Raw genomic sequence first — 72,089 nt, 5'->3', positions numbered from 1 at the left:
AATTTTAAATATGCCTATTTAAACTTGTTTTACCAGCAACAGTGGTGTCCTTCCTGGAACAACATAGTCCTTGCAAGACACTGCATTCACACAGTGTATCAGAGTTAAAGGAGAGACAAAGAGTTCATTTTATCATCTATCTATCTATCTATCTATCTATCTATCTATCTATCTATCTATCTATCTATCTATCTATGCCAGAAAGACCCTGTTCTCACAGGGGGTAAAAAGACTATTTGCAGTGCTTAATTTAATTATACAGAAAAGTGTAAAAAACCTTTACCCTGCTTCTGCCTTCTAGCCACTTCTGATCCCACCTTTTCCTGCTGAGGCTTTTTATTTTGTGGTGAGGAGCAATTACCAGGGAAATCATAGTGAGACTGGACTAAGCAAACTGGACATTGGTTATTCCTTGCCTCTCCCCCAGGCAAAATTATAGGTCATAAATAAGTGACATTGCTGATTTGTCTTTGACTTCAATTGTACAAGAGGGAAATGTATGAATTGGTCTACCTTATACTGAATTTTACAGATAATAAATCAAAGGGTGGTTGATTAATGGACTATCACAGGAAGAACATGGCTGCAACCCCAGCTGATAAACTTTCTTGACTTTGTGACTTAACATATCAACAGGAGCATAATCCTATTTTCTTATCACAGATTCATAGAACTGCTTAGGTTGCAAAGGACATAACTAATACCTAGTTCCAATCCTCTGCCAAGGGCATAGGCATGTTTCACTAGACCAGGTTTCTCAAAGTCCCATCCAACCTGGCTTTGAACACAGAATCATCAAGGTCAGCAGAGATCGTTAAGCTCATCTAGTCCAGCTTCCAGGCCAGCACCACCATAATCACCCCTAGCCTATATCCCCAGGCACCACATTCAGATACCTCTTGAACATTTCTGGAGTCAGTGACCTCATCGCTGCCCTCAGTAATTTATTCCAATGCCTAATCAATCCTTCAGTGATTTTTTTTTTTCCCTAATATCTAGTCTGAAACACCCCTGGTGCCACTTAAGGCCTCTCATCTTTTCACTTAAAACACAGTAGAGGAAATGAACACCTCATGACTTCATCCTCCTTTCAGGCAGTTGTAGAGAGCAGAAAGGTCCCTCAGAGTCTCCTCTTCCTCAGGCTATACAGCCACAGCTCTCTAAGCTGCTCCTCAAAAGACATGTTTTCCAGATCCTTCACCAGATTTTTCATCCTTCTCTGGACAAAAGGACATTGGTGCTGGATGTCCTTTTTGAAGTGAGGGGCTCAAAACTTAACTAGTACTTGAGCTGGAGCCTCACAATGCCAAGTGTAACAAGACAATCATACAATTTGTTACAACATGATACTGGATTAACGGCAGATATCAGCCCCAGGCAGCCACAGTGCTTCTAAGAAGTACATTTTCCCGGTCTGCTTTCTAGGTGTTTTTTTCCAAATTCTCTTTGGAAAGCTGAATGGATCATACATCTCCAGGGAGCAACTTTTTCTTACTAAACTATAATGTCAGAGCCCATCTATTTTTCTGTTAGCTCTGCTATGATGTTTTCAGATTGATAGACTATGAAATAAAATTAAAATTGACCACTGTATAACATCCAGTGTGATTTCACCAATAATACAGATTTTAAAAGATAATAACTAAAAAATCATCTGTTTACTACACTTGATTCTACAATTTATTTTTCTTTGTCATTAGACCAACATTTGTTATTGCATTGCAGTTCTCCACTATATTATGCTTTTGCTGCTCCAGTTTAGTCACAATCATTGTGGATAAACTCCATTACAGATGCTTCTATAAGCATCTTCATGGTGAAGCTAAAAATCTAGGTCAATTTTTTCACTTTCACATCAGAATCAAATTTCTTTCTGATGACATTGGAAAGTGTGATGGAGTAAACTCTGATGAACTCCTAAACTTTGATCAGCACTACTAACCCACAGCATGACATTATGCACTTCTATGTGCAGCAGCCACTAATAAAAGAACTCTAACACTCATCCAGCTAATACTCCGTTACAGTTGGGGCTTATCAACTGTGGTTACCACACGGCACTCTCATTTACTTCTGTGGACTTCCAAATTCTCTCATCTCCATGACACTGTGACCAAGCAGAAATATGAGAGAGAATTTAGCCTCATGAGACCATCTCATGGGGGAATTACATAAGTACATGAATATCACTAAAAACATGTATTAAAAAGAATCTTAAGTAAGCTGTTTGAAATCCTCTGCTGTCCTGGGCAGTTTCAGCAGCTTCCCTTTTTTAAGCTTTTAACCTAAATAACATTAACAAAAATAGCATTCCTCTGAGTCCACTGTGCTTCTGGACATGAAATTCCTATCTAGCATTCATAGTGCTTTATGGAGTAGGTTTGGGATTTCACTAATTTCTCTTTTAATTCTCTGTCTTGACTAGCAGCTTGGTGGGTTGGACTGACTAGCTCTGTTCTGCCTTATACTGTAACCTTTTAATCCTCAATCAGTCCCACAGGAGCAAACAGATGCACATGAAGCCTTTGGCACAACTCAGAATGAAGTTAGGTTATGCAATCAGAATTACTGACATATCTAATGCTGTCTAACTTTTAGGACATTTTTGGTAGAGTAGGATAGTTTTCTCCTATTTATACCCTCATTGATGGTGCCATTTTATGTAAGGAGTGCAACATCCTTCTCCCTGCTATCCTTCATGATGTTCTTTGAGGTCTTCTGATGAAAGCTGCTAAAATAAGCACCATGTATTATTCATATATTAATTTGCTCTGGCATATTGGTTTCAGAAAACTTCATTTAAGTGCACTAAGCAATCAACATCAAAGAAAGACAGTTACACACAATGAATACACTAAGCAATGGAGCAGGCCAGGCTTGACACAGCTCTGGAAAGCAAATAAATAGCATAGAAATGCTGTAATCTCCTGATGATCATGAAGAAAAAAAGAAAAAAGGATGGAAAAAGAGAGAGAAAAACAGCAAAAGAAGGCCCTCTAATAACTTTACCTCTTGGGGCAGCTTAGTAGTGAATTAGACCTTATTAATAGGATTTTGCAGTACAGTCAAAAATATGGATAGAGACCATATAGTTAAGAAAAAAAACATGAAAAAACTATGTGGTCCCTGAGTTCCTTGGTTTTCAGTCTGAAGTTTTCAGGGGAACTTCTTTAAGAATTTAAGATGCTGCTGCAATCTATCAGTCTTCAGAATATCTTGGACAGGACATTCAAAAACTGATCACTCCAAATTTCCACATCATTTCTGAGGTTGTGGAACAAATTATCAGCAGAATATTTTTTTTAAAACTTGTCCCTATTCATTCTCCAGGGTTTTTACTTAGAACACTTTTTTTTTTAAGATCTTTATATACATATATATATATACATATATACATATATATATACACACATATATATATAAGGATGGTAATATTCTTTGAGTTTTCCTAATTTTTCTCCATCTCTTTGAAAAACTGTTTTCATATATGCATATAAGACATTCTGAACTCTGGGGGAAAAAGTAGAATTTTGCCACATAGCATCAACATATTCCCAAAAACTTTATGGCATAATTACTCATAATGAACCTTGAAGCTTAAACTCTCAATTCCATAAACAAAGGCAGTATATGTGCACTGAGGGAAGACAATTCATAATAATTTTGTCAGCAAAATTTTTACAGTAAAGGCCTAAGCAACACTTCATCTATCTGTCACTTGTCTTGAAAGGGCAGATTACTTTTTCCTCAATCTTGGCACATCCAATTAAAGTAGACTTACAAGCCAGGCAGGTGTAAAGTGCAAGCCAGCACTTGTTCACATTAGCAATTATCAATGGAAAAAATACATAAGTGCTGAGGCTTGGCACAACAGTTACCCTGGCAACTGTTCGTGCTCAGAACCTCAGCAGAGACTAACATGACAGTTTGACATCTTTCCCCATTAAAAAAAAAAAAAAAGATGATTGCATTCTCTATTTCTCTCTCTGTTTTTTCCCTTCATCTCTTTTTGTGCTGTTTTTCCAAAGCTCTTGGCAGTGAACCTGTCTTGTTTAACTCTAGTTGAACGCCTCCCAGAGGAAGCTCTCCTATTTCTTGCCAAACTTTAGAGCGTCCTTTGTGAACACCAAGTGTTAAAGTTTACCTGGCCAGGCCTGACATCCAGGAAGGAAGGATGGTGGGTTAGAGAAGCTGTATTAGTGCTATTGGCACAAGAGTGACAGAAACTTGTTGGCTGAGAAAACTTCACTCAATGTTGGAAAAAAAAAATGAGAGGATGAGAGGAAAGGGCCTTAAGGTGCACCAGAGGAGGTTTAGATTTGATATATGAAAAATTTCTTCAGGGAAAGAGAACAAGGTCTGTCAGATTTCAGAACAACCTTCTCAGGGAGGTTGTGTGGTCCACCATCCCTGGAAGTGTTCAAAAAACATGTGTGGATGCTTTGGGATATGGCTTGGTGTTGAACATGATGGTGGTGCTAGCATGATGGTTGGATTTGATGATCACTAAAGTTTTTTCCAACCTTGACAATTTACAATTCCAGGAATGTCTTGCTATTTTTGTCCTCATATTCTGGAATATCCATGCACACCACTCATCTATAGTAACTTTCCTTAAGATCTTGGTCTTCCTGACTTATGCATTGACCTTGCAAAAAGTTCCCTTTTTGTATTCTCTACCTTCATAAATACAAGAGAAAGTCAATAAGAAACAGACTACATGCATTTTCCATACAGGGGTAAAACCCCACTCCTCCTCAATTCCACTAAGGAACTCAGCCCAAGCAACCTCTCCACAAGGTACAGTGTCAGGTCATTCCCAATTGCTCAACCACTGAGGTCAGCAAACCTTGAAGACTCAGCATTCTTCTGGATTACGCTTTGTTCTGTGGGAAGCTTGTGGACTAAGTTTTGTGAACTTATTGACTGTTAGCTGCCAGTTCTTTTTTTTCTATTTGACATTTTCATGTCAAATGGAATTAAAGAGTGAGATGAGTATATAGAAATTTTGCTAATTAGTGACTGTTTCAGTTAAAGCTTACCTTTTGCTACAATTTACAAGCTTTTTCTGTTTTTTTCTTTTCTTTTATGTCTCATTTTTAGGAAGTCTTTTAACACCCATTATTTTCCTTCAGTCTTATTTTGTCTTTATATTTGTTCACATCTTTCAATGTTAAAAAGTTAAATATTAAAAATCTGCGTCTCTTTCAATTTTTTTCAGTGATTTATTTTGTTCCTTTTTCTCCCTTGATGTGTGTCATTCATGTCTTTCAGCTCATCATATTCTTACTCATTGTCATCTCTAAATGGAGAACAGTGGAAGGATTGTTGTTCTATTTTTTTAGGGTGAAGGTAAAAGAGAAAACATTTAGGAAGCCTGGTAATACAGTAACAGCTTTCATAGTGAAACTGATTTGATAGTCTGGTCTTTACTCTTAAATTCTAGACAAACCAAACACATACACTGAAAGATATGCAGAAGATCAAAGTAAACATCTCACATTGTTTACAAGAAAATTCTGCATTTGCTTATTATTGCATAGGGTATAGACCTAGACCTCACAGATTTCAAAAGAGTAGGTTTTGGCTGTGGAACAACATTGACCTGAAAATTCAAGATGTGGAGCCAGATCTTACTGCCTGTGTTCCTGTGATCTTTTCCCATGGGCAAACAGAATCAGTAGTGTAATCTTAATTCTGTCAGCAGGATGAAGGCATAATAAACATAAGTAATAAACATTTTACAACATTAAACAATCTTTCACAGCTATTCAATCTGACAATTTTGACCAGCATTAAATTTGTGGGAATGCTTCTAATAATGAACAAGAAACAAAGTCATACTTCCTCTGATACAGTTGCTTCGAATTGATTCGAAGAGTGAGCTAATAAACACTATCACTACATTCATATTCTGGGACAAGAAACTTGTTCTTTTCCCTGCTATTCTGTGGGCTTCATTGCAGTCTCTTCTGCAACAACATAATTTAATTTAAAAATCATGAAGCTATAAGTACTTGAGAAGCACTTAAAGCCATTCAGTCAGAGAAAGGTCATGTTAACATAAATATTGAAAAGAATGATAATTAGGCAAGAAAAAAAGCAAAACACATTAAAGAGAAATGAGGCAATTTTTAAATGTTAACATCTCAATTCAGAAATGTTTACATTACATGTAATGGTTCCATTTTCAATGAGCATTTCACTAAAAAAATATTGCTGAGCAAAATTATGAAAGAGAATTACAACCATAAATGACATTGTATCCTTTTTATCATCCTGAGAGAAAATGAATTATCTGAATCTTGTTAAACACTACAGAATTCAAATCATCCAAGCATGACTTACAACAGAATGAAGCAAAGTACTCTCTTGCTAAGAGAAATGTAGTCAATTTTTTTATGATAGTTCGTGATTTAAAATCCTGAATATTTGAAGGAGTTGCAAAACATTTCTTCCTATGAATTGTCCAATACACATTGAGCTGAATACAGGTTAGATTGTCTTAGCAATGTTGGCCAATTTCATACCCTGAAACAGACTGTGGTTGCTCCTCACAGCATTGTTTTCCACATAACCCCACCTTGAGATCAAAAAACTCAGACTAAGTGGCACATTTAAAACTCCCAAACAGGCTAATTTGATGTTTCAGGATAACTTTAACTTACAGTATGTGCTTTTCAAGTTTAATTTTGAGTCATGGTTTATCTTAACTTAAAACATTACAAGAAACCTCAAGTCTTTTATCAAAAGCTTCCTGGTAATAAATAGACTGAATCAATTTTTATTTTCTTTTGTAGCTGTTACCATTTGAATATGCTAATTTTAAAAGAAATATTAGAGTAAAAAAAGAAAATGCCCTCCCAGAAAACTGTGAATCAGTGTTTATTCAGTTTTGTTATCTACACAGATGTCACAATCAGAGTTAGAATGCCATGATATTGCCACAGGAGCATGATACAGCTCCCAAAGAAAGGTCATTATGATGCAGATAACAGGGATGAAAAAATAAATGGCTAGGCAGAGACACAGAGGACTAAAGACACGTGCTTATAATTTAACTTTGGGTTTTTTTAAATTCTCATTTCATTTGCCACAATATAAAGCCTCATAGTTCAACCTGAACAGTTATCAGGTCAAGCAAATATTTCTGGGTTTATTTATTTTTTTAGTCAAATGAGAGGGAGGAATGGTAAAATAGAAATTAGATATTAGGAAAAAGGGTTTAACACATTATGAAAAGGAACAAATTTAACCAAGAATTTTTTCTTTAATTGCTACCTCCTACACCCTTCTTTAAAATGCAAATGAATCCACTTAAGTGAATTGTCTTTAAAAGAGCTGTCACAGGAGATCACCTTTATTTGCAGAGACCTGAGAGAGCTTAGAGCTACATGTGTATATAAAATATCTTGACAAAAATGTGTTCCTGTGGTTTGCATTCTCAAAGGTGAGGTTGTTTTCCCTTCATGCAGCACATTTGCCAACAATGTAAATGCCAGCAGAAGTCAGTACAGCATCACAACAGCAGCATAAGAAAGTTATTTGACATTGTTGTAAACACCAAGATTCTGATTCTAGCAAGAAAAAATATGGGCTCCATTGAGTTCTGCTACCCGTTACATTTCTTACTACTTTAATCTCTGGGCTGTTACCTGTAAATTTTATATATTTAAAAATAAGTGTATATATTTAAAATATATTTAAAATATATTTAAAATATATTTAAAAATAAGTGTAGACAGCAGGTGCACAAAAGTGCAACAGTCTTGTGAAGCAGCAACAGCAGAAGCAGCAGAAGCCATATCAGAATTGTGCTATATTTTTCTTCTCCTTGGTTCTTACATAGCTGCTTACCCAGCGCTGCTCATTGTGACTATTGTTAGGTTATTTTCAGGATACCTAAAGACAGAACTGCAGTGATTTCTGTAAAGTTTACAAAATAAAAACTGAAGTCTCATGATGAAGCATCTACCTGCAGAAAGTCTAGCAAAAATGTACTTCTACAAAAGAAATTTAATCCTAAATTTCTCAGCGTTACCGGTATTTTGAAACAGTGTAGAAAGTGTGTACATGGGAAAACCGGGAAAAGTAAAAGATAAAAAAAAGTAAAAGATTAATAGAAAATAATGTAAATAATAAATATAATAAATAAGATTTAAAAATAAATAAAATAAAATAAAAAAATAGAGTGTCAATACATTCATTGATACCTATGTAGAGAGTGCAAAAACCACTTCCTGGTCTTGATTTGGGCTTTTTTGTAAAACCCTCAGGAAGATGCTGCAGTCTCCTAAGCAACTTAGTCTGGTGTTTTGCATTCTTGTTAAAAAGTTCTCCCAGCAGTTTCACCCAGTGCTTTCTGATGCAGTTGAAGCTTTTGCTTCTAACTATATTCAATGAGGACAAAAAAAATGTTTTACTCCTTTTCTCTTTGAAGGTCATTTCTGCATATTTGGAGATGATTATCCTGTTTTCCTTCAGTCTTTTGGTCTCTAGACTAAACAGTCTCAGCTTTTTTAGGGATTTTACTGATTTCATAATGTCTGGTTGCCATTTTTGGAATTTGAACAAATTCAACAGATGTATAGTGATACTTGTTTGACCAAACAGAGTTTTTAAACTGTAAATATGCTTTACACAGCATTTACACAGAATTTCTTGATTCTAGCAGAGGAAATTCCTGTTGACTAATAATCATAACGATAGCAAGGAACATATTGAGGGAGCTAACATGAGTAGCACTGGCCAGTGGTTTATAATATCAAATTAGTGAGTCATAACTATATTTTTTACTTATCAGAGGTCAGACCTTTGGTTGGTATCAGTGCTGAGCTCAAAATTATTTGATTACCAATATACATGTGATTTTCAAAAGAAAAATAAGAGCTACTCCAGATCTTATATTTGTATGTTCATGTGTTTCTGCTGTAACAATCATTGTGAAAACTCCTGAAGAGAAGATTTTGCAAATGGCTGTATAACTCTCTCCCAAGAACCGGGCTGGAGTGATGACACAGACCCTAAAAACCTTAGCTTTTATGCTTATTTTAAAATCAGGATTTGGAGTCTGCACAAGCCATTTGATATGGGGAAGCCGACTTTTTCCAGAGGGATTGACTACGTGTGCAACAACTTAAATCTGTGGAAATGAATCAACTGACTCAGCTGCCGATGACTGCAAAAATGGCCTGGATGCCATTTACAGTTACCTTTTTAAATGGGAGCTTGAAATTAGGAGAATTATAGCAAAACTGTCATTGAGGAGAGATTGACTGCCTGGAATTTGCAATGCAAACCTATTATCCCTTATGCAGAAGGAAGATAAGTAGGGAAAAAAAAATAACAGCCACAAGAGTTCTCTCCCAGCTGCAGTTTCATCTTGTTTATTGTTGCTATTTATTTATATATATGTATTTAAAAGTTTAAATGATTTGTTAGCTAGGCATCAAGCTAACCCCTGTAAATGCATGTTTTATTGCAGCTACTACAGCTTTTAATATTGTTTATTATTATTCTCTTAGTGCCTAGAAACTAGAGCTGTGCTTTAAAGCCCCGTTGTGCAAGCTTCTATATGAGCAAGTGACACAACAACTGATGCCATCTCAGAGGGTTCACAACACAGGATTTTGAAATCATGGAGCATGTGAGCAGGTAGACATCAAGAGGGACAGGTGGGGTGGCATGGTGACGTAAATGTCAATATGTTTACTTGAAGAAGCTAGCTTTGCAGCAGAGATAGGTGTGTCGTTGCAGAATAGAGGAGAGGTCTTTCTCTTCCTCTCCTTATTTGTGCTTTCTGCCACTTTGTGGCTTCATCTGAAGTCCTACCCTGAGCCTGGCTCTTTCTGTGATCCTCACTACCACTGTATGGAGCCAGTGATGGAAAGAAGGCAGATGATTTCCAATAGAGACAAGTTCTAGGTTTACCTAACATTAATGAGATATCTTTTGCACAGCTGGAGGAAAACACTAATAAAAATAACTTAGATTAAAATTACCAGCATCTGTATTGAGCTATGAGCATCTATTCCATAAATAAATTAAAAAAACAAACAACAAACAAAACCAAAACCATTAGCAAAGGACTATAAAGCCTCCACAGCCTTAAAAGAGCAAAGGAAAAGTAAAAAAAAGAAAGAGGGACCTAGCTGGTTAACAAATGCAGACTGGAAAAGCAGACAATCCAGATGAAATAAATCATAGTGAATGTGCTCTGGCTTTTTTCACACTGTGAAAGTTCTAGCCTGAATTCTTCCTTCAAGGTTGTCATGATTGAAGAAGAGATGATTTATTAGCTATTCTTGACCTGTCTGAGTCTTTGTAGGTTAGAACCAGCATCCTGGTTTCCAATGACTTTCACAAAAATGTGCATTCCCTCTTTTAGTGTTTCTGATGTAAAGTCAGGTCCTATTGCAAATTAATTGATTGTCATTCACTGTTCTATTCAAAAGGATTTTTTATATATGTCTATGCATGTTCTGGGTTCATCTCCTACCTCAATAAGCCTTTCCAGGGCTGAGATCAAATGAAGTGGTTTCAGAATTAGTCAGTGAACAGGAAAACATAAGTGCTGGTAAATTGTGATCTTGACAAGGGCACCCAGCTATGCATTTAATCCACTTCATCACTCCTCTCACCTCTCTCCAGGACCCAGTAAGGGTTTTGATTGAACAAAATGACAAAATAGTTATGGAAGTGCCACTTAATTAGAGAAGTTGTGGATTCCCCTCCCTTGGTTTTTGTTCAAGGCCATGTTGAATGGGGCTTTGAGCAGCGTGGTCTAGTGGAAGGTGTCCCTGCCCATGGCAGAGAGGCTGGAACTACATTATTTTTAAGGTCTCGTTCTACCCAAGCCATTCTGTGATACTGTGATTTAATTCCACCCATTGTATGCTTAATTTTAGGATCTGCTGTTAAGGTCATCTCTTCAGTGAGAAAGGAGGCAACGAGAAACAGCAGGTCAATGAGGCTCTGTCCTTGAAAATAACTGACTTTGTGGAAGAAGATGACAGACAAAAAAAACCAAACAACTGTTGTGAGGAAGACAGGATTGAATTCCTTGAACTCTCAACCAATCAAATCTTTTCCCCCTGATAAATGTGCAAGCTTCTCTGGAAATTTATCTTAGTAGAGCAGCAATGCCCATACCAGTTTTTATTTTCTTTTCAGGGTAAAGTTGAATTATGCAAAATTATAGAATAAATGAAAACAGGAAAGAAACAGACTGCAGACCACTAGCTTAGGTTGGATATCTGATATTTAGAGTATGGCAAGGTGAATCTCATTCCATATTGAGATATGGATTTTTTAACTCAGAGCATCTAACTTTGGACTGGATCCCCATTTCAAAAGATAATGAGTATGCTAGCACCTTAGAAGACCTAGGAATCTGCTCCTTTGTGCTGCAGTTCATCCTCTGTTTAGCATGGATAATCTTTCAGATAAGACTCTCTTTACCTCATAACAGTATTGTAGTGGTTAAATACAATTTTTTTTAAATGCATAAAGATTAATGTAATGAAGACTACCATGGCACATGAGGCAGGTGGAATCATGAATTAATATGAAAATCAATGCAAATATCATAATAGAGTATGTTTTAACCTGGAACATTGTTTGACTTCTTCAGGTTATGGTAAGAGACAGAAAAATGCCATAAGTCTTTATTCTGATGATCTCAGTCTTTCTTTGCATGCTCTGTTCAATTACTGTAAAATCTCAGCAGCCATTTAGGATTGACTCTACTTTAAGTCCTTTACATAGGTAATCAGTTGAAATTGCTGTCAGTTTTGCTACTTTTTGTCTTGCCTTATTTCTGTGTCATCTACCAGTTTTGTAACATCTGAAGGAGACTATATGCGAAATAATATGTCATCTTCTGTATAATTGTTCAACTTTAGCAGTGCAATTCCTTTATCTACTCCTTTCACTCCTCTATATCCTAGTGAGGCATACAAATGTTTGCCAAAGGGTTTTACTATTTTCTTGGCTACTTCTCTTGTAATTGCAGAGTCTAACACATTTGAGATTCTGTACTTCAACATTTTTCAGCTATTCTGATTACTTGTGATCTGATCACCTTGTGATCTGATTGTAGTAAATAGGAGGTCTCTTTACCATTCTCTTGCTGTTCAAAATAACCCAACTAAAATCTGTCTCAGACCATAGAATCATAGAATCATTTCTATTGAAAAAGACCTCTAAGATCATGTCCAACTGTTAACCATGCTCATCAATACACTGTGTCCCCAAGCACAATTTCTACACAACTTTAGAACAGTTCCAGGGATGATGAGACCACCCTGGACAACCTCTTCTCTTCCAATACCTGACCACCCTCTCAGAGAAGAAATTTTTCTTAATATGAATCTTCCATGACAATACTTGAGGTAATTTCTTATTCTGCCACTTGTTATGTGCAAGAAGAGACTGGCCCAACACATTGTTACAATGAGATGTGTTATCCTAACTTGTCCCTCATTTGTGATAACTGGTGGACACTCTCAGTGACATCAAGGTAAATTTTATTTATGTCCTTCAGAGGCAGGGCAGAACAGCATGTTGCAGCTGAATTCTTCAGAAATTTGCTTGAATTTCTTTTCATTACAATTTTTCACTCTGGAAACTTTGACTAATTCTTTGTAAAGTGCCTTTCAGTAATGGAGCAGTGAATAATGAGAATTAATTTCACTTTTCAAAAGTAATTAATAAACAAAGAAAAGTTATTGCTTTCCTCCTAAATCAATAGATTAATAGAATGTTCTCTTCTTGACAGCTATAAGAGAAACATGAATTAATGCAATGCTAGTTCTCAGAAATAAAATAAAACTGTTATGGTCACTTGATCTAATGCTACATGTACAATACAGAAGTGGAAGCAACTCCTGGACTCTCTAGATGAAAACAATACTTGCTGTGGCAATCCAAGGTGCCTTTTTATTTTAGAAAATAGTTCAAGTAATAGATCAGTGGATGAACTGTGTTTGCTAATCAATTTCCTTAATTGGTCAATTCAGAAAAAAATTATCTTATACTGTCTGTGGTTCAATTGATGGAAACAGAAGTTGAGGCAAGGAAAAAGAGTCAATCAACATATTGTTTTGGGAACTTAGGGCTCTTTAGAGTGTTTACTGTGATTCCCAGTGGAGAGCATGGCAGAGGATATGCAGAAGAGGAGTGAGAGCATGGGAAGCATAAGGACAAAACCAATTCAGGACAAAAGCAGAAAACAGAATCAGATTTTAGATATTCATTGTCCATACTTTGATGTTAAGTGCACTGGAAAGAGACCTTGAAAGGTGAAAAACAACTGTGTTTTAGCAGAAAATCTACTGTCATAGCACTGAGAGGTGTTAAAGGGCAAGGAGGAGAGATTACAATCTTTAAAGTCAAATTGGAATCTTGAAGCAGTAACAGGAGGCAATCATGTTCAGTAAACAATTAGGGACTGTGCTAAGGATAGGCTAAAAACTGTTTGCATGCCATATGAACAAGAAAATGGGACTAGAAAGTGAAGAAAGAAGCATAAAGAAACAATTAATTGTGTTCACAGTAAAGAAAAATATCAAATAATAAAATGACATCAATAAAAGTGTTGGTTTGAAATTTTTTGGAATTTGTTTTTTCTTTTGAAACTCACTGCATAGAGTGGGGATAATGCTCAGGTAATCAAAAATGTTCCTTAGCAGAGTAGCTAAGAGCTTGGTATAAATTAACTATCAAAATTTGACAAAGGGACAAAGACCCTGCAGACAGGGCAAAAAATTGCTGTAATCAGTATGCAGCTGCTACAAAGGCTGGCATACAGTTAGGATGCAAAAGGAGGAAGAATCAGATTCCCTTTGGATGTGAGTACAGAGGGGGAAAGCAAAGCAAGAGCAGTTTGGATTTTTGTTTTTTGAAAGCTAAATGGTTCAAAACCTTCTTGAATTCCATTATAGGAACACTGTCAATAAGACTAGATATGTTTTATTAAATATAGAGGAGATATAATTCTCCACTCTGATTTTAACCTGTTTGCATTGCATACTTAAATAAAAATTAAAACTGGAGAAGTGGCAAACCCAACCCCTTGCTTCAAACAACCAAACACAAAAAACTCCTAACCAAAAAAAACCCAAACATACTTTGAAGTGGAAAACTCTAACCAATATATTCAAACTGAAACCTTTGCACTTGCCAGTGTACATCTCTGTCTGTGCACAGCCCTTGCCCTCAGCTCTAACCATGCTGTGCTTATTTCAGAGCAAAACATCAAAGGCAAGAGGTTTCTCCTTGAACAGCCTGAAGCAGATCCTTGCTTGTTTCTCATTGTCTCTAACTCCACCCAGAGGCATGAAACCTTTTCTGGTTGTACCATCAAGAATTTACAGAACTAGTCAAAGGTTCTGCCCCAGTTCCCTGATGTATGCATCCCTTTGAGCCTCAGCCTCAAATCACTTCGTGTTTCTCATGACCTTATTTAGGGGTCAGATCTGAATTCCACAATTGAAAATGATGCTGAGATGGGATGTGAGTTAATGTGGTGAAGACTAAGGAACCAAGCTTTCTTGGTTGACTGCCCCAACCAAAAGCAGTAACTATTATGAAGTTATCTATCAAAAAATGTGTCATATAGGGAAACTGAAAAAAAAAAACCAAAAACAAAAAAAGGCAAACAATGTGTGGATTATATTTAGGGACTACAGCATCTATCAGAGATATTAGTGGTTCTACTGCAATAGTTCAACTACAATAACAATTCAACATCAGTTTCCTGATAAATCCAAGCTTTAACCATAATCATATAATCAGTTACTTCAACTTACACCCAAAGATGAGAAACATTTCTAAAAGGACACAATGTAGAGCAGGCAAAATTTCAGTTAAAATACTCAATTTTAGAGAACCCAAATTACAATGAAGCAATGAAATATGTACGAGCGTGGTGCCCATCCTGCCCTGTCTGAGGGAACTATGGAAAGATTTCTCTCCAAAATGCCAATGGAAGAGATTGATCACTGTGCAACTGGGAGGAAATAAATCACCAGGAAGCTGCAAACAAAGCAGCCAGGGCCATGGTGCTATGGGTGCTGCTCTCAGCATCACTCATTCCGCAGCCACACAAGCTCCCTGATGCCATTCACGCTGTGTCCCCAGATTGCTGGACCAGCAACACTGGAACCAGGCTGGGTACAAGCAAGAGGCAGGCACCAGAAACTGATGCACTTTTTTCCCCCAGAAGACAGCAGAAGGAAATAATTTGACAGAAACCTGAAAGCAAACATCATGTAAAGACAGCGACTGCAGAAGTTGCACCTTAGCTGCTTTCTGTGCGCTCTGTCCAGCACCATGTGATTTGTTTAAATCTGCTCAGGATACTTCCAGGTCTCCACTGGATTAAGATTTCCCTGGTTAGAAAGCACAGGTGACCAGTTTACAACAGAACAAATCAAGATATTGGTAAGGAGATGGCAAACAAAGGTGGGAGGATACAGCAGTGTGCAAAATGTGTGCATATATGGAGGGAAAAAATACTTAAAATCCATTTTGGCAACTAGGCATGTTGCAATAGTAACCACAAAAATTAAAGAAAAAATTAGAGAAAAGGGAATTTTAAATATCAAAACATTACAAGAAATTCCCACTGATTAGAAGGCATGATCAGCTGGATGCTAAGTAATAAACAGTGTGGAACAGGTTTTGTTTTATACTTCTGGCAGTACGTTCCTGTGTTTCCATTTTAATGAGGATCTTCATATGTTCATGCTTAAATTGACTCACCATTTTATTTTTTTTCTCCTACCTAAAATTCTACTGAGTTTACAACTACAAGCAGAAAATTTAATTTTGTTTACTCTCAGCTCTCAGAGTACCAGTAATTAGCCACAACCAGGAATAGTACAATTGAGATAACTGCTTTGTGTATTTTTATTTGCAATATCAAGATATTACTCTTCAAAGTTTTAGGACATTGTGGCAATAATGAAAAGTGTTGGTTCATTCATAGGCCATGGGAATAAGTGTTCATCCAAATCCCACTATCACTAAGATGGGAGAACCCTCCCACTTTTAAGATCATGCATATCATAGTACCTACAGGAACCTTTGCCCACTTCTTCAAAGCATCCATCTACCAAGGAGGGCTGAAAAGCCATTCCTCAGTGCAAGTAGATAGCTTCCAGCAATGCAGAGCAGGATATAGAAGCTGTCACTTATAGAATTTAATACATAATTCTGAAAAGAACATTCTTTTTTGATTGGTTTAAGAGTGTTTGTATTGTGAAGACTAAACTGTTTACCATGTCATTTAAAAAGGATGAGGTTGGCCTTGCAATTTCCAGCAGAAAAATGTATTTCTATTTTGTAATACAGCAAATACATGCTCTGTTGATGTGCTGTCTCCTGCACTTTGTGGAACGTGAGCCACTGCCACCACCCCGGCACAGTGGATGAGCATGTAAGGTAAATGATCAAAAATTCTGCTCTTCATGCAGCCTCTGCAGACTGTTTGTAGAGCTGTTGGCTCTAGTAATGGCATTTGTGAGAAGGTGTTTTTTCTCTGCTGTTTCAAACATTGCATCATTTTGTGACCTGAGATCCCATGGATGTAATCTGCTATCTCTTACCCACTTTGGTGCAGGAGAGACAATGGTTGCATTACTTTGATCCACAGATCTCAAATAATACACAGATTCTGATGAAGCCGTGGCACACCCAGATAAAGTAGGTTTAAACCTCCATACCTTTAGAAATGGGACATGTACAACTCAAACACATTATGCTTAGCACATTTTCCTGCTTAATTAAAAGGAAACAAAGGAAAAACATGGTAACTATTATTGCTATGCAGTAATAGCTTGTCAGCTTAAGGTAAAGGATTGCTTTCAATGTGTGTGCTTCATTGCTTAGGAACAAAATCCTGACCAACTTAAGGCTGTACTTAGTTTTAAGTATGTCTTATTAATGCAGATACTTCATTCCTGTAGTGATCAGGAATTAATGCTGCTTTACTTAAGTGTTCTGTCCTTCTGCCAAATATTGTTAGACCTAGTTAGTATGGAGGTTAAAAAAAATCAACCCCAAAATTCCATTTATTTTCTTTAGGTGTGTCAATTTCTTTTTCCAGTGTCATTTTTCTCAGTGTTGATGCAGCAGAAATAAAGCCTTGGTTGGTTGGTTTGTAGTGTGTCTCTCTGCCCTGTTCCATCTCTCCCTGCTTTCATCCTGATTTGCAGTTTTTGGGGTTAACCCACTGCATCAATTACAGCATCCTTCAGCACTGGGGGAACTGGAGGAAAACTGCCCTGTAAAGAATGACTGGTGCTAAATTTCTTTCTGCAGAGACAGACATAAAATTTGGCATGTGAGGCATCTTACCTGGGAATGACTCTTCTAACTTCATTAAACTATGAATACTAGATTCAGAGGGGAAATGATGCCTCTTTAAGGGATCTTATAATCACTAACACAGTGATTTCCTTTTTCCCTAAAGGAAGATTTGTATGACAAATACCTTGCAAGATAAGTGAGGTATTTCTATGGTAATTCTATGTTGTCCTCTACCATCCAAAGGCAAGTGCAGGTAAGGAGAAAGGAGATGAAACATAAGTCTGACATTTCAGCATGTTATTAGCTACGTGCAGGATATGCAAAATGTCCTCAAAATTCAGAAAGTTCCTGCTTGGAAATACAGCCTGAGTGCTGCTCTTGAGCTCTTGAGTCTTACATTTTAAGATTGCTTCCCTTTTTCACTGCGTTATTGCCATTTCCAATTAAAGGCACTTTATGCTAAAACATCGCTTTTTCAGTTTCTCTTTTCTGCCAATAACTTTTCTCTCACAGCAATTAACATCTGTTTTCTGTCTGCCTTGCTATTTAAAAAAAAAAAAAAAACTAATCATGGGTTTGGACAATATTCCCAGTGCAGATATCCTTTCCCATCTGAAACATGGTGGAAATTCAGCACTGGCTCAGGGGCTCAGATTTCTCTATTATGATAAGAAAAGTGGAAAGTCCAGACATAAACATGCCTGAACTTCAAGTGCATTTTGTTTTCCAAGTTCTGGTCTTACATGAATTTTAACTCTGCTGATTCCAATAGAATTATTTCTGGCTTAGACTATCTTAAGGGAAAGGAGGAATTAATGCAAAAGAAAAAAAAATTGAGATACTTTGATACCTATGGGGTCAAACCTTAGAATATTTTCTTGATACTTAGTAATCCAATATTTTATTAAAATTATATAGTGCTTTAGATCAAGTAAAAACTAAATATGGTATTCCAAAATTGGCTTATACACACAGAATTAAGACGTAGCTTTTTTCTCTACATTCAAGAGAAACAAAGTCTGTATAATTTCTTTAACTTTTTTTTGCTTTCTTCAACTATTATATTCTTTTAAATTGGAAGTTCCAGTATGTTACTTAGAAATTCAAAGTTTGTTAAAAGAAAACTTTTAACTCTTCTTTAGTGCCTTTTTCTCTTCCTTTCTTACAAGCATATGTATGGATACATAGTATCTCAGATGTGCAAGGAGTCAGGCCAATTATGAATATGAAATAAATATTATATATATGTTAATAAATATTATATATGTGTTAACTGTATAGTATATGTGATAAATAAACTTATTAAAATGAATAATAATAAGATATACATCATGAATAAACTTAATCTACCAAAAGAATGTCAAAATTCATAGTAGACACAAATTCTAGGGCAAATTAAAATCATTCTACCTCTTCCTTTAACAAATTTTTGTCATTTAAGTGTTGTAATTTCTCACCTTTTGTATGCTGCCAGTCACAGATGCACAAATACCACATTAGTCCTAGACCAGAAGATATCCTAACATCTCACCTGCATATTTCTCTTTTGATTATTAAGTTACACTCATGTTCTTTCTGAATGTGACCCACATTATATTTTTTTAGGACACTCAGGCTTCTTTCATCATGCTTACACAATTACCTATGTGATCTTTATGTGTCATCTATGAAAGAAGAAAAATAGTTAAGAAACTGGTGTGGTGTCCTCCAGCACTAAGTAGGATCATATCTTCATAATTGGTAGAAATAAAACTATGTATTATTCAGTTTACAATAAACTGACTCAAAACCCAGGGTTTCTTTGCTCAGGAGATTGGATCAGAAGAGTAAGCGATATTGCTAAGGCAAAATGCTGGCCTAACCAGAATTTTGAGATCAAAACTTGTATTGCTCAGTAATGAATACCCTGGAACCAAACAACTCTGACTGGCTTGAGTCCACACTACTCAGTAGTTCCCTCCAGATGAGATTTTTTTTTGTGTGGAGTTAATTGGAGCACAGCAGAGAGCCTGGGAGAAGGCTAACAGTTTTGCACTGAGAGGAGTAAAGCTCCAGGCCTTCTCCCTGGCTTTCTGCATAGTGGTTCAGAGCTAGACTTCACCAGTGGTTCTTTCCAATGTGTAAACCCCAGTGAGCTCCGAAAAAAACAAAAGGCAGAACAGCCTCTGTACCTCTCAAGTTGCGCTTGGCATTGCCTGAGCCTCCCAAATGATCTTGTTGCAGCTTTGCCAGACAAGGAACTGGAAGGAGCCCTTTACTCGGTAACAGAGAATGTGTCATTTATATACAGCCTATTCCAATATTAACAAAAATGAGATCTTGGCAATTTGAAAACTCAGGGAAAGAAAGGGAAAAGATGAAAAGAGTGGGGTATGAGTCAATTAAAAGCACAAGAGGTGAACAATCAAGGTATATGCTGTGGTATGTGAGAGTTGTGACAAAGATTTTTCAGAACAGCTTGGGATCTGTAGAAGATGAAAAGATACCTACCTAAAAATGCTACAGATGTGTGAGAGGAAAACAGAGAAGAAAACAAGAGAAAGAAGGTCCATTACACCAGAAACATATTCTATTTCCATTACAGCATGATTAGGAGATACCTTCATTACAAATTATCCAGCAGCTTGGACAAAATATTTGACTTTTCAAGAGATGAGCCAGTCAGGTCATTAAGTGTAGACCCAACTCCAGACTGCAGGTACCTAAATTTGAATGTCTCAATATGCCTACAGGGGAGATGAATTGCTGATTTCTCATTATACTCAGTGGTAACCAATGTAATGAAAGGAGCCTAGAGAATTGCTCAACTCACTCTAATGCAGATGCATTCAGCTAGGCTCCACTGACTGCATTAACTAGCTCCCAATTAGCTAGAAAACTGAATTAGGCATCTAGTTCAACACCTGCTCCTAGATGTCTACAATCCAGAGCTAAATCCCAGGCCAACAGTGTCATGCTGCAATTAAAGTGACATAAATGTACTGATGTTTAATCAGTGAGATTTTCCTGTTCTTGCAAAACAATAGTAGAGATTTCCAGTTATTAACAAGCTTTACCGTTTCTATAATAACTGTAGTAGGACTAGTCTGCATTTAACCTAGTAAAAGTAACAAGTGCTTAATTAAGTCTTAAGCAAATCTGATCATCTGTGCAACTGACATATTGAGAGGATAATGAAGATTATGGTCCACTATGCCAGACAGAAATTATTGGGAAACTTTAAAGGAAAAAGCTTCCCTAACAGTTTTTGCTGTGGAGGTAAAACAGCACTCACAACACCCTGTTTGAAAAGCTATCAATAACGGATGGAGAATGGGGCTGAAGCTGCTTTTTGTGTTGAAAAGTGCTGAAACCAACCTGACTAATCAACCCTAAACACCCTGTGGAAGGATAATGTTTCCTGACAGAAACTGGCAGTGGTGAGGATGTTGCAGACACAGTACCTCATAAAGGAACCAACAAGTGACAGTACTGATAACATATCTACAGGTACTGATCTGACGCAGCTGGCCTGGAGATGTATGACCAACAGTCATTCACTTTATACTATAAAAGTCTCACCCCACTTTCAATTGTTAATATCTTCTAACCAACTACTTCTTGGAGTGTGTGTGGATTTCTCCCTTGAGTAGGGATGCCCCTCAAGGTTCCTCCTTGAGGCTAAGTGAAAGATATTTGCTCATGGCCCTTGGTAGTAAGATCAATTACAAATTAAACATCAATTACAATACAAGCATGGGAGTAACATCAGTTTCTAAGTAATAATTAGTTTTGAGTGCTCTAATATGATTGCTTCAATACAGCTTCAAAAATATCAACATCAACAGCCTCTTTGAAGTAAAAATTGCCTATATATATATATATATATGTATATATGTATATACACACATAGAGAGTTGTATATATTTTATTGTGGAATACAGAAAAGAAAAATGAAAAAAAAATTTTGATTTAAATGTGACTTCTTAAATTAATTATTTGAAGATTTTTAATTAATTATTAATTTATTGCTTCATTTAACTTTCCTTGGAGTCCCTCTATGCTTCTAGGAAAAAAAAATAAAAATCAGGCCTTCCTTTGCCTTCATCCCAATCTCTACATCAAGTGGTATTTTCTTATTATGGTGTTCATGACAAAAGAAGATTTAGCATTTCTGATCTTTATTTAAGTATTTGATATATTTCTAAAGGCTGAGAGTGAACGCACAAAAATTTCCAGAGCTATAATTTTTGTTTTAGATCAAATGTTACCATAACATTTTGAAAGGATGAACCTAGGATTGTGCATTTGCTCATTCAGGACAGATACAGCTCTTCAGCTTTCAGTTTCTCTTTTGCATTGTCAGTGGTGGAAGTACAAAACAGGAAAATAATCCTGATCAGTTTCTAATGGAAAAATAGAGAGAGAAACATACAGTTGTGGAATGAAGGGAATTCTCTAGTATACATTTCTGTAATAATTTAGGCTTTTAGTGACAGAGAAAAAAACCAGCACTGTCCTGGAATAAAATATCAAAACCTAGAATGTAACTTAGAAATTGTCCCTAGACTAATTAGAGTCTGGAAGGTTTTTAATGGTATTTTTAAATCTTGATCCAAACCTCTAAAAACTCTCTAGGTTTTTCACTTTTAAATTGCAGTAAATGTATTCCTATAAAAACTTATTTTCTAAGGAGTTAAGATAAATAATGCACAGAAGACCAAACAAAGCGTGCTAAGGGGATCACACAGAAAAGCAAGGAAGGAAGGAAGGAAGGAAGGAAGGAAGGAAGGAAGGAAGGAAGGAAGGAAGGAAGGAAGGAAGGAAGGAAGGAAGGAAGGAAGGAAGGAAGGAAGGAAGGATCTGTACCTCCTCCACACTGGTGACACGATTTAATGGGTAAATTCCTGCTGCACTCATTCTGGTCATGGCAGACCAAAAACAGACACCTAGAGGTCACTCACTTGAAAGATGGCTGCAAGTTCATAAAGATGCAATGCAGAACATGGCCACCATAAAGGTTTGTTTTTTTTTTCCCAGATCAGTATGCCAAGAATCCAAATTTAAAAGAAAACAACGTACCAGAACTGAAATTTGGTGTAAATGAAGAGGTGATGTAGAGAAATACCAGTTAAATATAATAACCATGACGGTGAATTCAGAGTTATTTATATCAGAAGGATTTCATGGGGGCAGCATAGGAATGTAAGAGTGTGATATCATAGTAATTTCTGGTTCATGACTGTTTAAAAAGAAAGAATAAGTAAGGTGAGGTCTCCAGTTTGGATTACGAACCAATACAGAATCAAAGAATGGTTTGCATTGGAAGAGATCTTAAAGATCATCTGGTTCCAACCCTCTTCCACGGGCAGGGACACCTTCCAGGGAAGGGTCAACTACATCTTTTGTGGGCAACCTGTGCCAGTGCCTCACCATCCCCAGTGAAGAATTTCTTCCTGATATCCAATCCAAACCTACTCTCAATTTAAAGCTGTTCCTCCTTGTCCTATTGCCACGTGCCCTTGTTAAGAGGAAAAAAAATGTTCATCATTAAATATATAAGAAACTCCCTCAAGGAATTGATTTTTAATTTAAAACAAGAGTATTGTATTATATTTCTGAGTATAGGTCAAGCTTGTACACTAGAAGATAAAAGTGGGGAAAAGGAACTTTATAGACTGCATAATTAGCCACTGAAGTGGGGTGTAGGTGGTGAGGCTCAAGACTCTCAGCTGCTTCATTGGTTACAAAGATGCCAGTCACAGTCAGGGCCCTCCTGGGAAGATGGTAGTACTGAGGTGCTTGTAGTGGGACACACAGGTCATACAATCGTATTAAATATTCATATTTACATTATATACACATACATGTTCTATTGTTTTAAATATTTTATGCAATATAGAACTATATTAAATATAGTAGTCCCTGTACTAAGAAAGATTAATGACAAGGCTATCTTTTTTAATAAACTCCTTTACTTCACAGAGGAGATAATGACTGCCAGTTGCCAAACACACTGAAGTGCTTCATAGAGCAAGGAACACCACAGCAGCAACAGGTGAGAGCAGCCCTCATCTGAGCACTGCCCAGCTCAAGCCAGACTGATGCACATCCCCTCTTGCAAACAAGGAAATCAAACCAGCTGCTCACCTCATTTTATACATTACACTTCTCCAGACTGGAAGGCAACTGAGAAATCAAAGGAAGAAAAAATCCAGAATCCTCAATGTTGTTATTTTCGTGTCACTTTGCACAGTGCTGTCTCATTTTAAAATTTGCAACAATTCCTGCTATTGCTATATTGCATGCAACTACTCCTTTCTGCTCTATTAGAGCATATTTCTATGTTATGCAGCTGTCTAAAATCTGCTTCTGCTTTAAAGACAGATGCAAACAGCTGTTTAATGAATCTGTCATTTCCTTATCTTCTCTATTTCTGCTGGCTGATTATTTCTAAGTGCTGCACTGTCTTTTAGAGACAATTCTTGTAGGAAGAACAAATCACATTTTCTTCTGATTTCTAATATTTATGTCAACTTGGGGAAAATATCCTCTCAACATTAAATCTTTAGAACTAAAAAAAACAAAGCGAGGGAATTAGTTGATGTATTAGACATTAAATCTGATGTGATGTTTTACAAGTTTGATCTCACAAGGAGCATGTTGTCAAAGGAAATTCTACGGCTTGTTCACATGCTCATGAACTGAATGCCATTTCATTGCTTGATGGAAGTAATTTAAAATAATATGTTAAAATGCCATATATCATAGGCAAGCACTTTTCTCTGAGACCTACTGCATACAGTCTAGACTGATTTTTAAAAATACTGTCAGTTACTGCTATAGTCTAGTATTCCTCAAGTTGACACATTTTGAATGGCAGATTGAGGATTAGAGTGAAATACACTTAAATGCGAAGATAAAGGAAAAGCTAGGAAAAAAAAAAGAATGTAATTGTAGTGATATTCAAGAGGTACCTAAAAATTGTTCAGGTCTACAAATTGCAATCATGATGAGAACCATAAAAAGCCTACTAAGGCATGGCCAGGAAAGTTATATGTAAAAATCCTGTTTGAATTATATATGTGCTCACCACCCTTTTTCAAAAAAAATATAGCTGAACAGTTTTAAGAAAGTGAGTTATACTGCAAGAAAGTGATACAGTTTGATTTTCAGTTTAGAATTAGTGTTGTGGTCTTTTTCTCTTGAGAAAATGTGAGTCCAAGGTTTGAAATTGCATTTTACTGTAACTTGGACTCAAAGTCGGTTTCTAACTTAAGAATCATATTTGAATTATGGGCTTTGAAGCAGAAACAAGCCAGAGGGGGGAAAAAAAATGAAAACTGGATCACAGAATCATAGAATGGTTTGGGTTAGATGGTGTTCAGGAAACTCCCCTGTCTGACCATCCAGGAGCCACTCTGACAGTCACACTTGAACCACCTGAGCTGGAACTGAGGCCCCTTTAAGCCTACACACTCCACACTCACAGTCAGAGCAGGTTTCCTTACCTTTTTGATCCCAGATTTCCCATAGTAGAGTTGCAGATGTCCAGATCCTTACAATTTAATCTTGGTGCAACAACTAAATAACAGCTCAAGCTGGTGCCTCTGAGTAGGCACCCTGAACAAAGGAAACCCTGAGATTTTACCCACTCAGTCTAACTCAGGACAGTGTGGAGCCCTCAGCTCCTGCTGTATCTATGAGTGTGCAGTGTGCAGTCACCTATATGGGCCAGAGGTGCCCTTTGTTGTGTGAAGGGTCGGCTGTTCACTGTCTTGGGCATGGGCTCCCGCACCCCAGAGCTCGAACTGCAGCTCAAACTGCAGCTGCTCGCCAAAGAACCCGCACTGAAGGAGCTCCCCCACAAAAGAAATCGTTAAAGATAGTGTAGTCCAGTCGCCCTACTATAGGCAGGGACGTGTTCAACTGGGTCAAGTTGCTTGGAGCCTGTCCAACATGACCTCGAACATTTTCACGGATGGGACATCCACGACCACTCTGGGAACCTTTCTGACTAAATAATCAGTGGTTTCCTGATTAGATCCAGCCTGGTTATTTTTTGGGTAACTGCAATCATAGGTCTTCAGGTGCAGTCATCTTGTGAGATGAATCAATGATGGTTCATCAAAGTGATGCCTCTACCTTGAAGAGCTCTGGGGTTATAGATGTACTACTTGCCATCAATGTACCCTGGGTCACTCAGATATTCCAGAGAACTCATAAATCAATTTTTTAAAAAATTCATTTTCCCACCTTTGCTATAGCTCAACTCAACTCCGCATCAAGACATGGGCAACTCCTCGTAAGGCATATGCTCCTATATTTTTCTATCATGAGTGCAGTCAGACTGCAGCAGAAAAGCTTCTCCTCTTCCAGCTTCTTCTCCCCTGATACCAAATCCTTTTCCTTCCTTGGACAGTGTGCTCTTTCCTGATTTACAGGGGCTTTGCAGACTCCCAAATACCAGTTCTGGCTGTAATATCAATACTTCTGATTTTTCTGGTACTTATATTTCAAATGAATACTCCAGTCCTGCAGTATAGCATTTTCTTGCAAAGCCAGTGGAGATACTGAAATTACTCACAGGGGAGTAGTTACAAGGGGGTCTTACCTTCCTTTTCTCTTTTTTATGCAAACTTGAGGCTGGTCTAATTTTCAAATGATCTTTCACCAATGGAAAAATAGAACTACAAAAATAATGTCTTAAAGAGTGAAAAAATATTGAGTAAAAATTGTAGACATATGCACAGGGATTCATTATTTGGAAATGCACAAGGTAACTAAAAAATGTTTTTTCTTTTTTATTGCTGAAATCCTGTTTTGATTAGACTAGGAGGGAAGCTGTGAAATGTATACAGGTATAAAGGGAGTGGCTAGCACAAACAAAGATGCAGGGCCACCAAATGAACTAAGGCTTGTTTGGCTTGAACATGATTAATTGCTTTTTCTCATCAGAATGGAATTCCTTTAACTCAGTGTGCAAGTCTGTGAAGCACAGCTGAAGATAAAATAATCCACTGCCCTGTTCCTTGTAGTCAGTGGAAATGAGGAATCACTTTCAGAATGTGATCCATCTCACCTATTTTGGCTGCCTGTTTTGGATGAGATACTTTCAAAGTGCTTGTCCCTCTCCTTGGACTTTAAAACCAACCTGAGTGAGCAGCTCTGATCCAGCTCTCTGTAGGTTGTTCAGATGGCTCCTACGGCAGGTATCCTACTGCAAACTGATGTCCTGTTTTATGGCCTTCTACTAGGAAAAGCACTACTTGCAATTTCCTAGATAAATTTATTTTAACTGACTGATTTGGCAGCATCAGAGAATGAAATATAATTACTGCTCAGAAATATATATCTAATTTTATGAACATTTTTTAAAAATTGCTCCCTAATTTTTTTCCAAAGTTTAAAAATCCTATTCATAGATTAAGTACCATATTATATTCTTCAACTATTAAGGGTTTTTTTAAGATGGAATCTCTACATTTTCTATGGAAATAATTAGGGGGTAGGGGGGAAGAGTTATGTATATTGAACACTCTCAGTAAGTAGTTTTCTCTCAGAACTTTTAAAATAGCTGCATAGTACTTGGAATACTACTTTTACGTGGTAAACTGCAAAGTAAAGAAAATATCAAATGAAATTCCATACACAGAAATAAATTATGATAATCCTACATCCAGTCAGTAAGACAGGACTTTATCCCCAGCTCACAATGGAGCACTTCCACTGGCAATAATATACCTCTAATGTGAAATTGCATCATCATAGTAGACTCCTTAATCTCCTCCCCATTATTAAATGACTCTCAAATTTTACTTGTGACCCCCAAATTTTACTTAGCAACCTTTTGCTGAAAATAATGAATACAATTGTTTCTTTCTGACTTTTCAATACAAAAATTTTCTATATGTTTCATTAGGTTTGAGAAGCTTTTTGAATTAAATTACTAATTAATTAAGCTTAGACTAATGCAAGCTAGAATAAGAAAAAAAAATCATTTCACCTGGTAAACTGAAGTAAAAGAAAGATGTTATGGAAAGATAGGATTTGTGGTCAGGATCCTTTTTTAGAGGCTCACATATGTAGTGATGCTCACTAACCTATAAGTGGTCTGGCCTATATTCTCAGTAGGTTTGTTCTCATCTTTACTGTATATTTCTTGGAATTCAGAGAAAATCTGGAAATGGATAAATGGATAATCCTTGTCAGCTACCTAGGAAGAGATAAAGATTCAGACACAGATATTATTGTACCAGTTATAGCCCCACACAGCCCTCAGTGGACTCATTTTAGCTGAGAGCTTATTTCAAATAAGTAAAGAGACTAAAAAAAATTACTTGGTTAAATGGAAATATTTAAATTATTTTTCATTCTGCTTTCATCAATCAGAAGTAGTCTCTTACTAAAAATATTCCTACTGGGAAATAAATGGGGTTTGGCTATTGTTCGTAAATACACTGCAATAAAAGTAAGGAAATTATATATTCAAGTCATTCGTAGATGATCATAGAATCCCCGAATTGATGACAAATCTAAAGAGTGGAAATTGCCCAGAAGGGCAATACATCTATGAGTATCCCAAATAACATGTACAACAACTTTCAATGATACACTAAACTTACTGTTTTATTAGTCATTGTTGTTTTATATCAGAATTTTGTAACACTTCAGTTACTACTTAAGTGTCTGCATTTCTGTGAATTTTTCTTGCTGATTTTCACAGTTGTTGATTTTATTTTTTTTACAGGGGTGGGGGACAGTTTATAATAGGTCCTATAAAAATCTCAGTACAGAAGTAAAGTGTATGTCTACACTCTGCCAGATTAGCACAACAGCATATTTTAAACTGGAGTTACTGGGAACATCTATAAAATTGTGGGTGTACTATTTGCTCTACTTCAGGTAAAATCTGAAAGGGTATAAAAGTGTGACTTTTTGTTTATTAGATTTAGATCAATTTAAGGGTGATTTTACCCTATTAAGGGTGCCAAGGCAGAGGTCAGTTGTCTTTTGGTTCATCAGAAATAAGGAAAAGCGTGACCTGTCAGGTAGCTAAAATGAAGCTGCAAGGACTAGGGGAAAGAGCTACTTTGCATGATCTCAGGCTGTGAGTAGTGTCTCTCCTCTTCACAGTCCTTGCTGAAGAGAACTCCTGGATACTGACAGTCCCAACATCTGTAAAATGTTAGATGCTGCACAGCTTCAAAAAGGGGAACATCAGTAATTCAAATCTCTCAGCTACTAACTGAGGCTGGGAAGGTTGTTTCACCATGCTTTCCTTATAATTTTAAAAATATTTTTACTCACACAAATCTTGTAAGGTCTTGAGTGAATGATGCTCCAAGTCTTACAGTTTTAGAAAATAAACTATTTGCCTTATTACTTCTAGTCACCTTGAAGCCAGGACTGCACTTTCTGTGGAAGCACAGGGCATATTTTCACAGAGTTTCACAGGTGGACACCTTAATCCCATGTGTTGTCAGTACCATGGGTTTAGCAAGTAAGCCCTGAGGCATTTGTTCCATGACGGCTGATACATCCTAATGGCTTGTCTCATCATCTCCCATCTGGTAAATATTTTCTTGGCTAGTTGAGACAGCATGTGGTTTACTTTTGCACATGTTCCTTGTTCTTTTTATATCAATAATGACAGAGTGTCATAATAATAGAAATAAAAAATAACAGCAATTTGCCCCAAACTGAGAGCACTGATCTCTTTACTAATAGACAGTATTGGCTTAATTTGCCTAAGACTTTTTATGGTTTGGTCATGCTGACAGTGGTGGTGATTTTCCAGATGCAAAGGATTGGGAAGTCTTGGACAGCATTGTCATTTCCTGCAGATTTTACTAGGAAATTTACAGAGCTGGCATCATGAAACAACCCAGGTCTCACAGTCACATGAAAATCTAATCTTCCATTTTAAAAACTAGTTTCAGCTGAAGGAAACATGCAGCACCTTTTAGGGAATGATATAACTGATGTTAAGTTGGCTCCACAATGTTTCTTCTTCCCTTTCATTTTTGTTACAATAGAAATCAAAATAACCTGCCTGTATTTATTACTGTTATTTTTGTCTCCTTCACCACCCTACACAGATTCACTCTAGTCACTGAATTGGCTCATCCATGTTAGTTCCACATCCCAAGCTTGGCACTGGGCAGTGATTTTGTTTCTGACATCTCTTAAAAAAAAAAAAAAAAGCAACCAATAAACAAAAGGTCCCAACCAATAACCCCAAATAACCCCATAAAATCTATTTTATTTTAAAAAATTTTGCTCAAAATATTGAAATTTTTTTTTTCAGATTTTTTGAAAGTCTTGATCTCACTTCACCTTGAGTCACTAGGAGAAAATAAAAGTACAAAAGAACAACTTTTTTAAAAATGTGAGTGATGAACTGAAAAAAAAAAATTAAAATTTAATGTTCATCTTGCTAAATGAATTTCCCATAGATTTTTATTAGCTTGTACCTCTCACTCCAGAGGAAGAGACAAGGAATCCTGAAGAAATATAGCTAATTTTGCATCTCTTAAACTATAAAGCATGATGACTCCTATTTTCAGTAAGTTTTGAAGGCAGAATTGCATCTGGTTAGCATTTTTTCTCTTCAGTCTTGGAAATATAAATAAAAAATAACAAACTGCTCGGCTAAACCCTCGAATGCCAAGCAAGGATGGCATTTGTAAATACTACAAAGCTTTATTTACAATACTAATGAGGCATCAATGACTAATAGCTCAAGGAAACTTATTTAAGAATCAGTTCACAGCTGGTAATGAATGATTATAACAAAAAGGAATTATGAACACTGAAATCAAAATTTAGTAGAAATCTTCTTACATTCATGTTTTACAAACTGCTCAAGAAGTACTGTTTTTAATTCTTTTTTTTTTTTAGTGTGAGAGCTTGAAGACTGCTTTTTCGTTTTGTTTTGGCTTTGGGTTTTTTTTGCACTTGGTTTCTTGGGCATCCAGATTCATCTAAACCAAAAATTAGTCCTTGATTTGGTATTAAATACAGCACAAAAGAATCATATCATGAAACGTCACTTGTGAGAAGAGAAACATAGTGCAAGAGGAATAGATTTTACTTTTTTTTTTTCAGGTTTAAAAAGTTGAAATTCATCTCATAATTATAAAAAAATTCTTCCTCATCTGCTCATAGTCAGTTCCTTCCCTTTATATTTGCAATTGCTTTTCAATAAGTCATGCTAACATAATCATGTCCAGTAAATAACAGCTAAAAGGAGGCATGCATAATGAACTTCCAATCTCATAGTAGCTCAAGCAGAAATGTTTTTAGTCAAGATATTTAAATAAGTTGGGAGGAGATAAACTGGAGATAAAATTGACATTTTCAATAAAATCTTTCCAGATCCAATTTGCTATTTCTTAAACAGTTGAGATAGTCTCTTCTTTTACTCTCTTCCTGCTATTTCTTTCACCATTATTGCTACAAAATAATACTTGATATGTGAGAAATAAACTATTTTCTTCTGTGCTTGAAAAGAAAGGCTGAGAATGATGCCAGAAGAACATCTATGGAAATGAATACCTTATTAATCCACATAGCAGATGCAGACAGGCTGAAATAGGAAGCGTAATTCAGCTCTTGTAATGTACCTTTCAAGGGATTAATACAAAATAACTCAAAACCCCCCAAAAACATAATATACCAAACCAAAAACCTCCAAGAACATCTTGTCCAGACTTTTGTTGTGGGGTTTTTTTTGTTTGTTTGTTTTATTTTTCTTTTTTGTTTTGAAGCTACTTTGACTGGTTCGACAATAAACCTGAGTGGAATTCTTCAGAGCAACCAGTCTTAGTTGATATTCTATTTCAAACACATTAAAACTATTATAATTCTACCTTTTAAGGAGTCAAGCTGTGAGCAATATAATTTTCCAAATGGGAAAGAGGGGTGTGCAATGGTTATGGGCAATCTGTTCTCGTAAGTTCTATAATCAGCCAAGATGATGAGCTATGGCCTTCATCATTATAAGAGAGAATCAGATTTACCTCTGCAAAAAGAAATGGCAACACTTAGCATTTATATAGCCTTTTATCTCTTAAAGCTCTTTAGAAATATTAACTAATTACAGACAGAGAGGCAGAACTTTGAAGCTTACTGAAGAAACTACCACAACCTAAAATTCTGTGAAGGGAAAAAATTCCTACAGGGAAAAGAGTCCTGGAAATGCAACTCATTTATACTTAGAAAATTGCTGGAAGAGAAAAAAAAAAGAAAACTCTATTTAAATGACATTAAAATCAATCCTGTTACAATAGTGTTTAATATTTTCAATTGCACTATAATTATTTCCAAAGACAAACTTTGGCTGTATAGTTATCAAAAGTAACACCTGACATGGGTAGCTTTACTGTAATTTGATTTGGTCACTTGAGATGTTTTTTCCCCAAGTCTGTGTTGCATTATTTATGTGTGAGCCATTTCGTTTGGTGAAGAGCTACAGCTTAACTAGTAGAGCTTAAAGGCATAACTGGTCTTTTAAATCATTGGTGTGGTTGAATATGCTAGGTTGGACAATCCTTCCAAGCAGAAGTATTAAAGACAGAAGTAAAAGTGTTAGGGTAATAGCATGATAAAAATTTGCAAGATTTTTAAGGTATTTCTGCTATTCTCCAGATGACAAGTGGCATCTATTAGAAATTTTTGAAACAATCATGTGGAAATGTCTTTTACAAGGAAATTCTTGGGTTGGAACCAAATTTGTTGTGATTGTTCTTTCTTTTACATGTAGGTAGATTTATATTTCTTATCAGGTCTTTTATTCAGTAATATGTCCTATCTGCCTGCTAAGGGATTGTAATGAGGCAGCTGTCATTTCTCTTCTGTTTGTACAGTGGAGTGATATAAATCTTTTATTTTTTTAATTATTTATACCCTTATGCCTGCTTGAATGCAGGCCAAAGAAATACTGCTCAGATTTTTACTTCCTCCTTAACTCTCCCACTACAGTACTATCATATTTATATTAAAAATCTGTCTATGTGTAAATGAAAAAAAAATTCTATGTGTTGGTTAAGTAGACTTTTTAATCCTAGTTTTCTTCCTAGAGCTTTGGCTGGCTGGAAATTTTGTACTAGAAGTAGGTTCTTCAAGGTTTTTTACTAGATTCTGTAGGTACTTCATGCTTAAATCCAGTATTGCTCAAGTTCACGTGGCTGGAAATTGCAGTATTTATGGCTTAGGTCAGGCTAGCATCCAGTAGAAGGAAGTAATTTTGTAACCTGACAGATGTCTTAATCATATATGTTGCTGTATGAGAGAGCAGCATCTGTATCCCGAAACATTTCCAAGACATTAATTCATTGCAAGCCTGTTTCTTCAGCCAAAATAAACTATTATTTTTTGGAATTATCCTTTGCTTGTCACATTAATCTCTCACTTAGATACACCCAAATACTCTTTGCTTATGAATCAATCTCGTTGTAGCACTACTTCATCTTGTCAATGATGGTGGGGTTGCATCTGGCAGAAGACTGGGAGTCACTTTGCCTTATATGTGTCCTTCTGATATGTTTGCCCATGCATCCAAGGAGACATTTGGCTCATTTTCATAAAGCCAGTGAAGGTCTAGCTAACCTTAGATACTGCAAGAAAGAAACTTACTAAACTTTAACATCAGCAGAAGCAACCATGCAGAAGTTAAACAAATCCCAGTGTACAATCTGTTCACCTCTTTTCTCTGAATCAAGAAAAAAAAGGCCAATCATCAAAACCATAATGTGTAAATGATAAAATGTCAATGTAATTGCTATCCAGATAAAAGGAAGGAAAGGTCTTGGGAAATAATTTTTTTCTCCTTTTACTCTATTTCTTAGATACAAGGTCCGGGCAAGAAGCTATGTGAATTTTTGGATATTAGATACTGACAGAGTTTCTGAACATGTTGCAGATGTTGCTAGTTCATATGTTCTCAAAGATATTCATGAAATGAAACTCCCTTTCATGCACTTTAAGTTCTATTTCCATAAAGAATTATGAAAATAATTCTATTAGAAAACAGATTGTATCTCTCTGTAAATGGAAAATAAAAAATTGTGAACAATGGAAAAAAAAAGCTCTTTAAACTTACAGATGGGTTACCTTACTGCAGGCCTATAGTTTTCTTTTGTATCGTATAAATCTTTCTCAAAAATTACTCCTTTACAGAAAATGAAGTTGTTTTGTTTTGTTTCGTTTTGTTTATCTCAGAAATGTTTAAATTTATCTTCAAGCCATTAACACATTTGCTCACAGTTGAATCTACACCAAAGAAACACAATATAAGGATATGGAACAGCTGCACTAGGCTTTATTTGGTCTTGATTTTGTAATTGCAGTGGTCAAAAGTGCTACTGGAAACCAAAAAAATACTGAATTGGACTGCAAGTTGCAGGAATTATCCCAGCATGAAGCCTGACAGATGCTTCATCTCTTGGTCAGAAACAGATCTATGGTCTTCAGTGTGACAAACACTATGTTTTGGCACCATGTAGTGCTGCTATTCCCATACTCTCAACAGCAAGCTGCACTGGCAGAGAGCTACAATGTGTTTTATTGTGCATTTTTACCACTGCTCTTTATGCTAAAACACTTTATATATTGCATGAAATATTTATCCATTGTAAAAATTTGGGAAAAAATACTTTAAAACTGAAATAATTGGCCAAACCCCAAATTTATCTCACAATTTTCCAGTTTGAACACAAAAGGGCAAAATAATATATTCTCAGTGTAAAATTTTCTTGACTCAGAAAAACACAGAAAATTTATGTGTGCAGAAAAATGAGGAAAAAGTGGTTATTTTCATTAATTCCATGATGCCATGAATATCATTAATTAAATGGTACAACTTTTCAACTCTAAGTAGCTGCTAATTAGTGGTTTCCAGTTTCTGGCAAAGCTCAAAGCCATTTCTCTTTATCTAATCTACTTGTATGATATAAGACAGGGAAAAGAGTAAAAATCAGAAGGCAGTATGAGAAGGAACAAGATATGCCATACAGACGACTTTCCCAATCCGATTTAACAACTTCTGTCATAATGTTAATCAGGCCATGTTAGTGCCACTGAAGATAATATCCTTGGGGGTGTTGAGTGTAGAATCCTCCTCCTTTTTCCAGTTTGCTCTTTGCACAGCCTTACTTTGACTTTGCTGAACACAAAACCACAGAGCTAATCATCTGTAAAATACTTAAAATGCACTGTTATGTAGTTAGTGCCAGCTCTCCCAGGACTCAAACCTGGTTTCACTGAAGTTGTGTGCTCTCTAATCTACGATGACAGAGGACTTTTGGCATGATCCTGTATGACTCAACTCAGTGGGAGTTTCAGCACTGATTTAAATGAATTGGATCCATGACAGCAAGTTAAAAGCTCACTTCAGTACACCTTTGCCTCTTTTTGGTTAGGAAACAATGCAATTAAAAACTGTTCCTCCTTTTTTGAGGGTAGTTGTCCTGATTTAGTGTGGGTATGTACACAACAGTACTGACATAAAAAAAGAAACTCTCATGAGTTCATGTCACATTATATTGAGTGTTAAATAAACACATTAAAAATAAACAAAACCAAACCCACACACCTAGTGCCTGTCTTCAGATTTTCATAGGATTTCCTCTCATGTTGTACATTCTATTGTTGCAATGTCTCCAGCATGTTACTGATGTTAGAGATTGAGGGTATAGACACCTATGAGAGTTCTCAACCTACAAATGCGTATATTTAATTTTCTTTTCCACTGGTGTTAGGAGCAAAGCTTATCATGATTTCAACAAAGAAAACCTACAGAAAAAGCTGTCAGGAAAATCAATTTAAATTGCCCAAGTCTGTACAGACTACAATGCACAGAAAAGGAAAGAAAAATTTAGAAAAATAAAGAAGCCTTAGTCTGGCCTTTTGTATCTGTTTGGTAATGCTGCTATCCAGGTACCATATTCTTCGCACAGTTTCAAAAACGTACTGATTATTGGGAAGAGTGGAATTTTACAGAAATAACACAATCTAACCCTGTCATGTGGGTATGCTGCTGCAATTATCTGTTTCCAAACCATATACTTCACTGAACAACTTCTGTAAAGATTTAACGACTCTTTCTGTTCCTATCCAATTTTTCTTCTTCCTTATGTTTTGTCATGTCATGCTATGTTCTGTTATGTCCTGTTACGTTGCTATGTTATATTATTTTCTACGCCTGTAGCCCTTAAGGGATGTATAATGAGAATAGCAGCACAAATGAGAAAGCAGAAAATACAAAGCACTAGGCGTAGATTTAGACAAAGTGACAGCTGCCATTAGAGATAAGGTAATTCTTCTAAAAGGCTCCAGCAGAGATTTAAAAACTAGCCCACACTGCCAAGCTGCCAAAGAAAAAAAAGAGCTTTTTTCCAGGTATTTGTCTACTTTTTTTTTTTTGTCTTTTTTTTTTTTTTTTGTGGTGTTTTTGGTGGGATGACTGGTGAAATTCACAAAGAATTTATCCTCATCTTTCATTTGCACTTTCCTATAAATAGCTAGGGGAGGGAGGAAACAAAAAAATCCTCTTTTACTTTAAGGAATATAGTTTTTTTATTCCTATAGATCCTCCAAGCCCAACATGCTCGTGCCTTTTCTTGTCACACTCCAAAGAAAAAGAAATCACAAGGAAGAAATGTGCCCAAACATGGTGGACTTGAAAATGCACATTCAGCCTTTTGTGAATATCAGTAACAAAATGACTGAGTCACTCAAGCTCCACCTAAACATAAAGAAATGTTAAAGTAAGCTAGGAATGGGGAGAACTTAGGAAAGACTTCATCAAAATTTCAGCAATCAAACAACAGGCTGAACCCAGCTTCTCCCCTGGGGACACCTATTGGATAAGAACCACACTCTGCTGGTAGTGAATAATTTCACTGGGGATTAGAGCTTGTCTGTGCATTGCTTTGAATATATTTTTGCAGTGACATATTATCACTGACAATTCTTGAACTTTCTTTTATATTAATAAAGAGCATTATTCCATAAACTGTTGGTGTGTGTCCTGCACAGGTGCTAGCCATTGCTGGTAGCAGGTAACATACTCGAAAAAAGTGGAGAGACCACAGAGGGGTCACAAAGTGGGGAGAGCCACTGAGAGGTCCCCCTTTATGCTGTTGTTCTGTGTCCCTGAACGAGTCTGTCAAGCCACCTCTGATCCAGAGGACTGTTCAGTTAAGGGTCCCCATAATGGGATGCTGATGGGTTGATGGCACACAAGGGTCTCATCCTTCCTGTGGGCTGACAGACTATCAAGGACTAGGGGTTTGAGGAAATCTCCCTTTTTCACAACACATCCTTAACACATGGATTAATAACCTAGAACTATAAGCTGCAGGAGATAAATACAAAGAAAAAACCAAACTGATTAAGTAAATCAGAGCTGATCTACCTATCAGTGTAATTGGCAAGGATTTTCACTTGAAAGGTAGAAAGTTAAAGCAGCCACCTTATAAAACCAAATTACCTTGGAATAATAATTACTATGAATGCTTCCAACTAAATGAAACCCAGCTTTGATCCGATTTGAATGCTGTGAAGTTTGATAGGAAGGAGCAATTAATACACACTCTAAGGGGCAAACTCGAGGCAACGAAGATGACTGTGCTGCCTGGAATCCTCTTAATTTTAAATCCCTATATATTATTACCTCATAAAGCTCTTGGTTTTGTTTTGTTGGTTCTTTTTTCCTATGATTTTCAAGTATTCAGACATTTTAGTATTATCTTAGCTTTTATTTGTGGTCTAGTATACTTTTGAAAATGATGTTCATGTGCTTCATCTCCCCATCACAGATGAGCACCACAACTGCAAAATTAACGTGCTTTTTGGTTTTTTTTTGTCATTTTTTAAAATAGAGACTTGACTTACAAGAAATGTGTGTGCGTGTGACCATATGGTATCTCATCCACAGAAAAAACTAACCTGGAGTTCTCCCCAGATGTAAATTTTGACCCATTAGACAAATAAGCACATCCTTCGCATATTCCATGAAGTGTTGGCCAAGGCAGATATCACATACATCTATATCCACCCACACACTGGGATAGGTGACTTAAAAACAATTGTAAAAGGTCATTTTTTGGTGATGTAAACAAAAAAAAAACCCCAAAATTCAAGGAAACTGAGCTCTTAACTGAAGAGACCAATTGAGTACTATTGCACTTCAGCAAATCAGCCACTCTACTGCAGTCACTGGAGTAGTTTTCAAGTGGGCAAACACCCGGCTGGCACATTTGGAAGGCAAATTTAACCACATATAGCTTAAAACGCTCTAAATCCAAGAAAACCCCAAGCATTTTCCTTTATTTTCTTTTTTTTTTGGCTGAGTATATTCCTGAAACACCTATATGCCTACTTTTGTCTAATGATTCATCGAATGTGAGAGTCAACATACAAGTTGTGCTTAAAAGAATTTCATACAAAAATATAACCATATTAACATATGTATTATGTATATGACATAAATATTCTATATTACATAATATAGATACAAATATATGTATGTATACATGATTTAATCTGATTCTTAAAATCACAGCTCTAAATCATGCATTTGGTGATAGGACAGCCTCTTTTTTCAAACTTTATAGAAATTTAGAAGATAGAAAAAGCTGCTATGAGCAATATCATGGGCAATATCATCTGCTGAGACACATGATTAGACATCTGACAGACTTGAACTGGAATAGTATCACCAGGCAACCAAACCTATTAACCTTTTTTCCAGCAGCTGGCTAAATCTAAAAAGCTCAGCAGTATCAATTTATACGTTTGTACAGTCCTCAATGAAATGGAAGTAGTGTGATTCAAAAGGAAAATCATGTGCTGATCTACAACAGAATATTAATAGCCAAGCTTGGGAAAAAATTGTACAGAAATCCCAGCATGAATCTCCTGACCTAGGAATTTGAAGACAATTAAGACAAAAATAGTATTTACATATAGTTGGACATCCTCTCAGATGATGTGAGTGTGTATAGACGATAGTAGTATGACAAAGGAAGAATGGATTTAACCAGATGTTTCAGGAATGGAAACACAAAATAGCTAAGAAACTAAGCCAGTGTCACTATATATAAAAAATATGGAGTTAAGAAGTTCTAGACCATTAAATTTAATGACACAGGAGTAAGCATTTTTTAAAGGCATTTTACATACTGCAATTGCATAACTATACTCAAGGAAAAGGGTGACTCGTGTTAAAGGACAAAACCTGGCCCAAAAATTTTTATATTATCCTTGCACCACACCACATGTGCAAAGGGAAATACCAGTGAAATGAATGGAAAATCACATGTAGAGTACTCTACAAAACTGTAAAGTAGTTTAATACTAAGTTGCTTGTTTTTTTTCATACAATTAACTGCTGAAAAGAGACAAACCTATAAATAGTTTTGCTTTCCTTCTTTGTCCAACTTTTCCTTTTCCTTTCCCTTTCCCTTCTTCATTAGTTGCATACCCCTCTGAAAATAATTTGTAAAGTTGAATAAATTCAGCAAATAGAAAACAATAGCCTTACTCACAATGTCACTCAAATTACTCATGCTTCTGGTATTTTTCAACAGATTTTTTCTGTCTTTTTTTCTTCTTTTTTTTTTATATGACAGGTGATTATCAGTTCTTATTCTCAGTATGGATGACCTCAAATATATAGAAAAGACCTACGAAATCAGTTTTTGAAGTCTGAAGAGCAAGAGACCCGCATGTGGCACTCACATTTGCAGATATCTGAATAGAGAAATTAATATTTTTCAGAATGTGAGCATGCTGACAGGCAAAGCTGAGCAGCAAGTATGTTTACCTCTGAGCTCTGAGTGAGAACTCTCTTCCTTTCCACCCCAGTGCCCTGACACAAGCCCATTTTTTTTTTTTACTCTTGAGCAGCTATAAGTACAGCAGCAAAATACTATTGTTTAACTCTGCAATCTGTGTCATCTAGAAGACAGAAACACTGTAAAGGGTTGATCTGAGACTTAGTTCCTTCAGAAAGAAAAACCTGGGGAAAAGATTCAGGACAAAATGATAGCTTGGGGAAAATAAATTCCCTTCCTGCTGTCTTACTGCTTGCAGGGAAATAACGAGAGGTACTTGCTCCTGTTGCAGCATGTCTGTTGCATGTTAACATGTCACTAGCACTGCAGTTTGTTCAGGCTGGAAAGAGAAGGCTTTGGGGACACCTCCGAGCAGACTGCCAGTACCTAAAGGGGACCTAAATGATAGCTTGAGAGGGGCTTTTCACAAGGAAATGTGGTGATAACACAAGGAATGGCTGTAAGCTGAAGGAGAATAGGTTTACATTAGACATTAGGAAGAAATTCTTTCCTGTGAGAGTGGTGAGACTCTGGCACAGGATGCCCATAGAAGCTGTGGCTGCCCCATCCCTGAAAGTGTTTGAGGCCTTGTTAGAAGAGGGTTGGAGCAGCCTGGACTAGTGGAAGCTGTCCCTACCCATGGCAGGGCGATTGGAACTACATGGTCTTTGAAGTCCATTCCAAACCAAGTCATTCTGCCACTCTCCAGTTCTAAGAAGTGCAGAGACCACAGAGCTGCTCTGTGTTGTGCAGCTGGTGAAATCCTACTCTGTCTTGCCATTAGTGTCCTTCAGTAGCACTGTGTACACCAAGCCTCTGTCGCATCCCCGTTCACTATGGACAGCAACGCAGTTATGCTGACAGGTTAAAGGTGCAGAGATGCTCTGCCCCTTCCAGTGCTTCAAGAACATTTGCATTAAAACAGCAGTGTGGTTCACTACTGAAGCTGTCCTAGGTTGCAAAATCTGTTATATTACATATTCATGATACAGATCTGTACGTTTACACACAATGACAAGAAGAAAACTAAGTATGAATTTAAGGTGTAAACATTATGTAATGTGTAAACATTGGACTTAGATTAGCAATATCTTGGCAACTTATACTGATGTTTATTGCTTTGTGTGAAAATTGGCTATCACATTTTACTTCTCCTCTCTACTTTCAGTGTTGAATATTTACAATATATGTAACAAGCAGCTTAGATATACATGTTCACATTTGCTCTAATAACTCCCATAAGTGACCTTGTACAGGTGATGTGTATGAGGTCCTACAGCAAATCAAAACCAATATCAGATGTCAGGTGTTTTCTGTCACTGTTCCCACATCTAATCCAGTAGATCACTGTGACCTTAGACAAGTCATTTAATCTCTGTTTCTATTTCATGTTCACATGTTAATGGACCTGAATGAAACTGCAGTGAAACAGAAAATAGTTTGCTATTATTCTGAAATATTCCTGCATTTAAAACATTTAACATAATGATGCCATAAAAGAACTGATGTAGTACTGCTGCAAAGCTGGAACACAGATTTTTGTGATCACATTGCCTATAGTACATGATACCTTGAGGGTGCTTCCTGTTTATGAGGTGATAACCATTTCCTAAGCCATATAACTTTCAGGTTTATTATGCAAGGACACAAATATTCCAGCCTTAACAGCAAGAGCTCTTAAGGCATTACATAAAAAATTGGTTCTTATTTTCATAATCAATCATACCCTTCTTGATTCCAGCATCACTGCAACAGACACTGTGTCCCTATTGTTCAGAGAAGTTAAGCAACACAGACAGAAAAAGACAGATTTTATTTTGCATTTGATCTAAGAGGTCCATGGAACAAGATGCATAATGCTACAGCATGTGCAGCATACAAGGTTTGCTGGCAAAAGAAAACCTGTGAATAAAGCCATATATTATTGAATACAGGCACACTCTAATCCTGAAATAAAAAAATCTGATCCTTTAATGGTGTGAGGGATTTTTGCAAAAAACCAACTTTTATGTAGACTAAGTAGATAGGACTGATCACAAATTTCCCCTTCAAATTTGAGTATAATTTATGGTATGATGAATCAAAGTTAAATTTAATGTTTAAAAAAAATTCTGTCTTGTGGAGACTATGATGATTTTGGTCTGGAGAAAAAGATGTCTTCCAGAGAGCAGCCCTATTTACCTTTGCAATGTGAATACACTAAAGCTTTCAGCTCTTTCCTGTGGCCATTTTTTTTCCTGCTGAGATCAGAAAGTAAGGAAAACCTTCAGTATGATAGGAAAAGGGAAAAAATTCCAAACAAAGATATTATAGGGAAATTCTCTTGCTTAGTTTTAAAAAGACAGTTTGTACACTTTCTGTCAAAAAAAGATTAAAATTGAGATAACTTCAGAAGTTCCATGAAAAAGAATGTTTTAATCAATCTTTACCTTTATATATTTAGCTGCCTTCCAGGAAATATGTATATAACATGTGTAGTTTCAGTTGCCTGTTTACGCTTTTTTAAAAAGTATCTTACTGTTCAGTTTCAGGTGGGAACACTGAAACCAGCTTGCTGGACAGTGACAAAATAGAGTACATCCTTACTGGACTTCAGACAAAGTACCTGAAAACATCACAGAATGTTTGTTATGACTCCTGGTAGGAAATTCTGAGGGCTGAGGACTTCCAAGGCAACATCATCTCATGTCCTCTGCTGTCTTTCTGCCCACAGAAAGGTCTAAACAGGAGACTCTTTCAGGCCTTCATTTGTAAAGCGATGGGATGTCAAATGCCATTCTTATTTTGGAGGCTCTGCTGTAGCTCTCCCTTAGACGAGCACAATATGAGATCAACTGCAGCCTGTCAGTTCATTTTAGTACTTAATGTCAAGAGCTTATACAGTGTTTTTCATGTCTAGTTCCATGTATAATTATTCAGGCTTTCACTGTGCCTATAATACAGAAAAAGAAATATTACATATTTATCTCTCCTTCACCATAGTACTGTAGAATCATGGAATGATTTGGGTTGGAGAGGACCTTAAAGATCATTTAGTTACAAATCCTTGCCATGGGCTGGAACATATTCCACTTCACCGCGTTACTCAGAGCCCCACCAAATTGGCCTTGAACACTTCCAGGGATGGGACATCCACAACTGCTCTGGACAATACGTATGCATTGCAGTGTTTTAAGTTACATCAGTCCACAAAACGTTTTTTCCTTTCCTTCTTTCTTTGAGAACACAGGAGATAATGTTTAAGCTTCCCACCTTTTTAAGTTGAAGGAATGTGAAAATTTAGGGCAGATATTTGTTCCCATCACAGGCTTCCCTCTCAGCATGCAGTAATGTGAAACCAAACACTCATTTGGCTATAAATCCATTCGTAGGATTTGCAAAAATAATTCTCCTGAGCAAATGTATGGAAAGCTCAAGATGGCTTAAATTGAAACCTAAATTATTCTCTGTTAACATTAGTATTCCTCTAAGAAATACATCTGCCAGCTTAGCCTGTGTGTGTGGGAAATGAAACCTGAAGACCAGCACCAACAGTCTCACTCAGCTGCTCTGCTCCTTCACTTCCTAAGCAGACTGTCAAGACACCTCAGCATCAGACACAGGATCTGAATCTAAGGCAGATAGGTAAATCTCTATTCCAGTTGTCAATGCCAGTAGAGAAAGACAGAAGGAAAAAAAATATGGAAAGAAGGCATAAAAATATTCACAGAACAGAATCATAGGCTGGTTTGGGTTGGAAGGGACATTAAAGATGATCTAGCTCCACCCCCCTGCCATGGGCAGGGATGACACCCTCTAGAACAAGTATCTTAGGGTTCCATCCAACCTTACCTTGAACATTCTCAGGGATATGCCGTTACAACAAGAACTTATCCTGATTAAACATGAACTTATCCCTCTGACCACCTGTTTTATGTTTAAGCTTTTTTTGGCAAGCGTGAAAGAAAGAATAGTATTCCAAATTTCCTATATAAAACTTTGACACTGTGTATACTAAAATAATTTAAAACAAGAAGGAAGGAGTTTAAATCCTGAAGGCTTCCGATGGAAGACATCTGAATTCTGTCTCAGCCAGCTCTGAGTGCCACTACACTAAAAGGAACAAGGGAAAATATTGTTTAGTTCTAGCACCCAATCTAAGAATTTAGTTGCAGAGAAATCTAGAGATATTCATGCTGTGCCTGGCAAGACAGGTACAGCATGTTCCTGTTCTTGCGAGCTGGATTAATGAAGAAGACACAGAGAAAGAACAAATCTTCATAGAGAGGTAAATAATTCTTGTGCTGATATTCTAAGTTATAATTGAACCTGGACAAGAGGATAAAATAGAGTTTACAAATCCACAGAAGTAAGGTGGAATTATCTTATGTAATGAGTTGATGACTAATGCATAAAATTTTACAGTGTGATTCATCTAATCATTGGATATGCATGTTTACAATAGGTCAGAAAAATTCCCCTGAAGAGCAAAGTTTTCTCCAGACATGATAAATATAACCTAATGGGATTACCACAGATGTAATAATCTCCAGGAAATATAATGAAGACTGTCATTGTATCTGCACTGCAAAATTATTTACAAGTTTGGTTTACAAGTATTTGGGGAATATTTTCTTCACTTTCCAAAAATCTTATTAGATTCCTTAAGAACAATTTTATTTGTGGATTCATTGAATAAAACTCCTCAAAAATCTAAATAAAATATATTTGGGTTTGTGAATGAAAAATAAGTACCAATTACTTCACAAATTTAAAGTAGATTCATTTAAAATAAGAAAATACCTATCTAAATTATGAGAGGACATAGACTACATGATCCAGCACCATGAAAAACAAAGACAAAAATATTCCTCCTAACTACTATTGCAAGCACTCTAAAGACACATTAAGGAAATATGAAAGAGCATGCAGTTCGTTTCAGAACAGCCATGAAATTCTTTCTTTTCTTGTTCTTTTTTTTCCTTAGTAACAAAAAATAATACTCCAGGTCATATTCAGGTGAACAGTAGCATCAGATAATAACCACAACCCCTAATACTTTTGGACTATCCTGGACATTGCATGGACCATTCCTATTTTCCTGTCCCTTTCCTTCCTCACACAATAGGAATCCCAATGACAACTGCTGGATTTATCAAGGATATATTCACCCAATATATTCACCCAGGCAGCAGCAGGAAGGTGATTATAAATCAAAGCATCTTCTGACAAGGCAGAACACACATTGGCAAAAGAAATAAAGGAAGTTCTAATGCTGCAAAAGGAAGCAGATGTGTACATTGCTGTGACAGCAGAGAAATCAACTGCCTATAGATATTGCTACATCACACAGCAGTCAAAGAGGCTCAGTGGCTGGATTGACCTTGACCCAGAGGAGTCTGGGTTAACATCAGCTGCAGCAGGGTCTAAGCTTGCAGATTTTCTTTGAAACACCACTGCTGCTCTTGGGGTGTTACAAGTGAACATTGGTGTGAAGTATTTCTGAGGAAATGACAGCTGAAGGTTGTCTGATAGCTGTCAGAGGGTTCAGGACCCCTCCTGACTTGCAGACAGGCAGCAAGACTATGATCAGCTGTTCATTTTTCCCAGAACGTCCCTCCGGCTCAGCAGGCTCAGACCCCTTCTCACAGCTGGTGTCTACAAAACAGAGAGTAGAATTGGGATTTCTCTGCCAGCTCTTTCCCTCACCTCTATACAAGTCAGAGTCACAGCAAGCACAAAGTCACAGCTCTGAATAAGTATCTTGGGGTGTTTCAGTTGAGATTTTTCTACCCAAGGGCCCCTGTGTCAGCAGGGGCAGTATAAGGGGATAGTGCCTTTATTGGAAGCATCAGCATTGCCCCTGGCAAGCTTGAGACATGTAGAAAGGTGTTCTTGTAGGATGCTGCAGGTGTATTTATTGGTAGTTCAATACCTGAGTACTGATTCTTCATACCTGGTGTGCAAATCTACAAGGTTAAGAGGTGACAGAGGTGTTCTGTACAGTTGGGGAAGAGATGCAGATGTTTTAGCGTGCCTAAACGTGATCAAATGAACTACACAGAGGGAATGCCTCTTTCCTTCCACTTTGTGCATGGAGCCAAATGTGACCACATTGCAGAGGTCTAAAATATTACTGCATATATCCCATATCAGCACTTTTTTAAAGAAGGGCTCCCGATTTTTTTTTTCCTAAATTAAATGAAAATATAAACCTGGCACTACTACTTATGTTACTTTATTTTCTTTCTAGTGGGTTTCATTTTCTGAAATGCAAATTCAAATGAATTTATGCCATTAGTTCTTTAAATATATTTGTGGAAAGTAATTATTCATTGTTAATACAACACATATATGATTGCTCTTTTGTTTAAATTAGATTTAAAATTATTTGCTAACAGAGTGATTGCACAATTTTTCTGGCTAATGGCCTTAAACAACACAGGTTTCTGCTTCAAGGGACAAAATCGCAGGCAGTTAAATTCAAGACAGCAGAAAAGATGGATATCTTCCTTCAAAATAGGGTCAAAGGAAAATGTATAAGCACTAGTTAATGTACTACTGATTAACATTAGGACTTGTATTGAATTTGTGCTGAAACCATGTGTACTGGATTACTGCAGCAAGGTTTTGGTAGGAGGGGGACCGAAAAGAGTGGCTGGTGTGAGAAGCTGCCAGAAACTTCCCCTGGATTTAATGTAACCAGTGCCACGTGCCCCAAGACAGAGCCTCTGCTATCCAAGGATGGGTCCAACAGTGACTGCAGTAATGCCCCAGGGATAAAATGTTAAAGTCAAACATTGGAAGCATTCAATAGAAAGAACCAGGGACAGGTCACTCAGGACAAACAGTCCGATCAAATGTGCATGGGTGGGGTTAGGAAACTATGGTGAGGGATTTTCAGGGCAACAAGCAGGGCTTTTTCAGGAACAGAGGGAAAGGGAATTACATATGACTGTGGCATGGGGCCTGGTGGCCTCCCATTGCTGAGGCCCAATGTCATTACAAGGGCACTGCAGACTGTCTTTGTAGAGGTAGCAATCAAAACTTCCTGAGGATGGAAAAAAGTGAATTTATCTGGGAAGCAGATTCAAGACAAAAGTAATTTCTGACGTTGAATCCTAATCCATTCCATGATACCAGGAGCTATGAATTTGCAAAATGCTGAGTAGGCATTACAAAAATTTTGAGTATATTTTTTGATGTGACTCAGTATATTTTGTTGAGATATTCTTAAACACTTCTGAAGCTTTGCTTAGAAAGAGAACAAGCAACCCAGAGAAGTTCCCACAGATTGTCATCAAGCTGCTTTCTCAACATGGTTCAAAGACAGAAAAAAAGGAGAACATATCATATGACATACGCTAAACAAACACTTTATGCCTAGAAGTTAAAAAAATAATTGTAGTCACCAGGTATTTTCATGCTTCAGAAGAGACTGCAAGAGACTGAAACAGCTTACTTTTGTTGAGAAAACTAGTCATCTTTATAAGATTGCTCCAATAAATAAAGTCAATAAATTGGTGGATTTTCACAGCTTCTGAATGGAATAAGAAAATTATAAATATTTGCCCTAAGAAATTGTATTTTTGTATTTATATTAGGTTGTTTGTTGCCCTACCCTTTCTTTTCCTCTAGAAACCAATTTTTTTCAGTTAATCACAAAATATATTCCCAGAAGTAGTGCTAAAGGCTGGTTCTTTCCTATATGTGTTCAAACTCACTTGAAAAAAATGCCATTTCTAGTGATTTTTTCTTATTATTTTTCAGTTTGTCCTAGATATTATGGTGCATGACACTAAAGCAGCATGTTTCTTTTAAATTTAAATTACAATTCAGAAAATATGTTCAACATATTTTAGCAACTAACAACCTAATCTGGACCTGATCATTGCATAATGGAAGGAATTAGTATTTAGCATGTCTGCTTTTCTCCTAACAGAATTAGGCATTGCAAAATAAAGAATGAAAATTTACCTGGTACAAGGCTCATTTATAATGTAAGTGACAATAACATATATTTTTCTTCTCACCTTCTGCCTTTGATATAAAAGAAAACAGAGGTGAATGAATGAGGCAAAGAAGATGCAGCGTGCATCAGCTTACATTCTGTTGTGTGTACTTAGTGAATTGCTCAGGGAATAAGCCTGCTTATTTATATAAGAATACTACAGAATAAGAAACCATCATGACCAAAGTTCAAAGATAGTGTCTTCCAATGGTCAAACAAGAAATAACACCAGTGTACTTTTTTCTGCATAAAGTCATGTCTGAAGCTTCTCTTATGAAACACCTGCCCATTTTCTGACATGAGCCCATTTTCTGGCATGCAGGTCACTTGGCATTATTTTCTGAATACAAAGTTATTCTGGTATCACTAATTGTATCATCTTCTGTACTGGAAGTTTGTTATTTTCATGCAATTGAACCTCATTGTTACCAAGGCTTATTGTAGAGTCTTACATAACGAAAGGTTATTTCAGTTAGTGGCAGTCAAGGCTGCTCCTCTGATTGAAGAGCCCTTAATTCCTATTTACTTAGAGTGCCAGCTATTTTCAGCCAGACATTTAGAAACACAAGCCATTCTTAACTCAATGATTGTGTTAGGATCATGAAATAGTGTTTTGAAAGTGCATTGAAAGAATGATAAATTTTCTGTTCAGCTGATTGGGTGATAAAACAGGGCACTCAAAGCAATAAAGTTATGGGATGAAAACATGCTGCAACACTAAAAAGTCCTGTCTTCCACCAAGCTGGAAATTTTAGCTCATGTCATAAATTCTCAAGAGTAGCAAAATCAATTTCAAGATGTTGATTCTGCATATCTGCCATTGTAATCATCTATTGATCAATCTTTTCTTTCCCTTGCAGCTTTTCTGGACCTTCCTTCTGGACCTTCATTTCCAAAATCAAGTATTTTTTTGAGGCTATTTAACTCACAGTTCTATTTATCGTATTTGGAAAACATTTTCTTTTCCAATTTCTCTAAGATGATGTTTGTTTCAGAATGTATTGTCTCGGTAGAAATGTTTCTTGCTGGTTATTTGATAGATTGCTCTGTGATGACACTGACAAAAGCAGTGGGAATGGATATGTCTGACCTTATGCACCAGAATAAAATACCAGAGTATAATACAGGTTATTGGACAAAGCAATTTAGAAATTCGGCAATTAGGAGCAATAAAGAACACTTGGACAGACTAGATAGAGTCCAAACAACAATTTTTCCAGTAGACCTCATCATTCACACTAACAGATTATACCTGAGCCTGAGTCTTTTGGGTGTTGGCTGGGATAGAGTTAATTTTCTTTATCTGGTATGGGGCTGTGCTTTGGATTTGTGTTGAAAACAGTGTTGATATCACAGGCATGTTCATGTGAGCAGTGTCAAGGCCCTTGCTGCTCCTCACCCCATCCCTCCAGCAAGGCGGCTGTGGGTGCAAAAGTAGCCAGGAAAGGACACAGCTGGGTCAGCTGACCCTGACTGACCCAAGGAACATTTCACACCATATGCCATCATGCAAAACATATCAAGTCAGGGTAAGAAGCAGGAAGGAGAGGTAGATGTTCAGATTGATGGTGTTTGTCTTTCCAGATTACCAGTACATGTGATGGAAACCTGTTTTTGTGAGGAAGGCTAAATACCTGAATTCTGGTGGGAATTGGAGAATGATCCCTTGTTTAGCTTTGCTTGTGCATCTCTCTATCTCAACCCATGAGTTTTCTTGCTTTTACTTGCTGATTCTCTCCTCTCTCCCCATTGCAGACAGTGAGCAAGAAACTGTGAGACTGGGTTGCCATCTGGGTTTAAATTACAACAATCTCCATTAAAATTTCTTGCAATTTTAAATTTACCCTGAATTTTTGTATTTCAAGCATTTCTTATTTCAGTACTGTTTCCTACTAAATTGCTTTGTCACTTAGATCAGCAGTGGTCATGTCTATATTAATGGCAGTTGGGGATGAAAGTTTTGAAATATGTCTGAGGAAAAAAAAGAAAAAAAAAGGATTTTATAAAACTGAAGACCATTATATAATGTTATAAGAAAACTATGAATCAGAATAGGTATCTTTCATTTAATCGCAGGCATTAAAAGATAATCAGATAGAAAGTCCAGCCTGATTTTTAACTGGGCAGCTGCAGGTCTTTCTATGGAAAAGGCTAGATCATACTTTTAATTCATAACTAGAGACATGGCTATTGTTAAGGATAAGATTTCAAATTGCCTTTTCTCTTTTGATGTCAATGGAAACCTTGGGGGAATAAAAAGATAATAAGAAAAGGTAAAATATGGCATTTTGCTGTTTTTCAATTGTAGAACTGATCTCAGTGCTAGGAAAGATCTTCATGGTTCTTCAGCCTGGTTGCTTGAAGAACACAGATTATAGAATTTCATGCCCTAAATGGAGACTGGTGATTCTACAGCTTTTTCTGTTGTTATCTGCTTTTGTTCATCACTCTTTTCATGCCTTCTCTACTTTTCTCTTTCCTCCCTTCTGCTACCCCTGTGATTTCTCATTCCATCTACTTATTTCAGACACTACATTAAACAAAAATGATCAGCATTTCAGTAATAAATGATAATATCTGAGTGCAAGTGCCTAACAGAATTAGCACATAAAGGAGAATACAGGGTCAAGGAGAAACATAGATAGTGGGGCCATAGCTCCTGGCTGCTGGTAGACCCAGGATGACAGCATTGAAGTGACTACAATAATTTTCTTAAATTCATCAGGATTGGAGTGTTTTCAATTTATTGATTTTAAAAACTTATTTATTTTAATGTGATGAAAGCTGTCTGTGTTGCTTGAGCCACTGAAAAAGCCCATTTATGTTTAATGACTGACCTTTCTGTTTTGCAATGTTGAATTAGAACAAGTGGATCTTGTGTCCAGCTCTCTGTGACAGAATTGATTAAATTATGTATATCAAAATTTGCCAAGAATCAGATGTATTTTTCCTAAGACATCTTAGCTTCCTCCAGTGATATCAATATCCCCAAACACTAACATATTCCTCAGCAAATAACTTTCTGCTGGAGACACAGTAAATTTTTGACCAAATATATTTATGTAAAACAAACTAGACTGGTTTTTCTTTCTCCTGTTCATTTTTTGGCAATTATATGTCCTATTACATTTAAAGTTCTCTTACTAATGACAAGGGAGGGTTGGTCTCATCCTCTTGTTTGTCCAGAGTACTAGAAATGTACTTGTGTGTCTGGGTCTGTAAGAAAAGTGTAATATTCTTCTAAGAAAGGAGATAGGTTGGTATATAGATAGCTAAATAAAGCAATAAAAATTTTGACTAAAAATTTTTTTAAAAATACTCCAAACGCCAAAAATGGAAAAAAAACCAAAGAACACTTCTCCCTACAAAATCCCAAACCATCACAGCTATATTTTACCTCATCTTCACCTTCCCAAACTACTGACAAAAATCACCTGGCTATATATATATACCTGCCTTTCTTAGCCAGCAAACAGGGTCAAAGCAAGATAGGGGTGATCAGATGCTTAAAAAGCTTCAAATTCAAATCACAGCTTAGAAGATGGCTTTGTTTTGCAAGTTCAGTTTTGTGTAAATAGCCAAGATGTCTTGTTCTCCTTTCAAAGACTGTCATAGAAAAAAAAATAGAGTAAATGGCAACACACAAACCCAGAAACCTCATGCAGGCTACAAGTGCAGTGAGAAGTCTGCAATCTTCTGATACCAAATCAAAGAACATAATTGTGAGAAATGACTGTAATGAGAGTGTGAACACAGAGCACTATGTACAAAAGATACAGGCACCAATAGCTAAATAACAGGATTGGTGCAAACAACCTGGAAATTGCTCCCTGTGTATTTGAGATGATCCCATGTGAGGAGAATGAAAGCCACTGAGACAGGAAAGACATAGCAAAGACAAATAAGAGCAAAATGAGATTATTTTTTCCTTTTAATTGGATAAGTGTGTCTCAGGAAATACAGATACATTCTCCAGGGGTAGGGAAAAAAAAAGAAATATTAAAAAAAAGGAAACACTATGGCAGAAGAAATACAATGGTTACAAATCTTTATGATCCTTAAAACAGCGACCACCACTTGCAATATTTGCCTGTCCTATCCTTAACACTAGAATACTATTTAAACTTAAGTAATTTTGTTGTTTGCTTTCAGAACAGAGGGCACTGTGGAAATATTTTCAATGGTATATATAGCTGTCCAGAACCTAGAAATACTGATGTGGAAAAAAATCAAATAAGAAATCCCCAATTTTTCTGTAAGAGATGGGTTTCCTGTTGGTATCTTCATTCTTATTCTATTTAATGCTGTCTAGAGCTTCCAAGTGTTAAGGAATCTATTCTTAAGTTTTTTGGTTTGTGCTTTTTGTGTTGCTTTTTGTGATTCTATCTGAATAACTCTTTCAAATCCAATTCGTCTATATGTCTTCTCTCTTGACTTTCACAGTTTACCAAAGGATACTTCTTTTTAGGTATTTAAAATGTTTTCTTGATAACATAGTGAACAGGGAATTAACTGGAAATGGAAAGAATAGAAAACTGTGATGAAAACTTTGGTATTTGGTGAAAAAGATACTTAAAATGTGCAAAATCACTAGAGTGGCAGTGAACCTAAGCACTTTTTACTAGTGATGTCAGCAGAAAACCATAAAGTTTCTGTTTGAGCAGCAGAGACACAAATCATCATCAGCTTGCTCTAGTTAGACAACATTAGGCCTACAAATGTGGCAAGGATTTGCTGGAGGACTTAGGATGCAGCCTGACCCTGAAGAACTACCTATAGTCTGAACACCAGGTATCTTCCAGGTGCTTATCTGTGCTGGCAAATTTACTCTGAAACATGTATGGATTTAAAGGTCTGGGTCAACATAACCTCATGTTTGATGTAAATGTGTTCATTACTGCCAAAATCAAGGAAACCAAATTATTTTTATGTTTCTGACTCATTTCAGCCTGTTTGGAAAATGACTGTGAAAAATCAAACAGTTTAACTGTTCAATTGTTAGAAGCTTCCCTGAGATGATTACCTTCCTCCTAAAGAATTTCTAGACAGTTCAGGAACTAGAGTAGGCCAGGGACCATTCCCAGGAGGTAGTCTGCGAGCAGTTTTGGAATACAAAGACACAATTAATATGCTAGAACAGATGTAATTTATTTGATCCTGGTCAAATCCCTTGTTCTTTCCATTTTCCTTCCTGCAAAGTGGAATAACAGGATTCTTTCAACTCTCCAAAATATACAGATGCATCCCTAAGCAGCTGGCTGATACATAGCTGTGAGGGTTGAAATGGGAAAATAAGGGTGATTTGTATCAGTTAAGCATATGGGTTTTCAAATTAACTGCTTTAAAATGCACATTTGAATGCAGGGAAGAGCTAAGCACTTCTGAAGTTTGTATCCTATTTCATGTTTGCCAGTCTTCTAACATCAACAAACACACAGTGACACCAACATTTCTCTCTGTATCAGCTACTTCCACTAACAGAGCTGTGAACCAAGAACTGGAAAGTCTGTGGAAATTTTGGGAGGCACAGAGGAATTCCAAACTTAGCTATGAATGATGGAGAACTATTCACACTTGGCGTGCTGCTGGCTTCTTTGAGGTGTGGGTATCATATTTTCCTAATGAGAATAAAAAAGGACGGGTTGTTTATGAAATAAGCTTGTCCCACATGACCAGGTCTCAACCAGCAGGGCTAAAGATAAACAGCCTGGGCTGAATCCAGACAAAAGAATCCCGCTAAAATGTATTTCCTTAAGGTCTGTTTCACAGCTACCCAACCCTTTCCTGGTGCATGCTACAGGGAAATCCAGAAAAAAAGAGACAGCCCAGAGATACTTCTGGGTATCCCAAACACATGCAACGCAAAATGTCACAAAGGTATAAGCTTGGGTACTTCTGGGTTATCTCTAGATTGTCAGTAATTGTCAATAATTGAAATATCTATTTTAATAAATATGCAAGTTCCCTTGCACATTAGCTATTGCCCATCTGGATATAAGCTTTTGGAAGAGTGGTCCCTTTGATGCTTAGTCCTGATTCCATGACTTTTCTGACCATTTCTGATATTACCTTAATGGCTAGTGGCTAATAAAAGCACACACTATCACCTCTTAACCCACTGAGCAAGAGGCAGTGTGTGATGTTGCTGGCAGCATTTTCCAAATTTATATTGTACACGTTACACATGCATCTGGGTTATTACAAGCTCCCTGTTCTCATCAACAACAGTAATTGCAAGCTATTTCTATAAAGTCCATTGAATTGGTACATTTCAATAGTGCCCCAGAAAGAAGGCTACTCCAACTACTGTATATATTTCTGTGGTTTATGAATCAACTTTATGATTTTAATTTTGGAACTGTTATTAAAGAGACAGATTGCATTTAATAACAATTTTAGTATTGCCTGATGCTCTAACCAGCAAGCAATAAAGCAAGCTAAAATTAAAACAGTAATCCACTGCTAGGAGGCAAACACATACAGAAGGTAGTGGATTGTTGTTCTAACCTTCATAAAATATCAGCAGACACAGTATTTCTGTCACTGTGGTGCTTATTCCCTTGGTTGCAAAAACAAGCTGCATGTACTGGGAGTCATTTTTCCAATTTAAAACAAAACTCCTTTCTGTGGCTCTGTCCTATGCTTAGTTTATCATGAAGACTAGCTGCATGAATTTTGCACATTCAAGTCCATTCATGCCCAAATTGTCTGCTATCTTTACATGTGGTTTTTGCTCACTCTTCAGCAGAAATGCAGAATTTATAACAACAGAATCAATTTCTGAGTTCTTGGTGCCATACATAGGGATTATTTGTCAATCATGAAGGTTCTGAATTAGCACTTCTGAATTGGCCATAACTCAGCATTAATTGATATAGTGGAAGAAAGGTTTTCAGCTAACATTCTATTGTAAACATTACTTAATTCCTCCACCCTTATGCAGGCACTTATTTCCTAGTACATTAGAATGACACCACTGATAATATTTATCTTTACATGGCAAAAAATTTATATTCCTCAAGAGTCTTGGCTCACCTAGAATACATTAGGATTCATGGACCTCTTGTATCAAAACTTTAAGATGAAAACCTCGTGGAAACAGACTCCCTCGAGATTATTCCAGTGCTTCTGTCAGGCCAAGAGTTAGAATTAGGAGGTCTAGTTCACATGATCTTATGCTTGGTTTCATACCAGACCCAAACTGAGCAATGATACAATTTTGGAAAAAAAATTTAATAACCTCCTGAGTGTGGGCAGGGAGTTGGGAATTGGGGAGTTAAAATGGCTGGTGAATGAACATGGGTAAGGACCAAATTCCAAAAGTCAACTTAGTGTTTTGTTTGGAGTGTGAAAATATTTCACAGTATGGATACAGGTCGTTCTGTATGTATTCATTACTGTACAGAGGACGGTCTTTAGAATATTTAAATAGTTAAAATTAAACCCTCCATAAACAGCCTTTAACATGGTGTTGTCCCATTAAAGCCTCAGTCATTCATACATGGAAGTTATAAAAAGGTCAGTTTGTAATTACAAGGGAAAGAAGAAATAAGTCTTGCTAAGTGCTGTATTATGAAGAGTCTAAAAGGTGACTTAAGAAATATAGTTCTCTGTTGTTCCTTAATCCCTATTTGGATCCCTAACCCAAATCCCTATTTGATTAGGGTTCAATAGGGTTCAATCCCTATTGAACCCTAATCATCACTGCCCTGTGAGCAGCTCTGTTCATCACCTAATGCACTACAGAAAGCCTAGAGATCAACTTCCTGTTCAGTGCTACACAGACCTATAGGAAATTAGAACTTTCTAGGTAAGGCACTACTAGATCACTATGGCTGGGGATCACTGCTATGGAGGTAAGGAAACCCTATCTTCCCACTATTTCTATCAGATCAGTACTTCAAGCCTCAGAAGGATTTGGGGTGACAGGGAAACTTGTAATTAAGCAATGCAGCTAAAATTGATCACAGAACCTCCCTTTGTAGTTGGAGAAAAGAATGGCAGAAAGGTGCATCTGAAGTTAATCAGATTCTTCTTGCCTCATTTGTGACTTTGAGCCCTTATTTTATTTAGGAGAGAGATGGTACTTCATAACTGCTGCTTCAATGAAGAGCTCCTAACTGGAGCTGCAATGTTAGGAATGCTTCATGCAAGAAAGAACTTCTTTAAAGCAAGACACTCATCTCCAGTACATGCATATATATTACTTTTAATTTCTCACTTTCTGTTTGCCTATAATAAAATTTCAATTAGAGAAAAAGGGAGAAAGCTTCTGTTTGCATTCATACTCAACTAATTAGTGACAATGAGAAGGGGATGCAAGATAGTTTAATAGGGGTTTTAGCAAAATATTGTTTTCACTCAGTTTGCCTAAGAATGGCAATAATTCTTTAAGTAAATATGAATTATTATACGTGAATCATTTGTGTACAAATTTCTTTGGGAGTCAGGATTAAAATATGTAAATAATCTACATGCCACTCTTCAAAGGAGAGTAACTTGCATTTAGAGAAACTCTTTATTCAATTGGAAATTGAGATGACACAATATAGCACAATAATAGGAACTTGCAGTGCTGCAGTTCCTTAAAATTGAAAGGTATAATAAAAAAAAAGCTTTTGAATTCTTGGGTTGCTTTGGTTTTTCCTGATAACAGTGCATTTTCCTTTGTGTGGGGTGAGCTAGGGTGGCTCTGGTGTCCTGCTTGGCACCCCTCTTGTTCAGGGGCTTGTGCCACTCTCAGGGCAAAGGTAATTTCAAAAAGGAAGAGATAGATCCACTGAAATTACTGGAAGTCCTTTAAATTGGCATCTGTGTGTGCTGGATCAAATCCTATTTGTAGATGAGTGGCTGAGCCATTGCCAAGAAAATCCTGGAATCAATGGGTTGTGGTACAAAGCCAGCTTTGGCAGTGTCTTGAAGAGGTGCATCTTCTGGGGTCAGCAGGTCAGATCTCCATGTGCCAAATTCAGCAGCTGGCAGAATGCACTTGGTTGAATGAATATAGAAAAGTCCAGCAGAATAGCATAGAGAAAATTAGAAAATTGTTGGAGATCCTTAAAAGCAAAGGTTTATGGTTTTCATTCATGTTTTCCAGTAGAGCTGATGAGATGCTTACCAAAAAAAGTCCATACAGAAGGAAAGGAAGGACTGCAATACATAATTATTACTGACTCCAGCAAACATCTCCAAATTGTGCAATAAAGATACATTACACGGAAACTGAAGGGAAATTTTCAGTCAAGCTACTCCAGCAGTCCTGATTGTGCATTCTACTTCCCTGTCTGCCTGTGTGGCGATGTTCATTTCCAAAAGGAACTGGTCTGGAAGGACATGATACAACGTGTCTCTGTCTGATAATTGACCCAGGCTGTACTTCCAGAACCAACAAATGCTTCCAGCTCCAGCACTGTAAATATGACAGTAACATGGCTCTTACCCAACCATGGGCAGTCAATAAAGTGGTGTAGGGAATATCCCTCCCTTTTCAACTACTTTCTGGGCTGGATATGATACCTGCATTAATCAGCTCAATCCACCACCAAGCGCTTCTGTAAATACTTCAGAAAAAAAAAAAAGTGTTCTTCAGTCAGTAAACCACATTGATAGCTTGGACCATGACTGCAACCAGAATCCTTTAAATTACAGATGGATGCACACATATTCAGTGCTAAATTAAATCAGCACACTGAAAGATACTTCCCTAGTAATTGCAGTAGAGTACCAGTAAAATATTGGGTTGGGTAGTTTGTCTATTTTTGGAGTCACCATTATAAATATGTTTCTTTTAATTTTCCGGCAGATTTATACAGAATTTGTTGCAGACATCATATACATGAAATGAAAACATGAAATGTGTACTTTAGGACTTGAAATGGTAAAAATACTACAGTTTTTAGATGGACAGCTCAGTGATGTTGATTTGATAAAGGAGACATACAATACTTGAGAGTTTCAAAGAACCCTGAGAAAAAGAGCCAATCATTTCCAGAAATCTGGATCCTTAAGCCTTAAAATTCTATCATTGTCTCTGCATAGACTCAAAATGTAAAAAATAGATGCCCTGCAGGTCATGTACAACTTTTCAGCTCCAGGGTTGTATCTCTTACGCTGCTGGAGAAAACAAAGTAAAAGAGTCAAATAGAAGTTATAAAAGAAGTCAAAACACCCTGCAGAAAAAACCCAAACATACGAATAACTAAGGTGCAGACTATAAAAAATGATAAATACAGTGTACCAGGAAGACAAGCAGGGAAAACACAACAGTCATGAAAACTTCTAGGAGAATCACTGGAGACAAACCTGAGATGACAATACATGTCATGTTGCTCTATTCCCAGTTACAGCTAGGAGATTTGAAGAGCTCTTTGGAGCAAATAGAGGTCTTGATAAGACCTCTCCCTTCTGTCCTCACATTCCTTTCCCGTGCAAGATTTATTGGTGCAGTACTGAAACAAGACTTTATAACCAGATCATTGCAGTCTGTATCTCTCTGGCATCAAGAAGGGCTCTTCTCATTTAGGAAAACTTGCTCTTCACTTAAAAGCAAGAACGTTCTGTCATAGTCATGGGAATATTATATTTGTCTTCTTATTTATTCAGATCTCTCCTCCTATTAAAAGCACTTATTCCAAACACATTTTAACATTAAACAGAACCAAGAATCTTATACTCTGGTTCATCCCTATTACAGCGAGCTAAAGGCTACAATGACCTCTGTGAAAAGCCTAGAATAGGAAACCATGTAATGTAAGAAATATCATGAAAACAAGACACTTCTTTTTCATCAGGGCACTGGAACTGCAATAAGGAAATTCTGATATAAAAATGTCTGCTGCTCAAATGTTTGAAGGGAAGTCAGAAGGAATTCTCTTAATATATTAATGAAGATTAACTGAAATCCAGCTCATGATACTGCCTTTAACAGGGCAATCCCAGGGTGCTGTTTCCATCGATGACCAGAGACCCACTTGTCATAAAGGAGATTTAGGGACATAGCTGCTGGGTGTCATCAAGAGCTTTAAAGGGCATATGGACAGTGACTTTTAAAAAGCAGAATAGTCATCAGGGATTGGAAGTCTTTCAGCTGTATTATCCACATCAAGTGAAAATGATCCCTCCTTCCTGCCTTGCTCCTCATAGATTCCACATCTTCAGGTTTGAGTCTGAAGGGAGATAATCTAGCCCTGTGACTCTTGGGCAGAGAAGAGGATGGGTGAAGATACTAGGGCACATAGAATAGGTGATTCTAGGATACCCACAGTACACAAAACTGGTGTAGACTATGCAGTTAAAGAAAGTAAGCAATATCAATATTATGGTTGTTTGTTTTTGTTTTTTTTTGGTTGTTTGTTTTTGTTTTGTTTGTTTGTTTGTTTTTGGTTTTTTTTTTTCCATAGTGGAACTAAAAATGAAGAATATTTTCAGAAGCATGAGAACTAGCATGAAACATTATCATTGTACAGACTGCTTCTGGAGACCTCTCGGGGATCTCTGGGGTGTCTTGTCTGTGCACTCGTGCTGACACCTGGTGGCAAAAAACGAATTCAGAAGAAATTGAACAAAGATGGCAGTTTGTTTTCTCTGGGCTTGCAAGATTAACCAGTTCCCAGGTTAACTTAACATGTCCATGCTGAAAATGATGCTAATCAAATGCCTTCTGGGATTTCTTCTTGACTCTTGTGTTGACTTCCTTAAGAGGTCATTTGGCAAAAAAAACATTTTTTGAGCTGAATCCTAAGAATGGTAGTTAATGTTTTTCATTTTCCATCTCAAGAAATTACAAATGATTGTGTTTCAGGTGCAATAAATTGCTGTGATGAACAGACTCAATGTTGCATTTTTCTGTTGCTGCTATGCTTAGAAACATAGAACCATAGAGAAGCTTGGATTAGAAGAGATCTTAAAGATCATCTAGTTCCAAGCCTCCTGCCATGGGAAGAAGTGCCCCCACTAGATTAGGTTGCTCAAAGCCCCTGTCTGACCTGACCTTGAACATTTGCAGGGATGGGGTATCCATAACTTTTCTGGGCTTAGCAGGACTTACTAAGATATTTGTGGAACAATGTTGCTGGAATATTTTCATGGTTTTCCAAGGGCTGGATCTCAAATCTTGGCTGCAGATTACACATTATATTCTCTACCTTTCTTTCTTTCTTGTAATTAGATTTAAATCCAGCTCAGGATTTCAGGACTGATTTTTTCTTCTCATGCAAAAAGAAGCAAAGTTGTACCTAGGAATATGCTAAGGGTAGTTTAAGTTGTATACTGACTCTGGAGCTGGAACAAACCCAATCCTAAAATGCTTACAAATTTTACAATACTTTCAGAAGTCTCACATGCCCACCATTGTTTCCCAGGAAGTTACTTCATCTTAAGACTAATCCCATGTGTAAAGGCACAAAGCCTGCTGCCCATGAGATCCTGCAGCTGAGGGTCATAGAGCAAAACTGACCTCCTTTCCTCCTTTCAAATATGAAAGATACATCCCATTCAGTAACTTCTGTCACCATTACAGAAGTGTCTAACTCTCATTAACTAATTAATGTCAACTTGCCCCCATAGTGGCTATTTAATTTAACATATAGTGTTCTAAGTGTAAAAAATGAGGTCTATCTCTCCTATTTGGAAACAAAATCCATCATAACTAACAATTTATTGGACTTTCATAAACCCCATCAAAATTCAAGGAAAGACATGAATTTGAACCACACCATAGCGACGTTTGTTTCTGACCTGAGATATATTCTAGAATGTATGTGTTCCATGCAGAAAGGATTATTTTCTGAATAAAGATTGTGAAATGGTTGTTTACTTGTGTCTGATCAAGGTAAGGAGTTATTGCTGGACATGTAAATAAAATTTAGAAAACTGTGCTTTGTCCCAGGCAACAGCAGAATCCATTTTAAGTCCTTATATTTTTTGCTATGCAGATCATCCGAGTCTGTAAAGAATTGGATCTGTCATGTATTCTAATGAATTGAAACTGTATTTGCTTAAATCTACTAGCTTAGTACCTTTCCCAAGAAATTTATGCACCTAAAATATTACAGGAAACAAATAAACACACCTCTCATTGTAAACGAATGAACAATCTCAAAATATCTTTTGACCGAGAAATGACAAAATAGATTATATTTTCCAACTTAAACCCTTATCACAAAGACTCAGTGCAGCTATCTTCTTGTTTACTCTCTGTTTCCCCAGGGAAAATGAGGGATGATAAGCAGTGATGTGACCCAAATGACAGGAAACCTCAGCTAACAGATTTACCTTGTTTTTCTTCTCCCCACCCCAACCATTTTCAGGCTACAAGAACATCAAGCAATAAAGAATTCTTTTTATCCCAGATTAAATGCTGACATTAAAAGTAATAACTTCTTATTTCATGTAATTTTTGCTTTTTAACTATTTCTTAACAAACAGAAAGGAGAGAAAGTTACAATTACAAAATGTGATGACTGAGAATTTGTTCATGTTTGGAGTTGTACATGTAGGCAGATAGACGCAATTTCTTTCGTGAAAACAATACAAGCGGAAAATCTGAATTCCACATATTGCAAGCCTCAATCACACATGAGCCGCTCTTACAGCCCTGTTGATAATCTTCATCAGCAACAGTTTTAGCTGTTCATAACTCTGCAGTGCCAGTGATCTGAGTCACTGCTCCATCTGTACCATCCTAGTGGAAATGTCAGTGGCAGCTGCTGCTAGTTAAACAGGATTTAAGATAAAGGAGACAGAACAAGTTATCAAAAAACTCAACTGGGATTTCAGATGGCTCCTACTCTCCTTCGAGTATTATATTTTGGAGTTATCCCAGAATACAGCTGTACTCATGTCACCTGTAGGAAATGCAAAGCTCCTGCCAATCCCTGTAGGATAAAAGGCTGACCCTTGGAGTTTGCATGCTTTCTGGTCTGTTCACAGTATTAGTCCTTCAGTCACTGCAAATGAAACATGAAACACAACTGATGGGAATCATATGACCTATTCCAAAGCTTGAAAAAGACTCCTAGGGAGAAGAGGTGGTTCTTTTTGGATAAAAACACTGCAGAGTGGTAGCACTGCCTTGTGAGCAAACCTGGGGGAGAACGTTACCTCCTGGCCTATAGCCCTGAATAACTGGGGAGATCCTGACAGCCTGTCTCAGACCAGCAGTGATCACTAAAGAGCCTCTCCAAAATTACTCTTAACAATGTTGAGATTTAGTAAGAGTTTTTTCTCTTGCTGAGAGAGAGAAGGATATTGCTTTATATTGGTTTTTCAGGTTTAAGTCAAGCTCATCTAGCTAAATGTTTGACCTGAAATCCCTAAATATCTTCACTTAAACAAACATTGAATGAAAAGAAGAATAAGAAATTCTGAAAGGGTTATTTTTTGTATCTCCGAGAAGGAAATATTTTTACTTTGTAGGATGTTTGTTTCACAGTCTGATATGGGCACCCTTCGTTGGAAAAGGGATGATGGTCGTTTTGCCTTTTCCTTTGAGTCCCATAGGAAGGAGCACTCTCCTTACCACAATCTCTATAGTGTTTTTCTCTGGGGTGGAATCCAGAAACCCTACTCTTGCAGACCTATCCTACATCAGGGCACAAAATCCTCTCTCTTCTTTCTGATCCACTAATATTAAACTAGCCTAGCTCTGTATTCCCAGACTGTTCTAAAACTATGTTTGTTCAGTCATGCATAAGTGAAGAAGAGTGCCCATGAGGAAAAGTTTAAGGAATTTCCCACTGCTGCCAGAAAGAAAAAGATAAAATGTGATTAAAAAACATCACTATTGTAGATTTTACTGTCAGCCTCTTTCTGAATATATATACTCAGTGTCACATTAAAGTTACATACTGAGGGCAGAGTTACATACTGCATTCCAGTTATTTTAATTGGCTTTCCCATTGCTGAGAGCAATGTTGGATCACCAGGATCTTTCATTTCTCACATATGCCTAAAGAGATTGAAATTTCTTTCAAGTCTAGAAGGTTTTTGTAGATCAACACAGATGGAATAGTTGTGCTGTTTTTTTCTCTTTGAGCAAGGTATGGATACCTGGATAAAAAATTCCCTAAACAGTCAGTATGAATTAGCACAAGACTGGGAGTCAAGAACCTGAAGTGGTTATTCAAAATCTTAGCAATGTTTTTGCATCTGTAAAATTGTCTTCCTAGTCACAAAGATGCTTATTTCAAAAGTCTTAAGCATTTTTCTAGAAAATGCTTTAAAGTGCTTTGGATTCTGTTTCAAATTTAATGATTTCTCTTTCCCCTTTCTAGATCCTAAAAGCTCTGCACCTTTGGCCTCTAACCCTGGTTCTTTAAATCTGTAGTGCTTTAGAACTATGGACATAATTCTTCCAGGAAAAAGGATTTTCAGAAAGTGGTAATAATGAGACATATGTAGAAATTAATTATTTTTTCAACTATAGATGAGTTCCTTGTGTTTCAGAGTGATAAGATGTACTTTCTTTGATATTCCCTTGGTATGACTATGTTTTTTATCTACTGAAAGTGCTGCAAGCCAGAGCTCTTCAGAAAGGGAGCTGAATATGTCAGGTTATTTATACTATGATGAAGGTAACAAGAAACTTTTCTCTACTAAATGTAAGTACATTATTCCCCTCACTAATAAAAATTACACAAACACATCAAGGAGGCTTCAAACATTAATATGATCTTATTTAAAGAGGTCATATTACTTTTACCTGTAAAAAATCCCTAAAGATTTACACAATCTTCATTATCATTAATTCAATAGCCTTTATTGATAGACCAGGCAAGAAATTCAGGCAATATTTAATTACTCCTGCTAGGATTTTATGAAGTTGTCAGAACTTTGAGCACCCTGCTCTAGTGGGAGATTTCCCTGATCATGGGGCATTGGAAATAAATGATCTTTAAGGTCCCTTCCAGCTCAAACCACTCTGTGATTCTGTGATTCTATGATTTGGGCATGGGGTATGACATTCTCAACATGAAGACTAGGAAACAGAAATGTCTGTGAGCTTTACAGGATTCTGAGTTCAAGGGAAACTCAGACATCATTCTTAGGAGCTTAGGAACTTACTCTTCTGAAATGTAAGATATGCAAAACTTTCTCACAAAAATCTTATTTGTGGATCCAGCCAGAGCTGCTCAAAACTGGATTTTCAACTCAAAGACGGACCAGAGACAGAGGTTGTGAATGTGAAGACAAAGATATTCTTATCCAATTTAACTGATCTTACAGGGTAAAGGCAGTACTTGATACAGCTTTACAGAAGTTCAGGGAGTGGATATTTTTAAAGCCAGTACACAAAACTGCATTGCCTTGACTACGGTCTGGAGATTTCTGCTTCAGCAACTAAAGACCACTCAGCTGTTAATTCAAAGCTACTTCAAACAGCCAGAGCCCTGGCTGTTTACTTAAAGGGGGCTGAAACATTTGGAGCAGGACTGAGATTTTTCTCACAGCTTTGCACCACTCATGTCATGCACTGAACATGACAGCCATGTTACACAAGCTTAGATGCATCTCAGAAAAGATCAGAAGCCATTTTTCTGTTTGTCTTTTGTTATAGAAATGCCATGTTCCCACTGGAGCCTTGTGTTTAAACATGGAAAAAGTAAAATAAAATAAAATAAAAGTAAATAAAACAGCTAGAAGAATATCCACTAGTTTTTTTAATTCCAATAGGCTTTGTTTACAATTGTGGATTTTCAAATAACATTTATAGTATTATTGGCTATTTACAGTTTTTCTGAGCAAACTAAAATTTTGTTTAATTGGATGTGTCTTGCAAATTAGCAATTACAGTTGACATTTGCAAATTTGTGGCCAATTTTATGGTGACTTACCTATAAAATAGTCCTGTGGTTTATGTGACATTTTGCTATAGCCTTAAATGTTTATGAGGGCTTTTGTGGCTTTTCAGGCAGAAAAAGACTTATCAAAATTTTCCCAATTTTATAATCAATTTAATAGCAGATAACAGAATTTTGTTTTAGAACAGTATAAATTGAATATTATCTCTAATCCAACCCAGTGTGCAAAGGGCCAGCTGGAGCAGGTTGCTCAGGACTGGGTGCAGTAGGGTTTTGAATATCTCTAGGAGCGAAACATTCATAACCTCTCAAGGACTTTTTTTCAGTGTTTTACCACTCTCATAATAAAAGACTTTTTCTTATATTTGGTAAGAGTTTCCTGTGTTTAATTTTGTCCCCATTGATTCTTGTCCTGGCACAGGACACCACTGAGAAGAGCCTGGTTTTGTCTTTGTCACTCCCTCCATTAGGTGTTTATATACATTGATAAGATCTTCTCAATACTTTTTCTCTGGGCTGAGCAGCCGCAACCTTCTCAGCCTCTCCACGTATGTCAGGTACAACAGTCAGTCCTTTGAACACTCTTCAGGTCCTTGGCTGGCCTTTCTCCAGATGTGTCTCACTGGGGCTGAGTAGAGAGGAAGGATCATCCCCTTTGAACTGCCATCTGCACTCCAGTACAATGCTACCTAACACAGACCATCATTTCTTAACTTGGCTGTTCATCATCTCCCTCCTTTGTTCCTAACTTAGTCCATGCTCACCAGCGTGGCAAGTGTGTTGGCAAAGGTGCTCTTGCCCTGCTCAATAATGTGGCTCCCTCCTTAGTTTTCCTCCTCTCTATGTGCAGTGCTGGATGCAAAATTCAGAGGATATTTTCTTAAAAGACAAAGCTGAGTGAACCTAAAGCATAAACTAATCTGAGGCACAAGAGGATGGCGTCGTAATAATTATGCATAACTAACAGAAGAGCAGTAGGAGGGATTTTTAATGAATGTGTAAATTCAGGGAGTAATACCCTGCCTGAAGAATAGCAAACATAATGGGCTACATGAAAAGGGAAAATAAAGGGGATCTCTGCAATTACGGGACTCTAAATTTGACTTAAATGCTTTGCAATTTATTATAAGCATTCTTGAAAAAAAGAATAACTGAGGACACAGAGACAAAGGCAAATTAATAAATGATCCATGTGGTTTTATCAAAGGTGCTACTCTAATCTAATACCTTTTAAAGATATTTTAGATTATGTGAAGCAGTGGATTTAGTACATGCAGATTAAAAAACCAACAAAAAAACCAAAAACCAATCTAAACCAAAAAAATCACTATAAAACCACACGAAAGACTAGATGCAGTTTTCCATTGGAAATTACTGCTCAAGGAAAGGATGGTGAACATTGATATAAAAATAGTAGGCTCATAAAGAGTTGACTAATGAAGAGACTGCAATATCTTATTTTAAAAGAGATGAATTGGAGAGGAAAAGAGCTCTTATTTGTATTCTCCTGTCATCAGTCTGAGACTGGCTCCACTTAATCTGGCAATGACATAGAGATAAGAAGTAGATAAGTGGTCATCCAAACTTTTGGCTGGAAAAACTGGAAGAGGCTGCCAATATTAGGGAGGACTGAATCATCATTTAAAGAAAATTGTTGAATCCAGTTGAAAAGTCTAGATGTGTGTTGACATTCAAGAATGCAGGGAGGAAAGCAATGAACTGCGGTATAAACAGGGAAGACACTACTTGAAGGCAGAAGTAAACTACCTACAGGTGGATTCCCTGCCCTGTCCTTGTCCTGTACCCATCCCCATGGCCTGTTGCCTGTTGCTGCCCTCCTGCTGACTGTGGTGGGACAGTCTGGTGTGACAAGTGTTGACTATGAGGCTCCATTCTTCCCAAAATCCCAGCCCCCAGGGAAGACACTGTTCTTCATGGCACCCTGTAACTTACTCGTAGTATTGTGTGTAATTCCAGACAATTATGATCATTACACTAACTTTTTCAGTAAATTGTATATTTACATATTTTTGCAACATTTGTTACTTCCTAAACATGCAAAATTACACCAAACATTGTATCCTTGTTTCCTTGGAGATGATTTAAAAAATTGAGAAGACAAATTAAAGAGTTCTTTTTTGGTATAGATTCAGGTTTCAATTGCCTCCCTATTCCATCCCTTTTCTGTAATAAGGCTAATTCTGCATTTGAAAACTAATCTTGAGCTGATCAATACTTAGAGTCCACCTTCCATGGTTCCAACGAAAAGAAGAGCGGAATACCACAAAACTCAAGAACCATAAGAATTGGTCACAAAGCTTTTTCACTTTAATCTGAGACCCAATCCTCGGTTGGGTCAGCCCCATCTAGTACAGCACTGAAATGTGTCTACCTTCCAGGGAATAGCACTTGCTTTATGGATGATAATTTCAGGATTTTACTTGAAATTTATGAATTTGGATATGCAATCAGGCCCAATATCTGAAGAAGTGTGAGATCAAATTTTAAATTGTTATACAGGTAGACCACGTGAGACAAGCTGCCAATTTACACATCTGAAGCCATCAGAGAGAAATTTTGCACAATTTCTTATTTTTCATTTTTAGGCAAAAGATCAGGTATGGAAGATCCAAATCACCTTGAGATTTCAGCCATCTTTCATAAGCATCTCAGCCAATTTTTTGATACTCAAGATATTTCAATATTCTCAGAGATGTTTACCATGCAGAATCATTTTGAGCTGTATCTTGCTTTTTTCTGAGTTCAAACCTCATTCCTGCTGCCATTAGGGATCAGAATTTTTGTTGTTAATGAAGCCTGTTTGTTAAAACCACAAGTAGAGATGGGCATCAATGAAAATTATGTAAATGTATTGCAGTTTGAATACTCATCCTCTAAAGCCTGATTTGCATATGCCAAATTCTTTTTTTTTTCTCTAAAGAATCACTGGATTTTAATCAAATTTCACTCCTTCATCCTCAGTTGGATTTGAACCATGAAACTAAGTTGCAAGGCTTTGTATCTTGCAGTAAATCCCAGCACATATTCAGTCCAAGGCATTCTCTCCTGTCAAAACATGGAATTTTGTAGTGGGATCAGGAAATGGCATGACATTCTTTATTCACCAACCAAATTTGACATTCAAATTATAACATGCCTCCATGCTGCACTGGTTTAAGTTTTGTGTTGCTCTGTGTGTCAATCTTTTCTTTTTCTTCTTCATTTACATCTCTCTCTCAAGTCAGAGAGGATGGAGGGCTAGAGAGGGCCTAGAAATCAAATTATTGAAAAAGTCTCCTTTGCAGACTTATAAATTACCTTCTGCTAAATATACATGAGATTAAAATTGTGGCATCTAAATCTATTGAAATCCGAAAATGAAATGAACAATATCAGTTTTTTCTACTCAAAAGGGTAATAATGTGACCAAAAAAATATTACAAATATATTATAGCATCATTAAAATTTTAAATCTCCAGTCTTATGGTCTACAAAAGTTGTGCTGCTGGTGAGCATGATATTTTATCAAGTCTATTTAATTTGCTTTAGAATAAAAATCAACAATTCAGAATTTAATTCAAATTCTGAAGGAATACTTGACTCTTGATTACAATTTCAATGACCTGCATTTCCTAACTTTTGAGTTCTACTTATTACTACCAAGTTCTTTGCTTTTCTATTCATTACATATAATTGCTACTTACACTTTTTCTCCTATTATGTTTTTTACCCTGGTTTTCTACAGAAAAGAAAGCTTCTGTAATCACTTTGTGATTGTGTGTTTGTGGAGGGGGTATGTTTCATGCATTTCCTAAGAAAAAAAGGAGGTTTAACTGATTGGCTATTCTGAAAGAAATTTGACATATGCAAAAATGTTCTAGAGTTATGAAGTTCCTATAACTTTTCTGAAACAGAAATTTGCATAGAGGCTTGGAGCTCATTAAGAGAGAAACTTCTTTGTAAATTCATTTATTGCTAGATACCACAACATCTCCTTTGGTGAACACTTCTCTGAATGACCTGGAGAACAGCTTCAATTAGCGATCACACAGTATTTGATACAATGTCATTGAAAACCCAAGTTTCATCAGGTCAACTGATTTTAGCTGAGAAAAACTTCTTTTGAAGGAGTGCAGAAACTTGCAGGCTTCTTGTGGCGCATATAAAAGAAAAGCTTTCAATAAATCTTCCACATTTTAGAAAAGTTTTGTCTTGTTTAATTTGTTTCTATATCATTCCATGGCAATGTCATAGGAAAAATGTATTTATGACAGAAGAAAATTTAAAAAATGAATAAATATAAATGTGAAATTAAAGAACATATAAAAAGCTAACAGATTAATTGATAAGAAATGTCAAATCGATTTTTATATTATTATTCCTAGTAATGGAGAAAAAGAAGAGAAATGGTGAAAATGGTATTTGAAGAGAATTACATCTGACAGTTTTTAAAACCTGAACCAAAGACACACAAAATAAGTTTAAAAAAATTACCATAATGAGTATTACTTGTTTTGCCAAGTATAATTATGATCCTATCACTGAACTCAGAAGACAAACAAATACAGAAGAAAGAGATATAGAATACATAATGAGAGATTGTAAACACAAAATATGATACTTTTAAAAAATCTCATTTGAAGATGATGATATTCAGAAATGCAATTACTTCCTTTCTTGAAAATTGCTAATGGTCTTTTCTCAGCAAGCTATGCCTCAGGAAGGAACAGGAATTATAAATTATTTTGCTCTCATGTCTCTCATGACTTCAGAAGAGTGAAATAGGCAGTAGACATATATATTGACACATGCACTCTGTGAATCAAGTGATTAAACCTTCTTCATGATATTTCTTTTCTTCACAGAGATTCAAGTTCTGTGCCAGAAAGGAGACTATAGCCCCTAATGTTGCCTGGATTTATATTATTAGCTGAATAGTGGGCCTCAAATATCATTCAGAAGCTTTCCTTGATTTTGTTGGGGCTTTTTGATTGCTTTTTGTTTGTTTGTTTGTTTTAGGTGGGGTTTTTTGGCATTCTTTTTTTTTAAAAAATTGAACAGAAATTTAAATTTCTGTTGTTATTGCTTTGTAATTAGTTTAAAAAGAGGCTTTTAACATAAAAGCAAATGTCAATAGTCCTCTAGAGCATTAATCTAATCTGCATATATGCTCTGGAATAGTCCAAGTTGCTCATCCTATCAACATTCTCATGTTCTATGAAAATAATATTCAGGGATATGGAAGTGATGTTTTAACAACTGCAACTCAATATCTGTGCTCCCAGAATTGGTACACCATAAACAAAGTAGTGAGGCCCTTGGGAATTGCTAGCTGCACCTGCACTAGGATACACAAATGAAGAAATGTGAAGAGAGAAAGAAAGAACAAAGACTGAGCCCTCCTTTGACATGAGTATCTTAAAAGTTCATCCATGACACTGCACTTTCTTTTTTCCTCTGGCTCAGTAAATATTTTCCAAAAAAAAAGCAGGAGGACCACAGGCTCATTTACCTGTGTTTGCTTCCAAGCAATCAACATGAACCAGCAAAGCACTAATAACTATTTAAGAATATTTTCTCAGAATAGATGCTGATAGAATGAAATAATGAGCTTTCCATATCTCTTAAGTGAATCACCAGATTAGAAAACAGTTGTTTTGCTACAAAGATATGAGCATGGATCTTCCACTCCTTTCTCTAAGAGCAGATATTGAGCAGAGGACAAGTGGGTTTCACTGTGCGGGGGAGCAAAAAAGACACAACAAAGGATCAGTGTAAGCTGATGCTCCAGTCCCCTGCTGCAGCCTTTGCAACCAAGCGAATTTTCTGGGAACCCAGAGGCTATTTTAACCAGGGGAACATAACCATCACACCTTGGAGGGGCACACAAAAGTGTCTTTAAACTATACCCCTCTTATCTCCTATGCTATTATTTTTCCCAAGCTTACAATAAACAAAACCAGTCTTGCTTACCTCTTACTTTTACCCATAAAAACCAAGTAAAATAATTAAAGGTAAGGAAGAGAGATTCAAGTGCACTATAGCCTCAACAATTAACCAGAAACCCAAGAAAAATGCAATTTAGTGCAAAGCTAAACATTTTTAAATTGCAGACCAAGTTTTATACCTTTGAAAATCCTGACTCCCTACTGCATTACGCAGCACCATTGCTGTCAAACAGCAGGAGCACAGCTGAGAGTATTCTCTAGGTATTGTGCTAGCTCCATAAAACATGTCTTAACAACTCAGTCCCTAATGATTTCCAGCACTCTGTGCTGCAAAGGGAAGACACTGAGAGCCAGCAGGTCAGCATTAATTATTTCCTCACAGACAGCACTATGGAGGGACACCAATGATATTAGTTTATTAGCTCACCAAAAAAGCCAGTATAACCAGAGGGATCTCCCCAGCATTCAGTCAGGTACTTGAATGGAACTGCCAAACTCTTTGTCTGACTCTGCTGCCTTGGCGCCTGGATTTGGCATTTATGCTCATGCTTAGGGGCCATCAGCAGCCAAAAAATTAGACCTTACCATTCATATGGGGGTAACACTCTCAGTAACTTCAGTGGAAAGAGACACAGATTTGGATGTTATGAGCTTATACAATCTTTTTCTTTTACCTACAAGATAATTGGACTAATAGAGCAGAAAAATTTGTGTTTGATAATATCAGAGCCATTGCAGGCCTCTGGTAATTTAACTCCTCCCTTCAAACCAATGGTGTTGAACATATGCTAAAACTGTAACATCACTGATGCCATACTTAATTGTCTTGCCTCTGCTTCTAAAAGGTCTTTTTATGAGCATTTTTGTGCTGTACGAGGACTCAGACTCTCAAGCTCCATGCTGGTCTATTCCACTACCTGTTTATTACATATAATTGGGAATGTAATTATTCAAAAGTGCTGGAATGCTTTGAAAAGCACAATTGTATTATTTCCTTGTTTCTGAGGACATAGGCAGTAAGTGCTACAATTTTCTTAATTGCCTGAGACCTTTTTCATTTTTATTTCCCTTTTCTCCATCAAACAATTATGAATTTACTACAGAAAAAAGAAATGTAAGCTTTATGCTTTTATTTCTTTTAAGCATATTTTCTCTTAAGCTTTCACTTATTTTCTGGTAGAAAGCTGGAGAACACCATTCTTGTGAGAATAAGTGTAAAAACTATGCATGTATTCCTGTATTTTATGTTATACAAAGAAAACACAATGAGGAGCAAATGCATTATAGAATGTAATGAGTTACCCAGAGTTACCGGGCTTGTCAGAATATTTTGATTTTTAATTTTAGATCGTCTATAGGTATTTTTAAAATTTGGGAAGGGCGCAGAGGCGCAAGAGCTCCAAAAGACTCTTAATATAAAAGCCAGGCTTATACACTTGGGTGTCAGAGTGTAGGCCTAGAGGTGGATGGAGAAGTAATACAGATGACTTCACTATCTACTTAGATTTTTCTCATAGTGTAAAGGACTCCTAGTGTACATGATAGTCAATCTCTGAGATCTCTGCACATGTACCTACATTGATGTGGGTGAATGTGAAGAGAACATATGAATATTTGTTGTGGAATTCTGTGGAAATATAACTACATATCTCATGGAAGGATGCCCCCAACCGGAGTAGATTGTTGGAGAAGTACTTGTGTAAAGATACATCATTTAAATGGTTAAATGCAGAAAAGCAAGGAGAGATTAATGCCACAGGACAAGAGCAAGTGGTTACTCACTTATAAATGGACATAATCTTTCAGATACTTAAGAAAAGCATCCATAAAACCAACCCTGATAAGAAATCTAAGCAGTGTTGCTCCAAGTTGAGGCAAATTTTCAACTTTTTAGTTTTTTTAAGTGTGAAGAATTCATGCACATGCACAGCTTACTGATACCATTCTCTACCATTCAAGCTTGAGTACCAATCTGCCAAATAGTTGTGTTCTTTGGTCATCAGTATTTGCCCTCTGCTTGGTAGCAGTGATGGATTCCTAATGCCCTGAGTCAAATGTTGGAGAAAGTTCTTTCAGATTGTATCAATGCAATGATATTCACGAGGCTATGCATCAAGCTGTCAGAAAACTAAGCTGGCAGAAGTAAATTACATCCAAAACAAACTTTAGAAGATGGAGCTACATTCTCCTTACACAAATGATACATAAGATATTACTA

This window comes from Molothrus ater, chromosome 2 (genome assembly GCF_012460135.2).
Source record: "Molothrus ater isolate BHLD 08-10-18 breed brown headed cowbird chromosome 2, BPBGC_Mater_1.1, whole genome shotgun sequence".
Taxonomy (NCBI): Eukaryota; Metazoa; Chordata; class Aves; order Passeriformes; family Icteridae; genus Molothrus; species Molothrus ater.
The sequence above is the reverse complement of the archived record's forward strand: the minus strand, read 5'-3'. Positions refer to the sequence as shown.